Source organism: Plecotus auritus, assembly GCF_963455305.1.
Source record: "Plecotus auritus genome assembly, chromosome: 2".
Taxonomy (NCBI): domain Eukaryota; kingdom Metazoa; phylum Chordata; class Mammalia; order Chiroptera; family Vespertilionidae; genus Plecotus; species Plecotus auritus.
The window spans coordinates 27,254,001-27,308,655 of NC_137771.1; the positions used below are offsets into that span (position 1 = coordinate 27,254,001).

Here is a 54,655-nt window from a genome sequence, read left to right on the forward strand (position 1 = left end):
CATAAAAAACCTTAAAGACTCCATCAAAAACTATTATACTTAATAAATGAATTCAGCAATGTAGCAGGATACAAAATTAACACCAAGAAATCTATGGCATTTCTATACACCAATAGTGAACATACAGAAAGAGACTAAAAAAGCAATCCCATTTACCATCACACCAAAAAAATTAAGATACCTAGGAATAAACTTAACTAAGGAGGTAAAAGACCTATACGTGGAAAACTACAGGACACTGAAAAAAGAGATAGAGGAAGACATAAACAGATGGAAGAACATACCATGTTCATGGATTGGTAGAATCAACATCATTAAAATGTCCACACTACCCAAAGCAATCTATAGATTCAATGCACTCCCCATTAAAATACTAATGGAATATTTCACAGACCTAGAAAGAACTCTCCAAAAATTCATCCAGAATAAAAAAAAGACCCCGAATAGCCACAGCAATCCTGAGAAAGAAGAACAAAGTAGGTGGGGTCTCAATACCAGATTTCAGGCTGTATTTCAAGGCCACTGTTCTCAAAACAGCCTGGTACTGGCACAAGAACAGACATATAGTCCAATGGAATAGAATAGAGAACCCAGATATTGACCCAAACCACTATGCTCAATTAATATTTGACAAAGGAGGCATGAACATACAATGGAGTCAAGACAGTCTCTTCAATAAATGGTGTTGGGAAAATTGGACAGATACATGCAAAAAAAATGAAACTAGATCACCAACTTACACCATACACAAAAATAAACTGAAAATGGATCAAGGACTTAAACATAAGTTGGGAAACCATAAAAATACTAGAGGAATCCACAGGCAGAGAAATCTCAGACATATGCCGAAGCAATTTCTTCACCGATACAGCTCCTAGGGCAATGGAAGCTAAAGAGAAAATAAACAAATGGGACTACATCAAAATAAAAAGCTTTTGCACAGCAAAAGAAACCATCAACAAAACGACAAGAAAGCCCACTGTATGGAAGAACATATTTGCAAATGTTATCACTGATAAAGGTTTAATCTCCAACATCTACAGGCAACTTATACAACTTAATAAAAGGAAGATAAATGATCCAATAAAAAAATGGGCAACGGATCTAAATAGGATCTTTTCGAAAGAAGACAGAAGGAAGGCCAAGAGACATATGAAAACATGCTCAAAGTCACTAATTATCCGAGAGATGCAAATCAAAACGACAATGCGGTATCATCTCACACCTGTCAGAATGGCTATCATCAACAAATCAACAAACAAGTGCTGGCGAGGATGCGGAGTAAAAGGAACCCTCGTGCACTGCTGGTGGGAATGCAGACTGGTGCAGCCACTGTGGAAAACAGTATGGAGTTTCCTCAAAAAACTAAAAATGGAACTCCCATTTGACCCAGTAATCCCACTTCTAGGAATATATCCCAAGAAACTAGAAACACCAATCAGAAAGGATATATGCACCCCTATGTTCATAGCAGCACAATTCACCATAGCTAAGAATTGGAAACAGCCTAAGTGCCCATCAGCAGATGAATGGATTAGAAAACTATGGTACTTCTACTCAATGGAATACTACGCTGCTATAAAAAAGAAGGAATTCCTACCATTTGCAGCAACATGGATGGACCTGGAGAGCATAATGTTAAGTGAAATAAGCCAGGCAATGAAAGAAAAATACCACATGATCTCATTCATTTATGGAAAATAAAGAACATTATAACCTGATGAACAAAAAGATAGATACAGAGGCAGTAAAGCACTGAACAGACTGTCAAATTACAGCGAGAAGGCTGAGGAGTGTTGGGGAGGGGGGAAAGAGATCAAGTAAAGGACTTGTATGCATGCATATAAGCACAACCAATGGACACAAGACACTGGGGTGGTGGGATGAGGGCATGCGACAGGGGCTAGGGGAGGCTGGGGGAAGGTCATTGGGGGGGTGGGAAAGGAGATATATACTACTATACGTAATACTTTAAACAATAAAAAAAGTTAAAAAAATAAAATAAAATATTTTTTCTCTGACTCTATTTTTGTTCATCAGTTTATGTTGTTCATTATATTCCACAAATGAGTGAGATCATGTGATATTTATCTTTCTCCGACTGGCTTATTTCACTTAGCATAATGCTCTCTAGGTACATCCATGCTGTTGCAAATGGTAAGAGTTCCTTCTTTTTTTTTTTAATTCTTTATTGTTTGAAGTGTTACATACTTCTCCTTTTTCCCCCTTTGACCTCTCCCCAGCCGCCCCCACCCCCCAGCACATGCCCTCACCCCACCCCTCTGTCTGTGTCATTCGTTATGCTCATATGCATGCATACAAGTCCTTTGGTTGATCTCTTACCCCCTCACCCCCCGCCTTCCCTCATAGGTTGGACAGTCTGTTCAATGGTTCTATCACTCTGGTTCTATTTTTGTTCATCAGTTTATGTTGTTCCTTATATTCCACAAATGAGTGAGATAATGTGATATTTATCTTTCTTTGACTGGCTTATTTCACTTAGCATAATGCTCTCCAGTTCCATCCATGCTGTTGCAAATGGTAAGAATCTCTTCTTTTTTATAGCAGCGTAGTATTCCATTGTGTACTAGTAGAAGATGTACTAGTTTTCTAATCCATTCATCTGCTGATGGGCACTTAGGCTGTTTCCAAATCTTAGCTATTGTAAATTGTGCTGCTATGAACATATGGGTGCATATATCCTTTCTGATTGGTGTTTCTGATTTCTTGGGCTATATTCCTAGAAGTGGGATTACTGGGTCAAATGGGAGTTCCATTTTTAATTTTTTGAGGAAACTCCATACAGTTTTCAAGTGTGAGATGGTACCCATCGTCGTTTTAATTTGCATCTCTCAGATGATTAGTGACTCTGAGCATGTTTTCATATGTCTCTTGGCCTTCTGTATGTCCACTTTCGAAAAGTGTCTATTTAGGTCCTTTGCCCATTTTTTTTATTGGATTGTTTATCTTCCTTTTGTTAAGTTGTACGAGTTCCCTACAAACTTTGGAGATTAAATAGTTATCGAATGTAACTTTGGCAAATATGTTCTCCCATGCCGTGGGCTCTCTTGTTTTGTTGATGATTTATTTTGCAGTGCCGAAGCTTTTTATTTTGATGCAGTCCCATTTGTTTATTTTCTCCTTAGTTTCCATTGTCCTGGGAGATGTGTTGGTAAAGATATTGCTACGAGATATGTCAATATTTTGCTGCCTATGGATTCTTCTAAGATTTTTATAGTTTCCTGTCTTATGTTTAAGTCTTTTATCCATTTTAGATTATTTTTGTGTATGGTGTAAGGTGGTGGTCTAGTTTCATTTTTTTACATGTATCTGTACAATATTTCCAATACCATCTATTGAAGAGACTATCTTGACTCTATTGTATGCTCTTGCCTCCTTTGTCAAATATTAATTGAGCATAATAGGGTGGGTCGATATCTGGGTTCTCTCTGACAATGAATCTTTTCATTGTAATATCATTAGCAACCTAGGTAGGCTGAGAATTCCCCAAATCATTAAGTCCTCGTTCATTCTTAAAATATATTCTAGTACATATTTTTATTGATTTTAGAGAGGAAGGGAGAGAGAGAGAGAGATAGAAACATCAATGATGAGAGAGAATTATTGATTGGCTGCCTCCTGCATGCCCACCCCACAATCTATGTATATGCCCTGACCAGGACTCTGACCATGACCTCCTAGTTCATAGGTCTTCACTCAGCCACTGAGCCACACCAGCTGGGCGACATGTTTTCTTTACCATATGCTCCTCTCTTCCTCTGAGTCCTCACAGGCAGTTATTAACATCCACATATCTACTAACAAGTCTGTTGAAGGTGATTGAGGCTGGCGATCATGTCACCCTGGTAGAATTCGGAAATCCAGGTCAAGCTGCCACTGCCTACTGCTCTCTGAATAGCAAACTCAGGGTAACTGAGGCCTGGGCGATGGTTCCCCTTCCCAGTGGAACCCTCCTGGGTTTTGGCACCAAATGTTAGGGTCGCCGATGGAGGAATGCATGAGGCCAAAAGGAGTAAAGAATTATAAACTTGCCCTGGCTGGTTTGGCTCAGTGAATAGAACATAGGCCTTTGGACTGAAGGGTCCCAGGTTTGATTCCGGTCAAGGGCACATGCTTGGGTTGCAGGCTTGATTCCCAGTAGGGGGCTTGCAGGAGGCAGCCGAATCAATGATTCTCTCTCATCATTGATGTTTCTATCTCTCTCCCTCTCCCTTCCTCTCTGAAATCAATAAAACTGTATTTTAAAAAAAGAATTATAAACTTATTTTTAACCTCTGCTAGCAGAAGGGCTGAGACCAAAATGGCATCAGGGCCGAAACCGGTTTGGCTCAGTGGATAGAGCGTCAGCCTGCGGACTGAAGGGTCCCGGGTTCGATTCCGGTCAAGGGCATGTACCTTGGTTGCGGGCACATCCCCAGTGGGGGGTGTGCAGGAGGCAGCTGATGGATGTTTCTCTCTCATCGATGTTTCTAGCTCTCTATCCCTCTCCTTTCCTCTCTGTAAAATATCAATAAAATATATTAAAAAAAAAAAGAATGCTTCAAAATGGCATCAGGGAGGCAGCGATACTTACGTCTCTTGTAAAGGTCAGTCAGAGTAACTGGTCAGATCAGGTACAGGTGGGGGCCAGGTATAGGCAGTCCACTAGAAACTGGATGAGGCAGTTTACTGGGAACTGAAGGCTGTTAATCATGAGACCTATAATGAGAATAATAGGAAAATCGCCGGGAGGGGCTCCAGGCAGGGCATAATGGAGTGCAAGAATGTATCTAACAATGATATGAGGACTATATTATGATAATTCATGTAAAGAGATTAGCATAGTGCCTGGCACAAAGTAAGTGCTCAGTAAATGTTCATTGCTGTGTATGAATGATAAACTCAACCACATAAAGGTTTAAGAGAAATCTGGCTCTGCCCAAAGACAACAAGCTTGTGGGGGGAGGAGGGTCGGGGAAACGTTGGTAGCAGCTCAGTTGCCGAATTCACATTACTTTCCTGGGGGGTAGGGTCGCGGTGGGAAAGGGAATGGGAGGGGCAGAGTATGTGCCTTTAAGATGAGATAAATGGGGACCAGGAAACTTATAAAATCAATCAATCTGAACCAGGCCCGGTAACTCTGTGGGTTAGAGAGTCATTCAGATACGCCAAGGTTGCGGTCCGATCCCCAGTCAGGGCACATCCATGAACGCCTAGATAAGTGGAACTAGGTTCTAAAAATTATGAACCAGCCCTAACCGGTTTGGCTCAGTGGATAGAGCATCGGCCTGTGGACTCAAGGGTCCCAGATTCGATTCCGGTCAAGGGCATGTACCTTGGTTGCAGGCACATACCCAGTAGGGGGTGTGCAGGAGGCAGCTGATCGATGTTTCTCTCTCATTGATGTTTCTAACTCTCTATCCCTCTCCCTTCCTCTCTGTAAAAAATCAATAAAATATATATTTTTAAAAATAAAAATGGTGAGCTGCAGAGTGAAGGATCCCCACAGCATCCACTGCACCAGCCTTCAATATCTGGTGGAGGAGATCATTCAGACTCGAATCTACGAGTCCAAGTATTGGAAAGAGGAGTGCTTTGGACTGATGGCTGAACTTGCAGATGATAAAGCCATGGAGTTAAAGTTTGTGGGTGGCATGTATGGTGGCAACATAAAGCCAACTCCCTTTCTGTGTTTGACCTTGAAGTTGCTGCAGGTTCAACCGGAGAAGGTTATCATTGTTGAGTTTATGAAAAATGAAGACCTCAAGTACATTCTCATGTTGGGAGCACTTTACATGAGGCTGGCAGGCACTGCAATTGATTGTTACGAGTTCATGGAGCCTCTGAACAACAGCTATAGAAAAATTAAGAGCCAGAACCGAAATGGGGATTTTGAGCTGATGCACGTAGATGAATTCATTGATGAACTACTGCACTGTGAGAGAGTCTATGACATCATTCTGCCCCGGCTACAGAAACGCTATGTGCTAGAGAAAGCTGATCAATTGAAGGCTCGGGTTGGCGCTCTAGGAGCGGACATGGATGATGTCCAGTCCAGTGAAGAGGATGAGAAGTTGCAGAGGGTAGTACCATCACCTGATCACCGCTGGAGAAGCTTCGGAGGCTAGGCCTGTTGCCCCTACAGCCCTACAGGAGAAGTAGGAGCGGGTCTCCCAAGAGGAGGAGCCCTTTCCCTCGACTCCCGCCGGGAGAGGCATCAGGGCAGGAGTCCAAGACCTCATACATCTCCTTAGTTACAGACACGGGGGCCACTCAAAATCTCCAAAAACATCTAAGAAGAACCACAAGAAGAGCCAGAGGAAAGGCATAATGAACTCAGATTGGGTTTAGTCCAAATGGCCTGCAGATATGAAGTCACCTCTCTATGTGAAAAGATTAAGATCTACTCCCGAGGCAGCTATGAGAATATTTTAGGGTTTTTTAAAAAATATATTTTTATTGATTTCAGAGAGGAAGAGAGAGATAGAAACATCAATGGTGAGAGAGAATCATTGATTGGCTGCTGCACACTGGGGATCGAGCCCGCAACCTGGGCATGTACCCTGACTGGGAATCAAACCGTGCCCTCCCGGTTCATAGGTCGAAGCTTAACCACTGAACCGTGCGGGCTAGACAAGGGGTGATTTTTTATTTTTGACATAAAGAATCTCCACTTTTTTTTTTTAATATATTTTATTGATTTTTTACAGAGAGGAAGGAAGAGGGATAGAGAGTTAGAAACATCGATGAGAGAGAAACCTCGATCGGCTGCCTCTTGCACACTCCCTACTGGGGATGTGCCCGCAACCAAGTTACGTGCCCTTGACCGGAATCGAACCTGGGACCCTTCAGTCTGCAGGCCGACGCTCTATCCACTGAGCCAAACCGGTTTTGGCTCCACTTTTTTTTTTTCTTATTAAATGAAAGAGGTTCTGGGGGGAAAAAAAAAAGTTGATTGCTGTTTCTCTTTACTTTCAAAGGGAGTCTTTCTGCCTGGCTCCATTCATTCCCTTCCAAGGGCATGCTGAGGGCGTGTCCACTCCTCCCTCCGCCCCACCCAAGCTCCGCCCCTCACTTCTGCCCGGATTGGTTCTTGAGAGGCGGAGCCCAGGAAAGAGCCCAGTACCAAGTGGTGGGGGCGTGGCGCATGCGCGTGTTGGGAAGGGTGGAAGTGAAGAGGAAGATCTGCCGGAAGTAGACGGCAGAGGTGGTGGCGGAGCGGCCGGCAGCTGCATGGGAAACGGGGGCCCAGGACACTTGGCTCGCAGACAGTCAGGCCAGGCAGTCGTTTCTGTGCCTCGCACCCGAAAGGCTTGAGAGCCTCTTTTGAATGGGCCGAGGGCCCCTGGTCCGGCAGCTTTCCCTGCCTTCCCTAAGCCCGCCAGGGGGCGCAGCGCTGAGGGGCTGCAGAGTGGGGGGCGGGCGCGGCTGACGCGAGGAGGGGCGCGGGGCGGAGGAGAGTCCTGCCCCGCTCAGGAAGTGCCCCTGGGCGAGGAACTGGGAGTCCTCACCTCCTGACCGAGGCAAAGGTTTCTGGGGGTGAGGAGGGCGCATCGCCCTCTGCCCCCGCCGGCACCCTGGCCATGACGGGCAAGTCAGTGAAGGACGTGGATCGGTACCAGGCGGTCCTGGCCAACCTGCTGCTGGAGGAGGATAACAAGTTTTGTGCGGACTGCCAGTCTAAAGGTAGCGTAACTCCCCCACCCCCCGCCCCCGGCGGGCGGGAGGTCCTCCAGCTTCCGCGCCGCGCCTGGGAGATGGTTGTGTGGGGAGGGGGTTTCTGGAGCTTAGGCCGTCCAAATCATCCTGAATGGTAACCTCGTGCTACTCTTGCTGCTGAGCCTGGTAGGTGTTCTGCAGCACCGGGATTGGTGTGGAGAGAGGTTGCGAGGGTGAGTGTGCGTGTGTTTGGGGGGGGGGGGGTGATAATGGGGGTGGTGGAGTGGCGTGGTGTGTGCGGGTGAGTGTGCCTGTATTTCAGGGCTTTGAATGAGTTCTGGGCTGTCATTCCAGAGGCAGCCCAGAGCTACAGCCTTCCACTTGCCAAGCTGGGGGTGAACTGCAGTTTGTGTGACTATGACAGAGAGCAGAGAGGGGAAGAGAAAGGGGGAGGGAGGGAGAGAGACGAGAAAAGTGAGGTGATGATGGGGAGGAAAAGTGCTTAAATGATTTTTTAAAGGTGATGATTGTTGCTGCCGGCCATTTGGTTAGCAGTTCTGTCATTTTACCGACTTGCTGAGATCTGACAGTGCTTAGGTGGCTTTCTTCCTGGATATGTGCACTGGGAAACTGCTTTATGCAGTGACACAGTGCGGATTTCTAGACAGCCTAGCCCTGGCTCTGGAGTGCGTTTGAGGCCTAATGTGTATGTGGTGGCAGAAGCTAGCGGATTGTGGCCTTAGTGTAGGATCCGTATAATCACTGGAGAGAAGGAAGCAAGGGATGCATTGAATTTGTTGCTTCCATGGTGATTACCCTTCTAAAGGTGAAATATGATCATTATAAATTGGCAGAGCCATTTAGTCTTTGTTTTCTGTGTCCTCAAAGATTCCTGGTTTGATCCAATTAAAAATCAGTATGATAGAAAGCATGGTTACTAGTGAAATGTTTGCACTTGAAATTTACAGATACAAGTGTCTATACATATTTTGTTTCCTTGTTATCTTTCTGAATTATTTGGAATATAATTAGAGGAGTTGGGAAATTTTTTTTCTTTGGTTGGGGAGAAATAGAGTTATATTTTGGGAACTATTGTTAATTTACTTCTGTTCATCGTGCAGTGGATTTGCCATATAACATATTGGGCATATAGTATATAAGAAATATTCAAATGTATTTGTATTTATCAATATTGACAAGGGAAGTATATGCATAATTGATGCTTTCACTAATTACCTTTTGTTTTATTTTATTTATTTTAAAATATATTTTTATTGATTTCAGAGAGGAAGAGAGAGGGAGAGAGAGATAGAAACATCAATGATAAGAGAGAAACACTGATTGGCTGCCTCCTGCACACTACCCGATGGGGATCTAGCCACAACCCAAGTATGTGCCTTGACCCCTGACCGGCAATCCAACTGTGACCTCCTGAACCACGCCAGCCGGGCTAATTACCTTTTATTTTAGAAAAATAAGGTTATGTGAGAACAGGGAGATGATACATTGATACTACTAGACACCTACTAGTAGTAATATATTTTAGTGCCCTCTACCAATAGATAAATGTGTCATTAGGAAAGCAGGTCCCCAGACTTCTTTTCTGAATTTTTGCATTAGCAAGAATTCATTTTCAAAAGTACTTTAGCATCAGTTTATGTTGAGTAGGTTAATTTCTTAAAGTTGACTCTTGCTAGATTTTGTCCTAAATCTATTAGAAGATTCTGTTTAAAATTTGGGAGTGTATCTCTTGATTTTACTCAAATTCCCCTATATCCTTGGTTGACAGATCTTGAGTCACAGTGAAGCAACCCAGTGGAGTGAGCCTGCTACATTTGGGGAGTCAGATGCCATTGATGATTAGTAATGCCCCCACCCCCATTTGTCATACTACTCTTTTTTTTAAAAGACATTTTTATAAACAGTTATTTATTGAAGTTTTAAAAAAATTTATCTTTTTTGTTGAAAGTATTACAGATGTCCCCCTTTTTTCCCTATTGACTCCCCACTTCCCCATCATACCACTCTTACTCTTACTCATATTCCAATAAAATAGAGCATATGGAAGAAAGAGGTTGACTCATCACTTCTCCAAATTTTCCATTGCTCTTTATCAGTAGCATTAACTGGGGATCAGGTAATGAAATTCTTAATGAGTACTAGTAAATTCTTAATGAGAATTAGTAAATGATGGCTTGTAAACCTTATTAACTGGTGTTGATGGTAGAATCCAGGTTCCTGAAACAATTTCTTTTCACAAGTTAGTTTAACAATTTGGCTTGGGGGCTTCAGTGACGTGGCCATTATATTAAAATTGAGATGACAAGATATCAGCCATCTTTCAATTCAGTTAAATAAGACATTTGTTTATGGTCAGGCCTCACTTTGCTCAGTTTATGAATTATCTAAACCCTCCACTATTTCAGCCCCTCACTCATTTTTCTCTTCCTTTTTCCTGGTTTTGGTTGTCATAATGATCATGTGAACAACTGTCAGATGGTGGAAAGAAGAGGCATTTGCAATCAATAGGTTATGTTTCCTGTTAGCTGTGGTAAAAAATACACTTAGTGGGAAGAGGAATTTAAAAACTGTTGGCTAAAATGAGACTTGGATGTGAGCTTATCTCTGTGTCTCATGTCCTTTCTTACTTAGAAAATTGAGAGCTAACTGGGCCCTCAAAGATTTATGGTTTGATCCAATTAAAAATCAGTGAGTGATTGCTAATCCATTCATATTAAATTAGATGATGTAGCCCTGGACTGCAGACCTGTGAGCAGGTATTTTTGCAATGTCCAAAAATAATAACTCTTTGGCAATGAATCTCCTTTTTAAAACCTTATACTTATTTAAGAATGTTATTATCTTTAGATACATAATTTAAACATTAGAGTAGAGAACAAGAATGTGTTCTCTTTATGTAGTACACGTTTTTTGTTAGTCCTGGGTTTTTTTAAATTTCTTGAGCACAAGACTCACCAGTTTCTGGTACCTCCAAGGCACAGTGACTCCTGTGTGTGAAAGGAAGCTGATTTGGCACTCCTTAAAAAAAAAGTACTGTGTGCCCTAGCCGGTTTGGCTCAGTGGATAGAGTGTCCGCCTGCAGACTCAAGGGTCCCGGGTTCGATTCCGGTCAAGGGCATGTACCTGGGTTGCGGGCACATCCCCAGTAGGGGGCGTGCAGGAGGCAGGTGATCAATGTCTCTCTCATCGATGTTTCTAACTTTCTATCCCTCTGTCTTCCTCTCTGTGGAAAATCAATAAAATATATTTTAAAAAAAATACTGTGACTCGCTGTAGGCCCAAAGATGTGGTTTCCTCACCATCCCAAATCTTCAAGTTATTGTGACCTTTAGGTTAAGTTTTTTGGATTGACCTAAGCAGTAGTGGTAGAACAGAGGACAAACATACTGAAAATTCTAGGTATGTCAATGGTAACTCTACCTAGTTAAGGCTGGGCCCTATTTTTGCATAGACCCTTGGTGGGGTCTTACTGGTCCAAGGTGTAGTCTTTAGCTCTGCAGTTCCATGTTTTATCAGTGTGCCTGAAATAACTCTTTATTGACCTCTTCAGAAACTGGTTTAAATTAGACACTATCTTATTTACCATGAAAGGATCTACCTTTCTGATGACCTGAATACTTGTGTCGCTCTTGGGACACTCCTTTCTCAATATCAAGGCTCGTAAAAAATTGAGAGCTGTATAATGAGCGGAGAATTAAACAGAAAGAAATTTGATGGTCTTGAGGAATATTTACTTCAGACTTTGAAACACCACATGGAATTCTGGAGTCTGACAGGAACTTTGTAATATTTTTTACTTTTCTCTTCTGCTGCATCCTATCTCTGAAATGTTTCACCTTGAATCATCTAACCATTGCATCTGGTTCAATTCCCATTATATATTCTTAAATTTAAATTTACCTTTTGAAAAAGGTAGCACTTGCATGTGGTTCAAAATTCAAAAGGTTTAAAAGGGAATGTGTACAGTGAAAAGTTGTGTTCCTGTCCCTGATTTCCTTAGTCACCATTTTCGTTCCTGGGAGTAACCACTATTGGTAATTTCTTATGTGACTTTTAAGATACAATCTATGCATAGACAACTACATTTAAATATATTCCTAAACAGTGCTTTTGTGCAAAAAGTAGGTGTTACCCCCACTTAATGGCAGCTTGCATTTTTCTTTTAAATTATTTTTAAATGTATTTTTATTGATTGATTTTAAAGAGAGAGAGGAAGGCAGCAAGAGAGAGAGAAACATCGAATTGTTGTTCTGCTTATTTATGCATTCACTGGTTGATTCTTATATGTGCTGTAATGTAGAATCGGACCTGCAACCTTGGCATATTTGGCCCATGCTCTAACCAACTGAGCTACCTAGCCAGGACTGCACACTTGCATTTTTCAGTCAATAGTATAACATGGGGAACATGAAGGTTCACAATATTGAGGGGCTTCCTCATTCTTTCAAGGTATTTTCTAAGTCTGTACCTAGATTATCTTGCTTAAGTGATTTGGAAACCTCTGATCTCATTAAAGGCACCTTAGAAAGTGTCTTAGGCCCATCCATAGCACATAGCTCACCTTACAGGTGCAAAGAAGCAGAGCAGAGGAAGGGGCTGTAGCTTGATGTTGAAATATCCAGTTAAACTCCTTTACTTATTTTAGCTTTGGGACCTTCATTATGCCACCTAACATTCTCAGTTTAATTTTCCTCCTTTGAAAACTAAAGTGCTGAGTAAATAAAAGTGTTACACAGATGTAAGCATTATTTATTACCATTGCTGTTCTTATTTGTTTTATCTTGATTTTATTAATTTCCCATTCTGATGTTATTCCCTTAAATACTCTAGTTCCTGGAAGCCACAATGAGAATGACTCACACAATAATTCCCTAGTCTTTAAGCCAAAACCATTTCCTATATATGGGAGTGCTGGCTTTTTTTTTTTTTTTTTTTTTTTTTTAGGAATTCGCAGTCAGTTTTATTTGGCTTAGGCCCGAAGTCCATGAGTCTTGAGGACCTCTGTGTATCTGTCAGTTTTCTTCTCCACGTTCTTTTCTGCCTGCTTCCAAAGCCCCCTGAGCTGCTTTTTCCTCTGGTAATGGACCTTGGCCTCTCCTTCCTCTTCTGCAGAGTGGCTGTGACTGCCTGGTACTTCCAGCCAACCTCATGAGCCAGGCGCCCTAGGTAGGCAGACTTCCATGTAGGCTTCAGATGTACAACCTTGAGGGCTGCAGCACCATTTGCTTTCTTCTTGTCACAGGGTAGCAGGATCCCATCAAACACCTTGAGGCCTGGCCTTGCTTGGTGTTGTGGGGCAGTGTTTCTTGCTGGGTCGCCAAAAGATGCCGCTGGGGGCTAGGAAGTGGTAAGAACCGCAGGATGGGTTGGTGTTTATTCGCTGGTAGAGGAAGGCCAGGTACTTCAACTTGTTTCTGTAGAAATTGCCAGAAATGTTGATACCCTCACAGTGCACAACCACCATCTTCTGGCCCAGCAATATCTGCTCGGTCACGATAGCTGCCAGGCGACCCAGAAGAAGGCCTTGGCCATGGAGCAACAGGACCTGCCCAACGCCATCTTCAGCAGCCACTGGGAAAGAAGTGGGGGTTCTGGCATTTTTGTAAATGTACTCTATTGGGACCCTTGAGGATGGTCTCTGGATGTTTCCTGACTCTTCAAACTTGATTGAAAAATTACACCAGGGAATCTTTGCATTAACTTCTCTAATAGTAGTACTAAATTTTAACTCCAGTAAATTAATCTCTAGTTTTGCTTTACATTTGTTTCTGTTGATAGCTAAACCATTGCTTGTTACTAAACATCATTACTTAGAACATGAACTTTCCCATAAATTTTTAATTATTTTAGCTGTATCTATGGCACCTTTTGAAAGGTTAAAAAATTCCATCAGATCCAACAGCTTTCTCCAACGAAGATCAAATAACTTTTTGGGTTTTTACAGCTAATGCACCTGAATTCTGACAGCTGTGGTTAGCTTGACACCGTTTTACTGAAAGTAAGTTGTCCAATTCCCAATTAGAATGTCTTTTAATATCAACTTGTTTAACCTGTTCCCTGGGAGATACTTCCCTATCTGTTCTCCTTGTACTTGAAATATCCCGTGGCAGTAGGACAGAGATTACAATATGCCATAACTTTTAGTGGGAACTCTTTGCAAGCTTGCAATCCCACACTACATGTATTCATTCAGACAATATTGCTTGCACACTTTGTGTCAGACACTGTACCAGGATATGTAGATTAAAAACTAGGGCTCGAGGACTCTGAAGTCTAATGGGAAAGCAGATGTGTAAACACATAAATGATGCAATGCTGTCATTAGCGTTATGGTATTGTGTGCAGGGAGAAATGAAAGCATTGAAGAAAGCAAACAAGTCGGCCTCAGGAAGTTGTGGCTTCAAAGAGACATGTAGGTTGTATCTTGAATGATGAGCATGACTTTTCCAGGTGAATTTAGGGGACTTTGCATTATGGGCAGAAGAAACAATGTGCAAAGGCTGCCGGATGTATCACGTGTATGTGTGTGTGAGGAGAATCTTTAGGGTATCTTACCTACATGTTGGGGAGTGGCAAGGGACTTTACTGTGTGGGACTGAGATTATGAATATGCTTTAGACTCCCATAGTACTGGAAGTCTGCCTGCTACTCAGATGGAAGTATAAGTATTACAGATATGAAATATTTTCTGATTACTGAGTAATAAGAAAGGTCTGAGTACTATGCCCACAGATCTCCATGGAAGCGCACCTTCCAGAATACATTAAATTATCTTAGAAAAGTCTAGTGAAATGGCAGCAGTAAGTGTTATGTCATTTCTGGAGTTGATGACATTGGTTTTTGAGTCTGGGCATGCTTTTATACTTAGTCTAAGAGTACTGAATATCTGATGTGTGCTTGTGGTTATTCAGGGCTTAGGAAGTGTAAACAGGTAGTGCAGCCTGATCTCAGTACACTTTTCAGCAAATCTATTGCTTTCAAATAAATCAGAAAATTACTTTCTTTCTGCATTTTTCATCTGATGTCATTGTGGTATGTAGGTGGCAGCTTTCTTGGGCACGGTTGTCTATATAACATGAGTCATTGTCTGTTTCTGTTCTTCTGCCTGAAAATTTCATCTTGGGAATAATGTCATGCGATTGGTGACTGCAACACTTTACTCATTATGTACATTGCAGCTGGCTTTGTATGTTATGTTGACAGTATTTACCTGTGCCATAGACAAGGATAAAGTGACTTCTTAAATAGACAAACTCAATTCCTCCAAATGATATCCCCTGTGAAAAAGATGCCAAGCAGAAATCTGCATAAAACACATTTATGTTTTACATTCTAAGCATACTGTGCCTAACTTTTATTATTGTGTCTGCTTAAATCCTTATCACAGTTGTACTTCTGTTTGAGCACAAGTGGCCAGTTTAAGTAGATAACTAACTTTGAAGAAGTTCTGTATTGGCCTCTGGAATGTGACAGTTCAGCATACCACATTGAAAAGGTAGGAACCACGTCTGTGTAGAGTAGAACACCTTAAAGTGAATTCATTTTTGCCAAATTCCTCTATTGTTAAAGACATATTCCATATTGGTTAGTTTTTTAAAACTGTATTTGCCATGGTTGACATGTCCACTAGAATGTAAGCTCTGTGAGGGCAGGGGTGTTGTGCCTGTTTTTTTTTTTGTTTTTTTTTTAATATATTTTATTGATATTTCGCAGAGAGGAAGGGAGAGGGATAGAAAGCTAGAAACATCGATGAGAGAGAAACATCGATCAGCTGCCTCCTGCACACCTCCCACTGGGGATGTGCCCGCAACCAAGGTACATGCCCTTGCCGGAATCGAACCCGGGACCTTTCAGTCCGCAGGCCGACGCTCTATCCACTGAGCCAAACCGGTTTCGGCTGTGCCTGTTTTGTTCACTGTAGTATTCCCAGCACCTAGAACAGTGCTTGGCACAGATCAGGCTCTTAGTAAATACTTGTTTGAATGAATGAATTGATTTTTGTCATTCATAAATCCGTTGTTTCTTACTAGAAGACATCTTTTACAAGTTATCTGAAAGTTTAATTTTTAGAGAAGTAAGTTTTTGTTGTTGTTTGTTAATCCTCACCTGAGGATATTTTTCCATTGACTTTTAGAGAGAGTGGAGGGGTAGGGGACAGACAGAAACATCGATGTGAGAGAGACACCTAGATTGGTTGCCTCCTGCACACCCCCTACTGGGGATCAAGGCTGCAACCAAGGTACGTGCCCTTGACCCGAATCTAACCGGGACCCTTCAGTCCGAGGGCCTACACTCTATCCACTGAGTCAAACCAGCGAGAGCAGGGAAGCTAAGTTTAAAAATATTTTTTAAAGTCAGGGATCCATTAGGGCAGTGGTCGGCAAACTCATTAGTCAACAGAGCCAAATATCAACAGTACAACGATTGAAATTTCTTTTGAGAGCCAAATTTTTTAAACTTAAACTTCTTCTAACGCCACTTCTTCAAAATAGACTCGCCCAGGCCGTGGTATTTTGTGTAAGAGCCACACTCAAGGGGCCAAAGAGCTGCATGTGGCTTGCGAGCCGCAGTTTGCCGACCACTGCATTAGGGAAATAGAAACCGCTGTAGGTAGTACAAGCAGAGGGAATTTAATATATGGAATAAGTTATACAGGTGATATAAGAGCTGAGAAGGTAAACAGGCTGGTGAGGCAACCCAGAGATTAGCAACCTGGGAGCTACTATACCCCTAAGGAAATTAGAAGGTGCTGGTGTCACCAAAGGCCGAAGCCTGAGCCATCTGGTGTGAGCTAGAAGCATGGAAAGAAGCGCTGTCTGGTGGCAACTGGAACTCAAACCAAGTAAGAGAGAGGGCATTACCCTGGCTTCCCCTGTCCTATTTCTTATCCTTATCAGTACCAACCATTGATGGAACTTACCCAGAAATCAGTTGGCAAGGGAGATGTAGTTCCCTGTGATAGAGTGGAGCAAGGGTAGGATCTGAATGGCAACAGGAAAAAGCACTTAAAAAAAACCTCCAAGATATAGTATTCTTTCTCCTTATAAGTAAATAGTTGCGTTATTTTGGACAAGAGATAAGAAGGGTTTTCAAGCAGGTACAACTTTGTGTGCTTCTAAAGGTTCTTAACTATTGCTGAAACTGAAACAATAATTGGTATCAGGAAGTAATATAACAACTCAGTCATTGCTCATACAAATAGGATGCGTGACTAGGAAAATTGGCTCCGGTTGAATCCGATTTGACTGTTGGTCGCTTCCAGGAGTGATTTATCATTTGGTTACAAAGAAAATAAGTTCCCACCCTGTCTATTCTGGGAATCCTTAAGCAGGATGTGTATACATTGAGTTTGTCCGGTCTACAACTGCAAGACTTGAGTCAGTTACACCTAAGATGTACAGAGAGAATTTTGAGGATTGCAGCCTTAAAACATGGTGCAGATTAGTCATATATCATATATATATATATATATATATATTTAAGGTAATGGTGGTGGAGCTGATTTCCCTTGTGCCACAAATTTTACTGGTCTTTATCTGTCTCCCCCACCCTTACATCTTCAGATGGGTTAGCACTGGGGGAGGGAGGTGAGATCACTGGATCTACTTTCTTCTATACTGGACCTGAAAAGTGTATCTTGTAAGGAAAGTTTCTGCTGCTCCATTTAAAGGCAAAACTTTCCAAATTATTGCTTCTAGTTTTCTTCTTGATTATAAAGTGCTTAAGGAGTTACATGATACAAGTTTAGCACTTTCTAGAAGTGCTTTTTTTGTCAATCAGGTCACCTGCCTTTGGGCCCCTGCTATGTTAATGGAATTGGTGGAACTAGGCCAGCAAAGGTTTTCAGTGGAGTGTAAGTATGTTTGCTTTTAGGCTATTTTCCGCAGAGGCCGGGATAAGGGACCCTCATTGTTTGAGTAAGGTTACCAACTGTAAAAATTGCATAGGTTTCATTGTTTTTCTCTTTTCTTCAAAAATTAATTTCCTCTTGGCAGGTATTACTATAATTCCAGATGTCATTAAAATGTAATTTGTATTTTAAAAAGTGTATGAGACTGCTTTCCAGAATACCAGTTCTTTTCAGCCAGTCCATTCAACTTAAGAGGTACAGCTATGTATTTAAAAAAAAAAAAATTATTGATTTCAGAGAGGAGGGAGTGGGAGACAGAGATACAAACATAAAATAATAAGACAGAATCATTGATTGGCTTGATCCCACACTGAGGATCAAGCCCAGAACTCGGGCATGTGCCCTGACCAGGAATCGAACCCTGATTTCGTGGTTCAGAGGTCAACACTCACCCACTGAGCCATGCCAGCTGGGCACATCTATGCATTTTTGAAGCCTCATGTTTAATAAGTACAATATTTCACTATTGTATTTGACTCTTCCATTTTCCAAACTTTCTCCTTTCCTACCCCACTCTTCTGGATCCTGTATTTCTCCACAGGCTTTGTGGATGCTGGTCCATTGACGGCTGCACTGCAGGTCCCTCCCCAGTGGAAAGCCTCAGAGATGAGTCAAATCTGCCTTCAGCTATGACCATCCATCAGTGTAAGGTTGTCCTGGTGGTCGTCTTCAGTTTGTCCAACTTTCCCCTTCCCCCTGACTTCCCTCATATGTGGCTGAAACTTGCCCTGGAATCCCACCTTTGTAACATATCAATGGGTGGTTAACAGGATTTTATTATTGCTGCTTTTTTTTCATTTTCAAGTAATGTTAAGTAGTTTTCTGACCATTTTTGTTGACATAGCACCCCCTCCTCCTTTGTATATTTCCTATGGGTATTCTGGTTTGCTTTTACATACATATAGAATATAGTTTATTGAGGAAGTACTAGGTTTCAGAAGCCCACCTGAAGAATGCTATACTGATTTTTTTTTTTTTTACTTCAGGTCAAAACTTTCAGAAAGGAATTTCTTAATCCAAAGCAGTGAGAACTGGATTCCTCAGGCTTCATGTCATTTCTCCTCAACCAAAAAACAAGCGTGTAACATAATCATTTTATGATTTATTGAAAATAGTAAAGCAGATATGGGAGGAAGTGAGATCTAATGTCTGTAGCTGGTAAGCCTGTCTTAGCATAGCGATTTGAGAGAATAGCCTTTTCTCAAATAACCAGGCAGTCCTTCGCAGCAGTTGCTAGTGATGGAAAAATTATAAATCCCCAAGCTTCTACCACAGAGCTCACATTTTTAGATGTGGGTTTACATATTAATCCTACAACATTGCTTCCTGAAGTGCACACCAAGTAAATGTCAACTTCTTCCTCTTTTCTTGTCTTACTGGAAGTCCCCAGTGTGTGGATTTTGAACTAAGTTCTCTAGTGTTTCAAGCCCTGAGTTAAAAATTGTCTTAATATTATTTAGATGGTTGTTCTTGTTCTGTGCCTTCAAAAAATAATTTCTCACAGAATCTTCTATGTGAGCTGAGAACATCTTTGACTGCAGTCTAAAGCTCATGGGGGGAGGGATGCTGGTATCTTTTTCTTGTTGATACTTTACCACTAGGGTTATAACTACCACAAGCCCTCCAATGAGAAGTAGGAAGGAAACTCCCTGTTCTTACCATGATGCTTTTGTTCAAAATAGCTGTAAACAGCAGAGGTAATGGAAACCAATTTAAGTGTGACTGCTGATTTGAGAAAGAAAGAATGAAAAGACTCAGGCTCCTCTGTTATGTTGAAAGCATTTTTACTGAAAGAATAGCTGCTTGGAACTGGGGGCTTCATCTGTCTGAAGTTAGGCATGAGGAGTGGGGTTAGAGCTACTGTTTCAGACCAAGGATAATTTTGAGAAAAGATCTTCCTTAGAATGAGTGCCATAATAATGTTCCCAGCCGGTACGTGAGAGAAAGTATCATTAAATGCAACACTGGACCCAGGAAGACTCCAAACCAACTCCTCTGAGCATTCTGACTTGGTTCTGAGCCTCATCTGTGAACAGAAAGCAGCCTGACAGAAGTGACTCAAATCAAGGGTCTATATTGGGTGCAGAGTAAAAATGAGGTTCAGTTTCATTAGACTTCTTATGTATTTGCAGGAGAGAGGGGGAAGAATCCTATATAATAAAAGGCTAATATGCAAATTATCCCCTCGGGAGTTCGATCTATCGGAAAGTTCGACCACTCGCTGTGACCTGCACTGACCACCAGGGCGCGATGCGGAATGAAGGAAGGCCCTGGCCAGCAGCGGGAAGGCCCCGATCGGCCCTGATTGCTGGCCAGGCCTAGGGACCCTATCGGTGTACAAGTTTTGTGCGCCGGGCCTCTAGTTGTTACAATAGGATCAAACTCCCAGACCAGCTGTTTTTTGTCTTGTGGGATTTTGGGGAGTGGGGAAGTAGAAGAGTCCTTGTGCTTATTAGCTAAACATCATTAATGTGATTTCTTTGGAAAGCAAATCTTTATTTTTCTGCTTATGAAAGTTATTCATATTTGTGATAACGTTCATTGAGAAGAATGAAGTATAATGATGCAGAAGATATTGCCCATACCCCATTTTGTCCATTTTTTACTTGAGCTTATATTTTCATTATTGTTTTTGCATAACATTTATTATAAGTGTTTTTCATGACATTAAAAACATCTAAATACCTTTATTGTATTCTGTTTGTGTATCATTTGGTGTGCTGGCTGACGCTCTAACCATTGAGCAACACCAATGTTTTGTCTTTTGAAAGTTACCTTCATACTGTTAACACAGCTTTTGAAGATCTGCATTCCAGGAAGCTGAGCAGGTGAATCTCAGGGTTACTTTGTGGTAATCACTTCTTTGTGCCATCTCTTGTGTGCTTCTGGCTTTGGAGCCACATTGAAAACCGGAGCCAGTCACCCAGCTAGTACTCTGCCCTCTCACTAGGAGCTTTTAGTGTGACACATCGTCTTGGGGAAAATGTAGCATGGGGTGTGAAACAGGAGGCTAAAATAGCGGTTCCTTGGCCTTTTTGTAGGAGGGGGGAAGTATTTAGGCACTGTTCTCAGGTGCCATAAACATTAATAATAACCTGGCAGCAGCTTTACGAGTGTCCCTGTTCCCACTGGAACAGGTTTGTTTAATTTGAAGAACCTTACTTTGACTCTTTGGAAGCTGTGATTTTTCCCCCTAGAGATTTGCTCTGGGTTTATCTTCATAATGTTCCCTTTACAGGCTCTTTCAATTTACATGGCTGGCATCTTTGTCCCACCCCTCTGGACCTCATTATATCCAGTTTTGAAACACCTAGGTTTTGAAACACAGTAGTGAATATTTTCTTTTTGAAAGGGCCTATCTCCGCCTTTTGCTCTCCTCCCTTTAGCCAAGGCCGTTTTGATGACTAACATTCAGCATGCCACTGGACTAACTGTACTTTGACCCCAGAATTCATTTCTGTTCTGCTGTTGGTTTAGAAATGAAAGGTCTAGCTTGTTTGTATATGGCTGTGATTCAGTTATACTGATTTTCTGTCTATTTGCCATTGGTTGGGGCTCCTTTGACGTGTTAGGGAAGCTGCCGCACGTCATTGTGGAGAGAAGTTTATATGTTCGTTATCTTGCACAAGGGTTCATCTGCTGACTCAGAAGGTTTTGTATGAAGCCTCTGCTTGGGTGAAAGGCATGAGGTTCCCTTCAAACAGTGGGAAAACATTTTCAGCCTGGGACTTGTTTCTGAGCTCTAGTGTGTGATACTGTCCTCCACTTCTGGGCTTCCTTTGAGGATGGGAAGTGGTGTGAATAAGCCTTCATGCACAACCTCAGGTGTTGGGCTTCCTAGCAGCAGAAGGTGAATTGAGTGTTGAAACAGAAAAGAACACCTACTATAAAGAACAGGGTATCGCCCTAGCTGGTTTGGCTCAATGGATAGAGCGTCAGCCTGCGGACTGAAGGGTCCCAGGTTCGATTCCAGCCAAGGGCACATGCCTTGGTTGCGGGCTCGGTCCCCAGTTGGGGGCGTGCAGGAGGCAGCCAATCAATGATTCTCTCTCATCACTGATGTTTCTATCTCTCCCTCCCTCTTCCTTCTTCTCTAAAATCAATAAAATATATAAAAAAAAAAAAGAAAAAAAGAACAGGGTATCAATTCAGTGACCATTATTCAGCACCCACCATGTATAACACACATTTGGGGAATATAAAGATGATTCTAATTCAGTCCAGCTGATGATTTCCTCTGTGAAATTGGGTAAATGACTTGACTTCTCTGGGCCTTAGTTTCTCCAGCTGTGCTTGGACTAGATAATCCTTAAGTTTCTTTCTAATTTTGGAATTTTGTACTCTAAATTGTTTGTTACAGAAGAGGCTTTTCCACAGAATTGGTATATTCTTATATCTCACATGCTCCAAACTAAATGGCTTATAAATGGTTCCTCTAGAGCCGGCTTCTCAACCTCAGCACTCTTGACATTTATTTACTTATTTCTGTACAAAGATCTTTATTGTGCTGCATAGAATACAACATTAATAGCACTGGCTAAAGAGAAGTCCTTCTTTAAGATTAAAAAAATTTTATTGAATGTATTGGGGTGATAGCCTATCGAATAAAAGAGTAATATGCAAATTGACCATCACTCCAAGACACAAGATGGCTGTCCCCATGTGGTCAAAGATGGCTGCCCCCATGTGGACACAAGATGGCCACCACAAGATGGCCTGTAGGGGAGGGCAGTTGTGGGTAGTTAGGAGTGACCAGACCAGCAGAGGAGGGCAGTTGGGGGAGACCAAGCCAGCAAGGGAGGGCTATTGGGGGGGACCCAGGCCTGCAGGGGAGGGCAGTTGGGGAGGACCAGGCCTGCAGGGGAGGGCAGTTGTGGGGGACCAGGCCTGCAGGGGAGGGCAGTTGGGAGGGACCAGGCATGCAGCGGAGGGCAGTTGGGGGCAATCAGGCAATCAGGGAGGGCAGTTGAGGGGGGACCAGGCCTGCAGTGGAGGACAGTTGCGGGGGACCGGGCCTGCAGGAGAGGGCAGTTGGGAGAGACCAGGCCAGCAGTGGAGGGCAGTTGTGGGGGGGGGAGGACCAGGCCTGCAGTGGAGGACAGTTGCGGGGGGACCCAGGCCTGCAGGGGAGGGTAGTTGGTGGAGACCAGGCCTGCAGGGGAGGGCAGTTGGGGGGGACCAGGCCTGCAGGGGAGGGCAGTTGGGGGTGACCAAGGCCTGCAGTGGAGGGCAGTTGGGGGGGACCAGGCCTGCAGGGGAGGGCATTTGGGGGTAACCAGGCCTGCAGGGGAGGGCAGTTGGGGGCGATCAGGCCAGCAGGGAAGGTAGTTAGGGGTGACCGGGATAGCAGAGGAGGGCAGTTGGGGGAGACCAGGCCAGCAGGGGAGGTCAGTTGGGTGGGACCAGGACAGCAGGGGAGACCAGTTGGGGGGGACCAGGACAGCAGGGGAGGGCAGTTGGGGGGGACCAGGACAGCAGGGGAGGGCAGTTAGGGGCAATTGGGCCTGCCAGGGAGCAGTTAGGCATCAATCAGGCTGGCAGGGGAGTGGTTAGGGGGTGATCAGGCTGGCAGGCAAAAGGGGTTAGGGGTAATCAGGCAGAGGCAGGCGAGTGGTTGGGAGCCAGCAGTCCTGGATTGTGAGAGGAATGTCTGATGGACCTAAATGGGCAGTTGGACATCCCCCAAGGTGTCCCAGATTGGAGAGAGTGCAGGCTGGACTGAGGGACACCCCCCCATGCACGAATTTCGTGCACCGGGCCTCTAGTTGGTTAATAAAATTATATAGTTTTCAGGTGTACAATCCTATAATACATCACCTGTATATTGTATTATGTGTTCACCACCCCAACTCAAGTCTCCTTCCATCACCATTTATCCCCTCCCCTTTACCCTTTTCACCCACGCCCATTTTCCTCTGGTAATCACCATACTGTTGTCTGTGTCTATGAATTCTTTTTTTCTTTGCTTAATCCCTTCACCTTTTTCACCCAGTCTCCCAACCCCCTCCCCTCTGACAGCTGTCAGTCTGTTCTCTATATCTATGAGTCTATTTCTATTTTGTTTGTTAGTTTATTTTGTTCATTAGATTCTACATAAAGTAAGATCATATGGTATTTGTCTTTCTCTGACTGGCTTATTTCATTTAGCATAATAGTCTCAGGTCTATCCATGGTGTCACAAAAGGTAAGATTTCCTTCTTTTTTATGGCTGAGTAGTATTCCATTGTGTAAAATGTACCACAGCTTTTTTATTCATTCATCCACTGATGGATACTTGGGCTGCTTCCAAACCCTGGCTATTGTAAATAATGCTGCAGTGACCAGAGGGGTGCATATATTCCTTTGAGTTAGTGTTTTGGGATACTTAGGCTATATTCCCAGAAGTGTACTTGCTGGGTTCTCTTGCCATTTTTGATACTTCTTTTTTGTGGGGCTGTGCAGGATATTTAGCAACGTCCCTGGCCTGTGCCCACTAGATGCCAGGAGCACCCCCACCTCCTATCAGTTATAACAACTAAAAGTGTCTCCAGACATTGACATTGCCCCTTGGGAAAATTGCTTTACTTGAAAACCACTGCTGGAGAGGAAAGAAAGTGGCACTGTTTGAGTGTGGGCTATTTTTAACATCCCTTTTTACATTGTTCCTCTTTCGCTTATTACTTATCCTAGGGGAGGGGAATGAAGAGTGCAGTCATTGGTCAGTGGCCCTATCACCCTTCTTTAGTAGCTTCTTTTAAAGATATGCATACCCCAAATGGACACTGCATCTTCTGTTTGTTGTTGTTGTTGTTGTTGTTGTTTTCAGAATAGGAGTAGGATATTGGTTATTGCAAAGAGGAAGTTAAGACTTTAACTTGAAGTAATGTTAAAATGTTAAGAACTGAATGTCCCCAGGGAGTGAAGAAAGTGACTTCTAGCGAACCAAGATAGATTTAGCATTTGTTACCTGAAGTGAGGTCATGACTGATGGGAAATTAGTTTAATTATAATGTCAAATTTTGAAATACCAAATCCACCTTGCAGACTTTGAAATGATTGCCTGGCTATTAGCTCAGCAATCCCTCCCTGCACACTTCCTCCCTGAGTCTGCTCTTAACCATTGAGATAGTGATTGAAATGTATTACCTCTCTTATGAGATCTTATTTTTATACTTGTTATGTTTGCTATAAAATGTCAGTTTTAGATTGAATAAATGTATTTGCCCCAATGCCATCTTTTCTTCATCTCTTTTAAATCTACATTCTTGCCCTAACTGGTTTGGCTCAGTGGATAGAGCATTGGCCTGCGTACTTAAGGGTCCCAGGTTCGATTCCAGTCAAGGGCATGTACCAGTAGGGAGGGTGCAGGAGGCAGCTGACCGATGTTTCTCTCTCATCGATGTTTCTAACTCTCTATCCCTCTCCCTTCCTCTCTGTAAAAAAAAAATCAATAAAATATATTTTAAATAAATAAATAAATAAATAAATCTACATTCTTGGTTGGGTTGGGTGCAGAATGATGCTATTTCTGATTGGAGTAGAGTGTGTTCTGTGAGCATCCTTGCTGGCATGCTCTGGGACCCCAAAGCTATGACGAAGCTGACACTGAGCCTGTGTCAGTCCCTATCCCTCGGTCCCGGCAAGTTCTGGGTTCCATTTCAGCTGAGCCTTTACTGGAGTAATTGGCCACATGGTGCCTTCAAGCCAAACAATTGTTTGTACTGAGATGGTCTCGCTGTTTAGCTCCAAATGAAATAATGTCCTTCCTGCCCCCAATGAAAGCAGTTGTTTTTTTATTTCCTCCCTCCCTTTTTCAGAGAAGCCATGCCTTCACCGAGACTCTCCTAGCTTATTCATAAATGCTTTAAGCAGGGTCTTTGTGCAGAGAAAATTGTCTACAGCCAAGATACTGTGGGCTAACCTGAGTCAAGGAATGTTAAGGATACCCTATACTCTTTCCCCCAACTTTCTTTATAAGATATTTCAATGACCTTTGGATGATTTTCTGAGTAATAAGTGTTTTGAATCTCAAGTTCACAAGACAAATACTAGTGGTGTTTTTTTTTTAAGTATACCAAATTATACTAAAGGAGCTCACAAAAGTAAAACCCAACAACAGAACAATCATAGATGAGTATCACAGAAGAACAACAGATTGTGGGAGTCAGAATAGGATGGAGCAAGATTTTCACAAAATGATGTTTTGCTAATGGAAGTAATAGCCCCGTAAAGCGATTTGTGAGAGATCTTACATTAATCCAGACGTGTAAGTAGTCCAGTCTTCCTTATTAGTCAAAACAGAGAACCTCCAAAATGTGAATTCAGGAAGGAGAATCCACAAGTATAGATGAAAATTGCCCAAGTGGCCCCCATGTGTCCTGCTTCTCTCTCCCAGTTGGGGTTGCTTCGCTGGATCATCGGAGCTTTCATCACATTGCTGCCTGTGCTCTAATGCTCTGCTTCATGTGCAGATACCAATCACTTTGCTTCTTTCCCCTTAGCCCTGTTAAGACTTTTTAGAACTTTAACAACAAAGGGGAAGCAAAGAATGGAATTTACCACAAAATATACTTAAAATTGTTCTTCCTCCACCCTAGCTGGTTTCGTTCAGAGCATTGGCCCATAGACTGAAGGGTTTCTAGCTCGATTTCGGTCAAGGCACATACCTCGGTTGCAGGCTTGATCCCCATGTGGGAGGCAACTAATCAATGTGTCTCTTTCACATCAATGTTTCTCTCTGTCTCCCTCCCTCAAAATCAATGGGAAAAAATATTTAAAAATCAATGGGAAAAAAATCCTTGGAAATCAATGGAAAAAAATATGCTTGGCTGAGGATTAATAACAACAAAAAAGTCACTCTTTTAAGATTTAATTGTTGACCCTTCCTTGGCTTGTTCCCAGTCCCTGCTCCACTTCACAGTCCTGAGATCTTTGTGCCTTAGCTTTACAGGACCAGTGTAGATTCCTTTTTTTTTTTTTTTTTTTTATAATGTATCTTTATTGTTAAAAGTATTACAGGTCAGTGTAGATTCTTAATTACCTTGCTTGATTTCTTTTTTCTTGGCACCAGACCCTCCTCCATGTGTAAGGTGCTGTGTAAGGATCCACCACCCATGAATTTAGAACTTGACCTAGAAGTAAGACCTGAACTAGCGATCTTGTGCTGCTGCTCACTTAGGGCTCTTTTACTCATTTCTCAGTAGATAGGCACCCAGGCCCCTTACTGAGGATACTGGCATAAGAGACATTGTCCTGCAGCTGAAACTCAAGATTCTCCAGAAAGAATGGGGCTCCCACTTGGAGATCCTGCAGTACATATCACATTTTTACACTAGTCTCTCGTGGGAATATTTATTTAACAAAAAACAAAACCCAAATAATTACAAGATGCCAATTCCCCTAAACTAATCAATGAATTTGGGGTTGAACTAATAATAATATTGCTAAGTTTAGCTAGGGGTATTATTGTTTAGTTTTTTGCATTGTTTTTAAAACCTATCAAACCTTATTGAGATAAATATTAAGTTACTTTGATAGATTTACAATAACACCTTGCTGCATTTCCTATAATGTTTCATGTCAAACTTCAACGAATGGTTTAAGTAATAGGGGATCTTTTATTTCAGTTGAAGTACGTAGTTATAGTGTCCGCTTCTAGAGTTTAGTGAAGTAGAAATAATATGCTCTTAAGCATTATATGAAACACTATCTTAGGAATTATAAGAGCAAATGTAGCATCAGTTAAATAGCCATTAAAGAAAAACAGATAAATCAAAATTACTTTTAAAGAGAGAAAACATTGGCAAATGTTTTCCTGTGGTTGTGGATATTCAGGGGGCTGCTGCTGTGGAAGCTTAAACCTAAATGTGACCCCTGAGGCCCACTGTAGGAAAGCTTGGAATTCAAGCTGTTTTAGCCAATTTTTGTCTGCTGTGACCTTTTTCCCCCCTTAACTCATTGATCTTTTTCTCAGTGGACAGAGATGCCAACCAACTTTGTTGAGCTTTTTTTCTCATGGGACACAATCCATCTTTAATAGAAAGAAATGTTTCTTTTTAATTCTTTCTCTAGATTTTTGGCCATCTTTCCACAGGAGTTGCATTTCTTTTGGTGTTTTCATACATTTGGGGAATTTTTTTTATTTTTTTATTTCTAAGCAGTAAATTCCCTCCTTGATTAGTTATCAGCAAAGTTTCACTATATGTTCTTGATGTAGTTCAGTCAGTGTTTGTGGACAGTGTCTCTTTTTGACAAAAGGAAACAGCATTCTTGCGAGAGGAACCGGATGGGAACAAAGGTTGATTGAGTAAGTCCTTATTTTAGTCTCATGGTTCCTTAAAATGTTTGTACTTACAGAGTTCAAGGTTACTGTTTATTGTTGTTTTAGAATAGAGGACGAGGTGAGTTCTCTTTTGTGTAGATGAAAATAGGCGGGTAAACATACCTCTCAGGCCCCACTTAAATGCTCCAAGAGGGCAGTGGTGTTTCTGTGTATTTGTAGTGAATCGGGGTGGAGGGATGTAATGAGTAGAACTGAGGAAACTGGCATTAGAATTGTTCTTAAAACAAACACTGCTTCTTCTTCACTTTGACTCCCAATTTTTGTGTTAGAGTTAATGACAGGCCAAATCAAAGTGAATTAAGCTCTGTTTTCAAATCAGAGTTTATTGATTTAGGTTCTTCCTTATTTGTTTGTTAGTTTTTTAAAGATGACCTAGTTGACTCTAGGGAGCGAGTGTTAGCAACATGTGGAATGTGTCCTTAAAGAGCAGTTTGGGACCCAGGCACCCTGTGCAGGACACGAGGCCCTGTGTCTGCATAATGAATTCTTAACTGTTGACGTGATAGAAGAAAAAAAATCCAGGTCAAAATAGTACAGTGGCCATGTAATCCAGGTGGAGCACATAATTATCTCCCTTATTGTGAGCCAACTATGATATGCACATGGAGCAGCTTGAAAGAAATGTGAATCATGAGTAAAAATAGAAGAAGAAAAGATAGCCCAGATTCTGTTTTTTGTCATTTGTTTTCAGCACATAAAACTGGTCCTTTATTTTCTTTGTAAGTTTAAATATTTCCTTTCCCTTTACCAACCATCAATGTTTCCCCTTATTTTGCTTTAAGACTCCTCTTGACTAATATAAAATCTTTACTTCAGAACTAAAGATATACAGTACTGACCTCGGAATGATCTACATTTCGGCCAGCTCAAATTTGATAATCAACATCTCATATAGCTTTTCCTACATCCTTTTGTAAAGAAAGAAAAGTCTGAATTATTTATTTCTATATAGTTATGCCAGCCACAAGTTAACTGTCCTTAAAAGCAGCAAAAGACAATTGGCTTAGCTGTTTATTTTTTTATTTTCATTTTATACTAGAGGCCTGGTGCATGGGTTCGTGCACCGGTGGGGTCCCTTGGCCTGGCCTGTGCCCTCTTGCAATCCAGGACCCCTTGGGAGATATTGGAGAGCTGATTTTGGCCCGATCTCTGCAGGCCAGGCTAAGGAATCCCACTGGTGCACAAATTCGTGCACTGGGCCTCTAGTATGCATAAGATCTTTGGTAATCTCTTCCTGCCCTCCCCCTTCTCCTCTTTCCTCTTGAGATTCATCAGTCTGTTCCATGTTTCCATACCTGTGCATTGAGCATCTGCTCCCTGGTTCAGTGCACATCATAGCTACCGATCGAACGGTCGCTTAGGCTTTTATATATATATAGATACTTATTTTAAACATATTTTTATTGATTTCAGAGAGGGAGAAAGATAGAAACATCAATGATGAGAGAGAATCATTGATTGGTTGCCTCCTGCAATCCCCACACTGGGGATCGAGCCCTCAATCCTGGGCATGTGCATTGACCGGGAATTGAACTGTGACCTCCTGGTTCATAGGTTAATGTTCAACCACTGAGCCATGCCACCTGGGCATTGTTTAGCTATTTAATGTAGAGCTACTATTATGTGCCCCTCTGTCTTACAGCTTCATATTTTGAAAAATCATCCACTTCCTCTTTAATGTTATTTCAAATTGATGTTACACAACCGGAGTTCAGTAGAAACAACATGATGAATTAGAAAGAATGTAAACCACAGATTCTTGTTTTATTTACAAATGTGACCTGTAGCATGTTTGTGTTTGGTACACCTTGAAAAATATATTAATAAGAGTTCCTTCCTGAACTTCAAATGAAAAGTTACCAGGGTGCACCCTAACACCACCATTCTTCAGTAGCTGCTCCTTCAATGACCACAGGTCATATCCAAGTTGTGACTTGTTCATCAGCACCCTAAGTATAGTACTAATTTAATGGAGTCTTTGGGATTACTGAAATTTTGGCCTCCCTTCTTTTCATTTTATTGAATTTATTGAGGTGACATTGGTTAATAAAATTATATAGATTTCAGGCATACAGTTCCATAATATGTTATCTGCATATTGTATTACTAGAGGCCCAGTGCATGCACCAGTGGGGTCCCTCAGCCTGGCCTGTGGGATTGGGCCAAAACTGGCTCTCCAACATCCCCCTAGGGGTCCCAGATTGTGAGATGGTGCAGGTGAGGCCGAGGGACCCCACCAGTGCACAATTAGGACTGGGGAGGGACACAAGAGGTTTGGCCAGCTGGGAAGGGACTGTGGGAGGGCTCCAGGGTGTGGCTGGCCCATCTTGCTCAGTCCCTATCGGCTGGACCCCAGCAGCACGCTAACCTACCAGTCAGAGTGTCTGCCCCCTGGTGGTCAGTGCATGTCATAGCAAGTGGTTGAACGGCCTTAGCATATCATTAGCATATTATGCTTTGATTGGTTGAACGGACGACCGGACACTTATCATATTAGGCTTTTATTATATAGGATGTGTTCACCACCCCAATAGGTTCTTCCTTACATGTCTGTACAGTGGTCGGCAAACTCATTAGTCAACAGAGCCAAATATCAACAGTACAATGATTGAAATTTCTTTTGAGAGCCAAATTTTTTAAACTTAAACTTCTTGTGGCTCGCGAGCCGCAGTTTGCCGACCACTGGTACATTTAAGCCAGTTTTCAGGTGGTTGTTGTTTATAATCATGTTTAAACTAGTCACAGGCTCCATGAACTGAATTTGATTCAGTTTTTTAGATTCATCAAGACCTAATGTCTTCATGAATTGATTATCTTGTGTTGCATTTTGAGAACCGTTCAATTAGCTGGTAGAACTGCAGTAGCAGAAGGGACCCTCGGGCTCACCATGCACCCACTCGCTGTGCGGAGATAATTTCTCTACCATCCCCAAGAGTGCATCATCCAGCCTCTGCCTGAACAGCTGTACTTACTGGGCTTTTACTAGTTCTGGATATGCTACATTTGTTTTCACACAACCTTAATTGTTGGAAAATTCTTCCTCAGAGTGTGCTGAAATCAACTTCCACTCACTGATGCTAGTTCTGCCTTTGGAACCTCACCAGAGCAAACTAATTCCTTTTCTGTGTGATAGCTTCACCTTTAAGGTGTTTGAAGACTTCTCCCTTCATTTTCCAAAACAGGAAACAGTTGTACACTTTTATCTTTCTTATTGATGAATTCATTTAACAAATACTAATTTTGTATGTACTGTTTGCAAGCATTGTGCTAAGTGTTTGGGATAAATGATGAAGGGGCATGGTCCTTGCCTTCTAGGGCTCACAGTCTATTTGGGGCAAGAGAGACCTATAAGCAGCCAATTATAATAAGATAGTAAGTATTAGAAGAACAAAGCATACAGTGAACTATTAGCCATAGAGAAGGTCAAGATTTATTCCATTGAAGGGCCTCACAGAAGTGGTGACAGTGGACTACATTTTGAAGTTTGTCAAGCAGGGAATTGGGGAGAAAGCCATTCCAGGTAGGAAGAACTTTAGGCAAAGAGTGACGGCATGCTCAGAATGATTTGCTCAGCACCTCAAAGCACAGGCTCTCAAATGGCCTTCTATGTCATGTTAAGGAGTTTCAACTTATTCTGCAGCCAGTCAGGAGCCATGGACAGTGGTGATTTTTTTTAAATGACCTGTACTGTTATTTTTCTCATTACAAAAGTAATACAGACTCATTGCAAACAAGTCAGAGAATATATAAACATATAGAGAAAAAAGCAGATATTTCATAACCCTACTACCTAGAAATAACAGCTTTTAATATTTTACATATATCCTTCTAGACATTTTTTCTGTGCATACATGTACGCTTATTCACATTCTTAAACAAAAATAGTATTGTTCTATGCATACTGGTTTCAAACTGCATTTTAAAATTAATATGACATGGAAATATCTATTAAATAGAGAGCTACAAAATTTTTTTTCTATTGTATGGTGATACCATAATTCTTTTATGTAATCTGTTGATGTTTCTAAGTTGTATTAGAACATTCTTAACTATATTTCTTTCTGTACTTGCCCTGTTGTTTCCTTGATGAATTCTTATAAGTGGTGGGAGGGAGGAGTCAAAGGATTTACATATTTTTTATTAATTTTTGTTTTCTTAATATATTTTTTATTGATTTAAGAGAGGAAGGAAGAGGCAGAGAGAGAAACATCAATGATGAGAATCATTGATCGGCTGCCTCCTGCACGCCCCTACTGGGGATCGAGCCCGCAACCTGGGCATGTGCCTTTGACCGGAATCGAACCTGGGACCCTTCAGTCCACAGGCTGATGCTTTATCCACTGAGCCAAATCAGCTAAGGCTTTAATTAATTTTTGTAAAAATTTTGCCTTACTGCTATATGCAAGGAATTATGTCACACCCTGGAAATATGACAGTGAATGTCACAAATCTGCTGTCTGCTCTTGTGGCCCTTACAGTTTAGTGGGAAAGACATGTTAAACAGTCAAATAAATATATGCTAAAATGTGGTATCACTTGGAAAAAGTGAATGGTAAGTAGAAGTTTATCTTTAAAAAGTCCTTACCTTTTAGCGATATATACCAAAGTATATGCAGATAAAATGATACGATATTTGGGAATTGCCTCAAAATATTACAAGGTGTTGGGAGTGAGGGAAAGTGGGTAGAAGTATAGCTGAAACAAGATTGGCCAGAGATTGATCATTGTTGAAGCTGATGGTTAATTATACTCTGTTTTTATGCATTTGAAATTTTCCATAATGGAATGTAAAAATCAGAAGAAAAGATAGAAGTGAAGTTATAACCGGTCTACATTCAGGGGCCAAGAAAAGAAACTTTTCATCTGAGACCTTTGTGATAATGTAGGAGTTGACCAGACTACAAGTGATGGGTGGTGGTTGGGGAAAGAGCTTTTTCGGCAGTGGGAACAGCATGTAAAAAGGCCAGAAGCCCTAAGTAAAGAACATGTTGGTGCTTTGAGGAAATGAAAGAAAGCTGGTGTTGTCTGAGTTGAGAGGCTGGGGAAGTAGGCATGAGCCAGATCTTATAAGACCTTGGAAACCATGTTAAATATTTTATTCTTTAATCCAACAGTGTAGAAGGAAGCCTTCTATAGAAGGGTTTTAAGTAACTGAGTGGCAAGGTTACTAGTACATTTGCTTCTTTAAGGGCTCAAGCTGTTTGGTGGAGAATGGTTTTGGTTCAGGGTTGGAGGAGAAGGAAATATAAAGGTAAAAGTAGAGAGACATTAGGAGGTCGTTGCACTAGTCCAAGAGATCTGGTGACTTTGGATTAGTGACAGTGTTGCACGTAGAGAGAAGAGATAATGATTTGAGAGATATTTTGGCCTTGGTGATGGTATAGGTATGAAGGTTGAAGGAGAGAAGTATCAAAGATGATGTGTAAATTTCTGACTGATGCATCTGAGTGGTTTGAGGTATAACTGACTAAAATGGGGGAAAATGGAGGAAGAGCAGGTTTTGTAGCAAGAGATAGAGAGCTCAGTTTGTTATATGTGTAGAAAATTTGCACCCATTTGCATTTTCACCTTTACTAGTATACTTGAGACTACACAAAAGGTTTATAATTGGAGGCCTGATCTGTACAGATTTGTGTTTTAGAAAGATTCTGGCGGGAGTCTGGAGACCAATTAGTTGTTAGTCCATGAATTCTTTGAATCAGGAATCTCATCTGTATTATCCCTGCCTTTGTATCCATAATAACTAGCAGGCAGAATGCTTGGCATGTAATAGATACTCAGTAAGTAATGTTAAAAGAATGAATGCTTAGATATGAGAGTTGAGAACGTCTAGGTAAAGAGGGATAGATTCAGGGAAATTTTCCAAGGTAGATTCAACAGGGCTTGCATGTAAGATGGCAGATATTTTCTCTCCCATCCTTGACTCTTCTTCTGTTGAAGAGCTTTTCAACAGCTCCATGATGCCAGCAAGTCTACGCATAGACATTGATTTTATTTTATTTTATTTTACATTGACTTTTAAAATTTATCATTCCCCCCTCAACATTTATTTGTTTGGAACTCCATAGGTTAGAGGCCATTGAACTGTAATTATTATAGTAGTCTCTACAAGCTGCCTATAACTCTAGTTCTCGTTTCTGCTGACGCCTCAAGCCCAGAATCCGTCTAAGCCTAGCAGCGCTGGTCATGGGGGTAGGGGGGCAGTTGTAGCAGCAAGGGGGGTTTGCAGCAGGGCGTCTAGTTACTGGACACTAGAAGCTGTTCAGCATTTGAATATAAATTGGCTATTACTTATATACTTTCCATTTTATAAATGGAGTCATAGCCCGAGAGAGACATCAAAATGAAAGCCCAGTGTATTTATCAGTGTCATCCCAGATTTCCCTGATTCTCGGCTGGTATTTACTACAGTCGATTTCTTGACTCATCAACCTCATCCATATACATTATTTTCACTGATTCCTTATTGCAGAGTGATTATATGTTAATTTTAATATTGCCTCATGCTTCCTGAGCCTGCTCCTAGGCTCCTGTTGAATATGCTCACTTAGCTATGACTTTGTTCTTGTATGTGCTCACCGCCACCAATTTATATCACTTGTCTATCCTCTTTGCTTTCAAAATTGTTCAGAATATTGCCTCTCAGAGTCTCTTTCCATTTTCAATTTCAAAATGGCATCTTTTACATATTCTCCTGGTTGCCATGACTGATGTGTATTGAGCAATTGGTTTATCTTTGCTAGTATACCAGATTTAAGTAGTCTGGCCTTGTAGCAGCAATACCAGATGCTGGGGAGTCCAGGCATGGCAGGTCAGCAGCTTTGGGCCTTCCTTGGTATGTGCAGTGGAAGCATGTGTGCGCACAAGGGCAGGGTGGAGTGTGTAGTGGAGAAGGGAAGTGGGTGGGGTTTAGATAGTGCATTTTCAAGGAATATTTTGAGGGAGATAAAGGAAGATGCTTAAATGTCATGTTTTCTAGAAGACTTTGACATTGGATCTAGAGTAAATTCCTCTTCTACCCAGTCAGTCAACTTTGATTCTGACATTTTCAGTCTGGAACTCATGCCTGTCTAAACAGCATTCTCTACTGTTGCATAGATTGTTGGTATATACATCTGAATGAGTTAACCAGTCCTCGTCAGTGAAGATGAGTTGGAAATGGGTTCTGGAAGTCTCATTCTATACCATGTACTTACATAGCTCTCTTTTGCCACTATCCCTCTACATTCTAAGCACAGTGAGGTAGGTGGTATTGTACACATTTTGAACGTGATTAAACCGAGACTTAGGAAGGTTAAGTATCTCTCTGAAGGTCATACAGCTAATCATTGATGGAGCTGACATACAAACTAAGTTTTATCTTGCTGCAAAGATTATACTTTTAATAATGACACCATTTTCAGCCATATAAGTAATTTTTGTTTCTTATTTTTCTTCCCCAATTTCAGAATCTGTTATGGAGCATGCAGCTATTGACTAATAAATCTAGTGGCTTAAAACTGAAGGAGGCTGAGTGTCTGGGATAGAACTGTCATTACTTCCCTGGGAAAAGGTTGTATGTAGGAGGGATGTGGTATGGGAGGGGGCAGAGGAGGCTCGCCTGGCTTTTCATGAACATGTTATTGCCTGTATTTCTGTACTGAGGCCTTGTTAGTAGTTCCAGCGTATCAGTCTTATATTCCTTAGAGGCAGAGTCTTTAAATACTCTGGAATGGGATCTGGAGAAATTCCACAGTTGTGATGGTGGCTTACATGACTGGGAATCACTTTCTGACTTATGGCCAGGAAACAAACAGTATAACATTCCACACCTAACTTTCCAATTTAAGTCTTAAATTTTTTTTAAATACATATTTTTATTGATTTCAGAGAGGAAGGAAATCCTCTCTGAAGAGGGTGAGGGAGAGAGAAACATCAATGATGAGAATCATTGATCAGCTGCCTCCTGCACCCCCTCCCCCGACTGGGGATCGAGCCTGCAACCTGGGCATGTGCCCTTAACCGGAATCGAACACAGGAGCCTTCATTCCGCAGGCTGATGCTCTATTCACTGAGCCAAACCAGCTAAGGCAAAACTCTTTTAAAATTACAGTTGATATTCAATATTATACTAGTTTCAGGTGTATAGCATAGTGATTAGACATTTATATAACTTATGAAGTGATCACTCCAATAGGTCTAGTACCTCTGATATCATACATAGTTATATATGTATACACCATACATAGTAATACATAGTTATTACATTACTAGAGGCCCAGTGTATAAATTTGTGCACCAGTGGGGTCCCTCGGCCTGGCCTGCAGGATCGGGCTAAAACCAGCTCTCCGACATCCCCCAAGGGGTCCCGGATTGCGAGAGGGCACAGGCCAGGCCGAGGGACTCCACCGGTGCATGATCAGGGCTGGGGAAGTATGCGGGAGGTTGGCCAGCTGGGAAGGGACTGCAGGAGGGCTCCAGGGCATGTCCAGTCCATCTCACTCAGTCCCAATCAGCCGGACCCCAGCAGGAAGCTAACCTACTGGTCAGAGCATCTGCCCCCGCCCCGTGGTCAGTACACATCATAGCAACTGGTCGACCAGTTGACTGTCTGCCCCCTGGTGGTCAGTGCATGCCATAGTGAGTGGTTGGGTGGCCTTAGCATATCATTAGCATATTATGCTTTGATTGGTTGAATGGATGACTGGACACTTAGCATATTAGGCTTTTATTATATAGGACTAGAGGCCCAGTGCACGAAATTCATACAGGTGGGGGGGTCCCTCAGCCCGGCCTGCACCCTCTCCAATCCAGGACCTCTTGGGGGATGTCCAACTGCTCGTAGGATCAGGCCTAAACCGGCAGTCGCACATCCCTCTCACAATCCGGGACTGCTGGCTCCTAACCGCTCACCTGCCTGCCTGCCTGATCGCCCCTAACTGCCTCTGCCTGCCAGACTGATCGCCCCTAACCGTTCTCCCCTGCCGGCCTGATCGCCCCTAACCACTCTCCCCTGCCAGCCTGATCGCCCCTAACTGCTTTTCCCTGCCTGCCTGATTGTCCCTAACCGCCTCTGCCTTGGCCCCCGCCACCATGGCTTTGTCTGGAAGATGTCCGGTATATCCGATCTAATTAGCATATTACCCTTTTATTAGTATAGATTATTGACTATATTCCTTATGCTCCACAGCAACTTGTAATTAATGTTTTTGGCTTCTGATTTTGTTCATAAACAAATGTACTTTAACTATTTTATCATGAATTCTAAATCTAGAACAGAGGGAAAATGGTAAAGAAACATAAGATATTAACTTTTGGTCCCATTTTTAACTCTATATAACTTAGACCATATCTGAGTTCTTTTATGAAAACTGTAACCTAAAATAGTCATACAGCCCCCTATGAAACTTCATATCTGTTTAGGTTTTTTGTTTGTGTTTATGTAACTCCCTGCCACCGAAAGAAATGTGTGAATCCTTTATGTGTTTATTAGCTGTAAGGCAGATCTACTGTGCAAATCTGTCCAGGGATTTGAAGGGACTGAAGGTCTTTTTAAAAGATAAATCTGAGCCTATTGAGATAATAGCAGTAAGATATTGGGATAAAATTTCAGACAGAGAACTCCACCTGGTGGTTATAAGGAGAATTTGAGCCTTCTGTATTTGTAGTATTTGCCATAGTATCTGAATGATATCTTTGTTAAAAAAAAATTGCATTCTTATTTATGATAGTCGTGGATTCAAATTTCTGAGAATATCTGGCATACGATTCTAGCATTCCTTTATTGAGACTGTTGTCAAAAACTGCAGAGCAACCAAATAATTGTGTCCGGCAGAACTGAAGTCTTGTGCCCTTAGTTGTTCAAAACCCAGGGTCCTGTTTGTCTCTGGAGGAAAATCATTTTGTGTCTTTTCATCTCTATTGCAACTGCTAACTTTGATATCATGCTTATTTTATGTGGTAAGTTTCTGCCTAGTAGAATTATGGAGAAGGAAATATTAGTGATCTTTCAGTAAGTATTTGTCAGGTGTTATATAAAAGTTAGTTGCTTTTTCCTGTACAAAGATTATGAATAGGAAAAAAAAGATTATGAAGAGGAGTTTGATAACTTTCAAGAGGGAGTATTAGGGTGAGCAAAGTTGGCAAGGGATGGGAGATTATGTAACCATTTTTAATTAAAATAAATATCTGAGATTTCTTTTTTATTTCAATAAGCATCTTGACATTCTTGAATCTAGGTAATTCTATAGGGTAAAGTAGGGACATCAGCCCAAGGAGAAAGGATCCTATTAACCTAATCTGGATGCATATTTTATAGGCCTGCTAGGGAGGGGAGAATAAACAAAGTTTTAAATTTCAGGTTGAACCTTAGGCTGGTATGGCATGTCTGTATCTTTTTTCCTAGTAGGAAAAGTGAATCCAGGCCCCATCACCATTGAAAAGTTGCTTGAGGGAGGGCTATTCATATAAGATACTAAATAGAATGTGATATAAACTTTTCACTGTTCTCCTAGGACTTTTCTTTATGTAAGTAACGGTATTACAACATCTACATTTCAATACTCATATTATCAGACATTGTAAAGGCTGCTCCATACACAAATGCCCACATATTGTATAATCCCATTTATATGAAATGTCCAGAATTGGCAAGTCTATAGAGACAGGTTAGATTTATGGTTGCCAGGGCCTGGGGGCTGGGGAGGAATTGGGAGGAAATGAGGAATGCCTGCTTATGGGTTTGAGGTTTCTTTTGGGAGTGGTGAAAATGTTCTGGAATTGGATAATGGTGATGGTTGGACAACTGTGTGAATATAGGGTGGCGCAAAAGTTGGTTTATAGTTGTGACTATGCAAAGCAGAGGGTTTATTCTTACATTGTTATTTATTCATAATTATGTTATTTTCCATATGAACTACCAGTACAAACCTACTTTTGCCTCGTCCTATATACTAAAAACCACTGTATTGTACACTAAAAAAATTTAAAGCTAAACGGAAAAAAAAAGGAAAGCCTATTCATGGAGGAATGAACTAAACCAATAAAAAGGTGATTGAGATAACAATCCTCTCACTTATGTTCTAGCTGAAATGTTTGATAATCTAAATATTACAGTTTGAGCCTTGAATGTTGTTTTAATTTGTACTTTATTGACTTGTTCCTGACCTTCACAGGGCCACGATGGGCCTCCTGGAACATTGGTGTGTTCATCTGCATTCGATGTGCTGGAATCCACAGGAATTTGGGGGTGCACATATCCAGGGTAAAATCAGTTAACCTTGACCAGTGGACTCAAGAACAGATTCAGGTACTTAATACAACCCAAGAGTGTGTTAAAGTAGTTCTGGGTGAATTTCAAACTGGGCACAAAGGTAAAGATAAAGGAAAGTTTAGTTGTCGAACACCTATATCCAATTCTCATACCTTAATAGTGAAAAATTTAATCTTTCTATTTAAAATACAAATTATTCCACCTATACTTTACCTACTTCAAATCACAAGTGATTTATGGTCTAAGACTCCGTGGATCAAGAAAGATGTAAAGGAGGATTTTTGGATTATTTTCTAAGACCCTTGACATCTGCAGATCTAACATTTGTAGTTTTAGATATTCTCTAAAAACAAATTTTAAAAGCCCTCTCATAGACTTATAACATTTTATTGCTAAAATGCTTGCTGTTAAGTTGGTGGGCTGGGATGAGACACTAGAGTTAGTGTGTCCAGCTGGCCCAAGATCTGCACCTCATTGTGGCTTTATTGTTCTCTGTTCTCTTCCTACATTGAAACTTTTTATAGTAATTAAGGAAAAAAATTCCTGGGGAGAGTGGATCCAAAGAAAACCAGTTGCTAAAGTGGATGATAGAAATAAGAGATTATTCTTAACCAGAACATGGCCTTAGAAATATTTTAGACTGGTGTGTGTGTGTGTGTGTGTGTGTGTGTGTGTGTGTGTGCGTGCTTTGTATTTTGTTAATCCTCACCCGAGGATATTTTTCCCATTGATTTTTAGAAAGAGTGGAAGGGAGAAAGGGAGGGGGGAGAGAGAGAGAGAAACATGGATGTGGAAGAGACACATCGATTGGTTGTGTCCCAACTAGAATCAGGGATTGAACCTGCAGCCTAGGTACTTGCCTTTGACCTTTGACCCTTTGGTGCTCAGGCCAACACTATAACCACTGAGCACACCAGCCAGGGCTAATAGATTCATTAAAAGTCTAAAGTTTAGTTACACTTTTCAGTTGCACTTTACTGTATCTCATTAAGGAAACTACATGCCATAGAGGTATTTGGGAATCTGAAGATTTTAAAAGATCTTGGGATTTATCCCTCACAAGTGCTAAAGAATCTATTTCAAAAGCCTAGTGTAAAACACACTTATTGGTAATAAAGCTGAATGGGTTAACTAATAGTATCAATTCTGAGTGTAGTTACTGCCTGCATGTTGCCTGCCAGATTAGGCACTGATTATTGCCTGCCAAGTAGACATTTGGTAGCTGTATGTCTTGGACTTTCAAATGGAATTTTGAGTTATTACTGAAATAAATGTGTCTTGTCAGACAGATTTTTCAATAAACGGAACTCGGGTGAGGTAGGAAAGACAGCTGTAGGGGCAAATGGTTGCGAGCAAGGTAAAGAGAATCATGGATTGGAAATCAAAATACACAGGTTTTAAACTTGGTTCTACCACTCTCTAGAGTGGTTCTTCAATGTAAAATGCTGCCATTGGGTGAGAAGTTTTAAAATTCTTTCCTAATCTGACATTCCATGTTTCCACATCTCTTTGGTTGCAGTGTATGCAAGAGATGGGGAATGGAAAGGCAAACCGACTTTATGAAGCCTACCTTCCTGAGACCTTTCGGCGACCTCAGATAGACCCGTATCTTTTCTGGAGCAACTTAGAAGACTGAGTGGTATTTTGGTGTTTTGGGAGAGTCACAGAATATTCACAACTCATGATCTGTCTGTGTAGTCAGATCTAATCTATGTGGATTAGTCATATCTTGTTTTTTCTCTCTCCTGCAACCAAGGCCTACAAAAAGCATATGTATACGTTCTGTGTCAGAATGGTGGTGTCACAGGGTGAAAACTCATTCAGCAATTAAGACTGCAGTGGTTCAGTTTCACTGTGAATTCTTCTGTAAAGTGACATCTCCAATAGTTTTTTGGATCTCTGAAGCTATTGTTTGATAAAAATCATTTACTGTGTTGTGTTGAATCACAAAAACTACTATTCACTTTTTAAGGCCTTTTTATGTTCTGTGTGAAAGAATTAACTGTTGTTGACCAATTAGTAACTTTTTTCTCCCATCCCCTCTGCATGGGAGAGCACCCAGCTCACAAAGCCAGTGGTTTGTTGACCATCTTGTTAGAGTTGGCTTTTTGGTTGGTGCAGGTAGAACTTAAAAAGCAGATTTGGGGCCACAGGTCTGGCCACAGGGCTCAAGAATGTATAGTTTTTAGGGTCACTAGTTGCCTTTGTTTAAGGCCTATTGACCTAAGGCCTTTAAAATAGGTAATTGTCTGCTGCTTTATCTGTGTTCTAGAGCAGCCAGAGGCTCCTCTGCTGGCAATATGAAGATTAATCCCATTTGTTGCTATCAGTGCTCTGAAGGAAAATCAGAGGAAATGGGATTCCCTGTAATAACTGGGAAGGAGGCATTTCAAGGTTTTGGTCAGGGAAACTACATGTGAAAAGACAGGAGCCGAATGGGGAAGCCAGACAGGAGGGAGAGAGAACAGCGTTCCATGGGATACAGATTGAACTTTTATAGTCATCCTGGGAAAGACTTGCTTGATTTATCCTTAATAAGCTTTTTGCAGAGCTGTCGAGGGATTTATTCGAGATAAATATGAGAAGAAGAAATACATGGACCGAAGTCTAGACATCAGTGCCCTTAAGGTTGGTTGTAACTCTTTCAAGTTTTGTTCATAATAAGTAATTTGCTTATTAATCGGGCCAGGGGAGAATTTGAAGATCAGTTACTAACATGCTCAAAAACTATCATTTAAAAAATAGCTCAGTTGGTTAAAGCATCGATCCAGTACAGCAAGGTTTTGGGTTTGATTCCCGGTCAGCACATTCAAGAATCAACCAATCAATGCATAAATAAGTGGAACAACAAAAATCTATGTTTATCTATGACTCTCTCTTTCTCTCTCTCTCTCTCTCTCTCCCCTTCCCTCCCTCCCTCTCTCCCTTCCTCCCCCCCTTCCTCTCACTTTCTCTCAAATCGATAAAATAATAGCCAAAACCGGTTTGGCTCAGTGGATAGAGCGTCAGCCTGCGGACTGAAAGGTCCCAGGTTCGATTCCGGTCAAGGGCATGTAACTTGGTTGTGGGCACATCCCCAGTAGGAGGTGTGCAGGAGGCAGCTGATCGATGTTTCTCTCTCATCGATGTTTCTGACTATCTATCCCTCTTCCTTCCTCTCTGTAAAAAATCAATAAAATATATTAAAAAAATAATAATAATAATAAATATACAGAGGTAGAAAAAAGCCAGTTATTGAGTCAATACCATGAAATATCATGAAGTGAAGTTTGGCCTCAAGGGCAGACAGGGCAAACCATCAGTGAATTCTTTGTCTTGATCTGCATTTGGATGCTAGTGACTCCCAATTCCAAATTATTTCTTCAGCTGGACATGTTGGGCATATGAGATCAAATAGAAAATGTGCATATATATATGTATATATATGTGATATATGTGTGTGTGTGTATACATATAAATTTATATCATTTATATATACACACATACAAACCCTTCACGCATACATAAGTTTTGTTTCCATAAGTGAAGTCAACAAAATTAAATGTAATTAAATCACCAGTTTCCTTCAGTTTGACCAGCATGTATTGCCTGTGCATTGGTGGACTGATTGCTAATGGGACGACCCTTGTTCCTGAAAGGGTTTTAGATGGAGACTACCAGTTGCCAAGTACACTTTTCATCCTAGGCATGTGGTTAGAATCTGAAATAATGATGTATGATAACTAAGACAAGTATAATATACAGGAGGAAATACGACATGGTTTCTGGAAGAAGACTATAAGCCTGATTACTGACAACTAAAGAACCAATAAATATGACTCTTGAGACCTTTAAAAAGCCTTTGACAAGGTTCTACAGTAAATTCGTTTAGATGTAATTGACTATTTCTTGAGCCACAGAAAGATAGAAAGTATGGTATTCTCAAATTCTAGCACAGGTCCTATCTGTCATCCATCTGGTTAGTTATTCTAATGGAAGATGCACTAGTTAGTGAAATCACTAAGTTTACACAGGGCTCTAAGCCCTTCGAGATTATTTAAAGTTCCAAATTGATCTTTTGAGGTTATGTGAAAAGGCATTAATTGGTAGGTGAATTTCAATGCAGACAGATAAGTGCAAGGTAATAACACTCTTACCTCAGAGTCATCCAGAAAAGGGACCGGGAAGTTATCTTAACTGTTCCAAGGGAGATTAACCCAGTATATAGCTACGCCTTGGATGGCATCAGAAAGGGTTGGAAACCAAAGCACATACATTGCCTTTTATTTGTAGAAAACCATGGTCTGTCTGCCTACCTTTGTTCGTTGTACCTGAAGATGTGAAATTAGATGAGCTCAGAAAAGGGTATCAGAGGTCATCCCGAAGATGAGGGAAGGGTTCTGTCGGAAGATGATGTGCTCATGAAAACAGCCTGTTTTACTCGCTGGGTATTTCCATTTAGGAAGGAAAAAACTCCTGTTTACCTAAAGGCTATTCCAACTTTTTTTATTTGATGTGCTTAGATCACAGTTTATCTTACCTTTTTCCTTTTGTGGCATAGGATTGTGATTTACATTTTTTCTTCAGCATAAATGTGAGGTGAATTACTTTGTACATATGAGCTTTTCCATATTTTGGATTATTTTCTTAAAATATATTACAGCCGAAACCGGTTTGGCTCAGTGGATAGAGCGTCGGCCTGCGGACTGAAGGGTCCCGGGTTCAATTCCGGTCAAGGGCATGTACCTTGGTTGCAGGCACATCCCCAGTGGGAGGTGTGCAGGAGGCAGCTGATGGATGTTTCTCTCTCATCGATGTTTCTAGCTCTCTATCCCTCTCCCTTCCTCTCTGTAAAATATCAATAAAATATAAAAAAAAATATTACAAAATATGGTATTATGTAGGTCAAAGTGTTTCAGTATTTGTCTTTCATACTTTTAAATTTTTTTTTTAAATATATTTTATTGACATTTTACAGAGAGGAAGGGAGAGGGATAGAGAGCTAGAAACATCGATGAGAGAGAAACATCGATCAGCTGCCTCCTGCACACCTCCCACTGAGGATGTGCCCGCAACCAAGGTACATGCCCTTGACCGGAATCGAACCCGGGACCTTCAGTCCGCAGGCCGACGCTCTATCCACTGAGCCAAACCGGTTTCGGCTGTCTTTCATACTTTTGCCAGTATACTTCCCAGATGTTGTACTATTTTATACTGTCTTCTTAGCACTATATTAGAGTACTAGTTTTACTTCATCTCTACCAACATTCGGTATTATTAAGATCTTTCTCCCCCCAACCCCCCAAAAAAGGCATTTTAAATTGCACTTTTTGATCAGTAGCAAGGCCTTAAATTTTCACATGTATGGTATACCTCTTTTCAAATGCCTGTGTTCTTGAATTTACTTTGTGTTTCTGTTTGACATTTAAATGTTTATATGATTTTTAAAATATGACCAATAACATGGGTGAAAATATTATGAAACAGCCTCTGACAGTAACAAAAACTGAGAGACGCCGAAACCGGTTTGGCTCAGTGGATAGAGCGTCGGCCTGTGGACTGAAAGGTCCCAGGTTCGATTCCGGTCAAGGGCATGTACCTTGGTTGCGGGCACATCCCCAGTAGGAGGTGTGCAGGAGGCAGCTGATCGATGTTTCTCTCTCATCGATGTTTCTAACTCTCTATCCCTCTCCCTTCCTCTCTGTAAAAAATCAATAAAATATTTAAAAAAAAAAAAAACTGAGAGAGACTTTCTAATATATTATTTTTGATGTACTTTTTGGTTTTATACAGGCAGCTCATTTGGGATACTTTATAATCCTTTTACTCTTTTTTGGCCTTATTTCCTTGCTTATTGTTTTTCTAACCATTAATTAAGCTTGACATTTTTTTTTTCCTGGTTTAAGAAAAAAAGATAGCCCTGGCCGGTTTGGCTCAGTGGATAGAGCGTCAGCCTGCGGACTGAAGGGTCCCAGGTTCGATTCCCGTCAAGGGCATGTACCTTGGTTGCGGGCACCTCCCCAGTAGGGGGTGTGCAGGAGGCAGCTGATTGATGTTTCTCTCTCATCAATGTTTCTAGCTCTCTATCCCTCTCCCTTCCTCTCTGTAAAATATCAATAAAATGTATTTTAAAAAAAAAAAAAGAGTTACCTTTAAAAAAAAAAAAAAAAAAAAAAGAAAGAAAAAAAGATAAAGCCCTCGCCGGTTTGGTTCAGTGGATAGAGCGTCGGCCTGTGGACTCAAGGGTCCCAGGTTCGATTCCAGTCAAGGGCATGTACCTTGGTTGCGGGCACATCCCCAGTAGGGGGTGTGCAAGAGGCAGCTGATCCATGTTTGTCTCTCATCGATGTTTCTAACTCTCTATCCCTCTTCCTTCCTCTCTGTAAAAAAATCAATAAAATATATTTTTTTAAAAAAGATAAAGATGGAGAGAAGTTATAACTGAATTTATAAAATTACAAAGGATATGTATTAGTTAGATGAACATGAACTTATTTCACCAAAATGAGGGGGGACCCCTCAAAGCATGAGCAAATTAAACTTGAGTCAGAAAGGGGCAGCAGACGGGCAAAATGTTTTATCCTCTGTAGAGAGCCTATACTGCACATTTCAAGAGTCATAAGACAGATGAGGGAGGGTGGGTGCTTAAGATATTTGAAGGATGCCTCTTAGAGCATTGAGGCTGATGTGGACCAGGCCGACTCTCATACCCCACACCAAAAACTCCAAAGCTTGTCAGACTCCTGTATCAGAGTCAACAGGGACTTTTTGTTTCTTTTTTGGACATTTGGAATGACTATCAAAACTGGCTAGTCACTATTGGGCCTGTGTTCTTTGTCTTGTTTTTAAAATCATTATAGAAAGAAAAAGATGACAAGTGGAAAAGAGGGAATGAGCCAGCTTCAGAGAAAAAAATGGAACCTATTGTTTTTGAGAAAGTGAAAATGGTAAGTGGGAAAGTACTTGCACTCGGTGGATGGCCTCAGGAGTGTTTATAAGTGTGGAGGGGTGGCCTGCGGTTGATAGCGTATTGTACCTGGGACTAAAGGGTTCCGTATTTAGATGAGCTCACCTGCTGCCACTTCAGCTTCTTTCCCACTGCTGATTGTTGCCTAATCTGCTCTGTCACAGTTTCTTTGGAGCTAGACGGCAGCTTAGGAAACTCATCTGTCCCATTTAAGCAAGAGGCATGTTCCATGCCAGAATGTCAAGGCTGTGTGACACCTTCTGAGTAGATGTTACCTCTTGTTAGACCTTCTGTATCTCATTTCCTGTTGCAGTTAAGAACAGTCCAGAAGCCAGGCCAGACTGATCCATTTTAAGCAATCACTTCTTGTATTCTTGCTCTGTCATATTGAAGTAGACACCTTTCTCTTTCCACAGGACATATTGTGGCTGTAGTAGTGGATATCTAATATCAGATCTTGGAATCCTAGGAGAGTGTTTGCTTAAGGAAGAGTGTTTTATCATCATTCTGAATCGCACTGTCTAAAGAACACAGTCATTAGTGATATTGGCAGAGTGAGTTAGGTGATCTTTAGACTGATCTCCCTTTTGGTATTAAAGGTTTTCTAATCACTGGGGGATTTGCTGGCTCTTGGCTCTTGTACCATCAGACACCTACCTTTATTCTTGGTTTTTTCCTGGGACCAAAACCTGCTGCTTCTGTTGGACCTGATCTGTGGTTGTCTTGGCTTCAGACAGATCCATCTCTTCAGAAAGCCAGACAAGCACAGGTGATACCCTTGCTTTTCACTTTAGGTTTGATTTATGCACTTGTACCTCTGACTTGATTCTTTCGCCTGACGCTTCCTGCGTTTTGTTTCTTTGGTTACGCTCTTTGAATAACATCAGCCATACCACAAGAAAACCTGTGGCTTTACAGTGGGGAGGGGGAACGGGTTCAAAACACCTGCTTATTTCTTTCAATAACATATTTTCGCCTTAGCCACAGAAAAAAGAAGATCCACAGCTACCTCGGAAAAGCTCCCCGAAATCCACAGCACCTGTCATGGATTTGTTAGGCCTTGGTAAGAGTCAGACTTTCCCACTCCCATAATCTTACAAATTCTCTCTGGCCCTGGGAAGCTGGGCAGAGATGGGAGTCTTTCAGTTTGTATCCCTGTCACTAAGAGTGTTCTCTCATGTTCTTCCTATTGTTTTGCATCTGAGTAGTTGTGCTAAGAAAGTTTTACTGTGACATTTTCAGAGCAACAGTACAATGGAGTGGTGATGAATACAGCCTTGAGAGCCAGAGTCCCAGCTCTGCCACTTACTGTTACGTGACACTGGGTAGTTCACGTAACGTCTGAACATTCCTTTCCTGTCTGTGCAATGAGGATGGTATAAGTGTCCGTGTCAAAGGTGTTGCTGGAAGGATGAAGTGAGATAATGCCTCTAAAGCTCTTAGCCCCTTGCTTGGCACATACTAAGCACTCAGTACATGGTAGCAGTTTTCCTTAATCCGGCACCTGTGAGCCTTGCCCCCTCCCTCTCATTTTTCAGGTGCAACCTGTTTCTGAGATGGCCCCTTATCTTGTGCTCATTTTCCTCCAAACCTTAAAACCCTGCCCCATTCAGAAGTAAACCTGTTCTTTATCTTTCACAGTACTGATGGCTGTACTTCATTTCAATCCATTTCTGCTGATTTAGGTTATTGGCTACCTAGGCTTCTAATTTTAATGTATCTTTAATTTATCTCTGAAAATGAATCCTACACAGTGTTGTCCCTCAAATAGCCAGAAAGGAGCCAGCGCCCTGTGCCTGATAGGTGGGCTGCAGGCTTCTCCAGAGTGCTCTTGGGAATGTGGGGCAAGGCCTCTCGTGAGAGGCCCCATCCAAGCTAGATGGTTCCAGAAGCCTAGATTTCCAGACCCATGATGGAGTGTATGGGCTTTCCCTGTCTTCATTGTGTCCACAATAGAGGAAGGCCTGGGCTTAATGAGCAGTGCTACATTTTTTTTTTTAACTTTAATCTTTCTTTCCAGATGCTCCTGTGGCCTGCTCCATTACAAGCAGTAAGACCAGCAATGCCCTAGAGAAGGACTTAGATCTTTTGGCCTCTGTTTCATCCCCCTCTTCTTCAGCTACCAGAAGGGTGAGTCTTGTGGGCTCCTCAGGATTTAGAGTAGTATTCTGAAAAGAGTGATTTTGATAACTTAATCTTGGAGCTGAGTCATGCTTCCTTGGTGGAACTAGGCTTTGGTTTTCTTGATTCTTGATTCTTACCTTAATAATGTGTTGTCTCTATTACAGCCTTAAGATTACTATTCATTCCATTCTCTCCTGCCCAAAAAGGGTGGGCCCTTTGAGTGGGCTTCTGTCTACGGTGTGTCAGATTGTACGGCTGATACTTTAGGTCAACTCCTCGGCCTGAGTTATTGCCAGAGGATTTGTAGGTGTGAAAGACTTGAAACATTTGATGGCTACTATTTGTGGAATATCTGCCTATGTACCAGGCACAGTGCTAGGTGTTTTTATATATTTCACTTATAATTTAAAATCTTCATTACAACCCTGCAAAATGATATTTTATAGATGAGGAAACATTAGTTCAGAAAATTTATGTGCCCAGTCTCTTGATACACAACTAGTAAATGGCTACTCTGGCATCTAAACTCAGTTCTTTCTGGCTCTATCATTTGTAGGTTGCTTTTATTTTTAAAATTTATTTTATATTTTTAGCAAATTACATAGTTTTGCTAAAGAACAAAACATTGTTCCAGAGCTTAACTATTAGGTGTTTTCTGATATTTGTATGGTAAAAATGTCAGGAGGTAGGTTCCATGCCAACTACTAACTTCAGCCATCAATTCTTTTTTTTGTTTTGTTTATTTTTTAAAATATATTTTTATCGATTTCAGGAAGGAAGGAAAAGAGAGCGATAGAAACATCAATGATGAGAGAGAATCATTGATCTGCTGCCTCCTGCACGCCCCCTACTGGGGATCGAGCCTGCAACCCAGGCATGTGCCCTTGACCAGAATCAAACCCGGGACCCTTCAGTCCACAGGCTGATGCTCTATCCACTGAGCCGAACTGGCTAGGACTTTTTGGTGGTTTTTTTTTGTTAATCCTCACCCGATGATATTTTTCCCATTAATTTTTTTTTTTTTTTTTTTTAGAGTGAAAGGGAGGGAGGGGGTAGAGGAGAGAGAAACATTGATGTGAGAGAGACACATCGATTGGTTTCTTCCCACATGCACTCTGACCTGGCCCTGGATCAAACTTGCAACCCAGGTACATGCCCTTGACTGGGAATCGAACCAGCAACCCTTCAGTGTGTGGGCTGACATTCAAACCACTGAGCCACATCGGCCAGGGCCAGCCATCAATTCTTATTGTAAATGTTAGAAGCAACAGAGAAATGAGGGAGATCTTTACAGAGATTCCCATGAGGACCATTCCATTGTCCCCCTGGCCTCTTTGCCCTAAGGTGGTAGGTTCCATGCCAACTGCAGGGAGTGCCGGCTCTGTTCCTGAAAACCTGAACCTGTTTCCAGAGCCAGGGAGCAAATCAGAAGAAACAGGCAAGAAACAGCTCTCTAAAGACTCCATCCTCTCACTGTATGGATCCCAGACGCCTCAGATGCCTGCTCAAGGTAGATTTCTTTTTTTTTTTTTTTCTTCTTTTTTTTAAAAATATATTTTATTGATTTTTACAGAGAGGAAGGGAGAAGGATAGAGAGTTAGAAACATCAGTGAGAGAGAAACATCGATCAGCTGCCTCCTGCACAACCCCCACTGGGGATGTGCCCGCAACCAAGGTACATGCCCTTGACAGGAATCGAACCTGGGACCCTTGAGTCTGCAGGCCGACACTCTAGCCACTGAGCCAAACCAGTTAGGACTCAAGGTAGATTTCTTGGGGGAGGCCTGGCAATATGCCAGATAGAGACATGAGGACTTAAATGTAGAAATTATTTCTTGCGACAGGGCAGTTGCTTTGGGGGCAGTGATAGCATACTCCAAACAAGCCTGAACGTGAATGACATTTCTTGTGAAGCCACAGAGTATCAGCAGATTCTTCTGTGGGCTCTGGTGTCACATGTCTGTGAAGTCTGACTCAAGTCTGGATCTAGACCTTAAAGGGGAAGTAGCTAGGTCAGCAACCCTCTGGTGAGAAGCCATGACAAGTCTTGTAGGCAATCTGTCCGTGTGGCTCTGTAAAAGAGCATTCTGAGCTGAGTAGTCCTGAGAATTTCTAGTTGGAAAGGAGCAGCCAGTGAGACTTTGGACTGACTTTGTGTGCTTTCCTAACAAATCTGTACGTATGTTCTCTTGGCAGCAATGTTCATGGCTCCTGCTCAGATGGCATATCCCACAGCCTACCCCAGCTTCCCTGGGGTTGCACCTCCTAATAGCATAATGGGGAGCATGATACCCCCACCAGTAGGCATGGTAGCTCAGCCAGGGGCTTCTGGGATGGTTGCCCCCATGGCTGTGCCTGCAGGCTATATGGGTGGTATGCAGGCATCAATGATGGGTGTGCCAAATGGAATGATGACCACCCAGCAGGCTGGCTACATGGCAAGCATGGCAGCAATGCCCCAGACTATGTATGGGGTTCAGCCAGCTCAGCAGCTGCAATGGAACCTTACTCAGGTAAGCTACCCCGTTTTATTTGGGACAAGAGTTTTCAGACTTCCTCAAGGCCATTTCACTTTGTGTCTCCCTCTTATCCTTTAAATCTTCACAGTAGATGAGATAACACGAGAGACATTCTTATGCTTAGGTTTGCATTTTTTTCTTTCTTCTTTCTAGAAGGTCTATCCAAATTCAGACTTTCTGCAGAGTTCTGGATTCCTGTAGAATAAGGGTAACTGCCAAAACCTAAATCTCTCCATGCATCCATCAAAACAAAAACAAAAACAACCTAAACTGATAAACAAGGAGCGCAAATAGAACTTCCCATAACTTACCCACGGCTACCACATCCAGTAGACAGAATGCTACAGACTTCAAATTACATGGCAGTCGGCATATAAACCCTAAACCCAGCAGAGCCAGCATCACAGAGAAGGTGACAGACCATAGATGAAATCATCCCCAGAAAGAGAAAGACCTACCCTGACTGGAAACATGCTGAGAAGAAATCTGAGACCTGGTAGATTAGGGCTCTAGTTATATGGAGAATCAAAAATAAGGGATTGGAATATATAGGATTAGAGATGGTAGCCCTGGAAAACATGGCTTCTAGGGGAGGTGGGATGACTTACAAGGAGAATTGCTCTTTGAAAGATGGTGTATTTCACCATCTTTCTCCCTGCAAAGTAGTCATTTCCCTGTACTAACAGGAGAGGGTGCTCTTGAACTAAAAATGGCACTGATGGATTGTAACACACAGAAGAATGACAACTAATAATTGTAGGAAAATAGGTATCACATATTCTCAAAGAAATATGCTTCAGGTATGTATTAATTACAATGAAAAACATAATGACAGTTACTACCTTAGCCAAGTGATCAAACGTAAGATTACCAACAGTGGGACCAATTAATATCATGTGCTTTCTGGTATCTTGCACTAAGACCTAAGAAGGGCACAATATCACCTACATAAATTCTTGCCAGAAATGGATTCAATCATATAAAATCTAAATGGAAGGATTTTCTGCCAAGTAAGTGGCCTAGATTCTTAAAACAGTGTCAGGAAAAAAAGAAAAATGTGGCAGGGGAAGTGTTCTAGATTAAAGGAGACTAAAGAGATATGAAAATGAAATGCATATCAGAATATTGCATTAATCTTAAATCTCTTGAGCATGTTCATTGTATTTTGGTTCCAGGAACGTGTTATGTATTATGAAACACTTACTGACGTAACGGGTGAAATGTCACAATATCTGTAGTTTTCAGTGCCCATCAAAATTTTTCAAGTTTATACAGATGTGTCAGAAAAGATGGCAAAATGCTAATAATTGGTGAATTTAAGAAAGGAATAGATGGGCTTCATTGTACTATTTCTTTCAGCTTTTCTGTAAGCTTGACATTTTCTTTAAAAGTTGGTAGAAGAAAAATAGACTCCTAAAGAAAAAGAACGTCTGGAGAAAATGTCCTGGGCTTAGGAAATGTAAGGCATTTTGCTTTGATAGATTGTTCCTTCTGTTCTCTGCCAGAGGCCGGTCTTTCCGTCTAATTCAAAAAGAGGCCCTGACCCCACTGCCTCTTTTCTCCTGACAACTTCCCTTCTCAGGCACCGAAGACACGTTGGGCTTTTTTGTGTGCCTTCCTTTGTTCATCTGAATACTCCGGTTTCTTTCTCTGCTTGAGTGTGCGCAAGCACTTTCACTGGCAGTAATAACTCTGCTGGAGATCAGGCAGGGGCGCTGGCGAGGGGGTTTCTCTGTACTCTCAGGGCTGTCGACGTCAAATGAACAGTCAGCCCCTTCTGTTTAGGATGAGGGCCTGGAAGGAAAAAACAGTAACTTCTCATGCTGTTTTTATGTTGTCTAGCTCCAGGATTCCTTCTTTCCCTCCCTGAGTATGACTAGTCTCTGTCAATCTCTCTCTTCTGAAAAGTCCTTCATTTACGTGGCCTGGTGTCCTTGAAATGCTCTGTTGAGGTTCAGAGCAGTTAAGTACCATAACAGAGTTCTCCTTTGTCTCGTTCTCCCCATCCCCACTGACGGAAGGACTCCTGCCCTGCCTTTTGCACTAACTGGCTGCATGCCCACATCCTGGTCTGAAAGTCTCCTCTCTCCCTTTCAGATGACCCAGCAGATGGCTGGGATGAACTTCTGTGGAGCCAACGGCATGCTGAGCTATGGACAGTCGATGAGCGGCGGAAATGGACAGGCAGCAAGTCAGACTCTCAGCTCTCAGATGTGGAAATGAAAACAAATCACCTATGTGGCTGCCGCTCTCCTCCGCCCTCTCTCTCCCCACTTTCCCTCTTTCTCTGACTCTTTCACGCCTTCCCCTTTTCCTACCTCTCTCCATTTGGTTTAGAAATTGCTCAATCTGTCATTTGGGGTTTGGCATTCTGCCCTGCCCAGCCCAGCCACTTCCCAGACACACAGACCTCTCTGTTGTTTTATATTGTACATGTCCCCTAGCCATTCCGACTTCCTCCCCCGCCACCCCAGTCCTCTCCTGCACCAGCACCTTAGGAATTGTTGGCAGAAGGCACTTACTGTGGAAGGTTAAACCTCCAATCAGATTCTCAGAAGGGTCTGTATGTGTTGTGTTTTAGGCAAAGCGGGGAGGGTTTGGAGGTACTTCCATGTGTGTTAATAAACTGTTTCTACATATTTAAATTATTAGTTGAAGAGGGAGGCATTATGCTCCCATGATTTATGGAAATGAAGAAAGTACTGAAATAAAATCAAATACTTACTGGGTCTTAGATCAGGTTGGCCCCTAACCTTGGGGAGATACAAACCCCATCTATGAGGATGAGCAAAAACGTTACTCTCCGGTCCCCTGCATTGCTTTCTGGATCTGAAGCTTCAGGACTTGCTGCTTAAGTCAGCCTTTATTAGCACCAAAGACTTACGAAGGTCCCCCACAAAATACACAGCCCTTTCCCTGCCTCCATCCTGCCTGCAGTAAGATCTGGCTCCACGGTTGGAGGATCAGCCCTTCCAGAGGGAATGCAGAGCTTAACGTGTGTACTCTGTGTGTGTGTGTGTGTGTGTGTGTGTGTGTGTGTGTGTGTGCGTTTTCCACCTCCCACTCTCTCCCCATCTGCGCTGGGTATTTTTGTTTTTGGTTTTTCAGGTTTAGGTTTACAACAGAGAGGAATTAATTTATCAACAGCCTAAAACTGTTGCCAATTTTTCTTACAGTTAAAAAAAGAATTGCAATCTCATTGATGGCTCTCTTCCTCCGTTCCCCTCTCCCATAGTGCTAATCACTCGTTCATGCCTGTGTATCCCGGCTGCTGTTTCCCCACCTGTGCCAGGTGTGTGAGGCAGAGAGCCTGGCCAGCTTTCCTCTCAGTCATTGTTCACCCCACTTGAAAATTAAGACAAGAAAACGTTGCTTAAAAGATTTCAGCTGTGGGAACCATGATCCCTGGTTGCCTTTCTCCTGTGTATGTGTAAATTCCTTAATAAATATTGCAGGGAAGCACTGTTTGCGTGCTGTTACTGTGTGTCACTCTTGGAGGAAGGTGAGTTCCACCCCATTTTCTGCTTTCGGGGACCAGTTCCCTCATTTCCTGTGTGGGGCAAACCCAAGGGCCAGGCCCAGGCCCAGCCCGTCAGAAAGGGGCCTTTATCCAGCAGTGTCTAGAGCTGTGAGCTGAGGAAACCGTGGAAATCTGCACCTAGAGTCACAGAACATGGGAACTGGAAGCATTTCCCCCTTCCCTGCCTCCCTGCCTTCCTCTGAATACACCTTGTGAATACTTCCAGGTTCCCGATGTGAGAGGATAACACAGTGGCTAAGAAAGAAAGCTTGGATCAAGCTGCCAGTATTCATATCCCTTCTTACTTACTGTGTGACCCGGGCAAGCAATAAACCCCATGTCTCCGTGTAAAATAGGCTAATGGTAATACTTCGGTGAAAGGAA

General features: G+C 41.9%; 2 protein-coding genes and 1 pseudogene across 4 annotated transcripts; 2 read left to right on the plus strand and 1 right to left on the minus strand.

The window, feature by feature from the left end:
• Window positions 1-5,477: 5,477 nt before the first annotated feature.
• LOC308242701 (pre-mRNA-splicing factor 38A-like) lies at window positions 5,478-6,128 on the plus strand (the record flags this gene model as incomplete). The annotated part of the gene is made up of 1 exon (XM_080657107.1): window positions 5,478-6,128. One exon carries the CDS (start codon window positions 5,478-5,480, stop codon window positions 6,126-6,128), a length of 651 nt encoding a protein of 216 aa, XP_080513233.1.
• A 1,029-nt stretch (window positions 6,129-7,157) lies between these two features.
• SMAP2 (small ArfGAP2) lies at window positions 7,158-54,214 on the plus strand. 2 transcript variants are annotated; one of them, XM_080658396.1, is made up of 10 exons: window positions 7,158-7,686; window positions 39,065-39,198; window positions 40,682-40,767; window positions 41,712-41,790; window positions 46,002-46,088; window positions 47,090-47,171; window positions 48,129-48,238; window positions 49,577-49,742; window positions 50,429-50,745; window positions 52,849-54,214. In XM_080658396.1, the coding sequence occupies exons 1-10, from the start codon at window positions 7,584-7,586 to the stop codon at window positions 52,972-52,974; spliced, it is 1,290 nt and encodes a 429-aa protein (XP_080514522.1). In that variant the 5' UTR covers window positions 7,158-7,583; the 3' UTR covers window positions 52,975-54,214. The 2 variants fall into 2 exon arrangements, with proteins under 2 accessions (XP_080514522.1, XP_080514523.1); XM_080658397.1 differs by lacking the exon at window positions 50,429-50,745.
• LOC308242566 (large ribosomal subunit protein uL13-like) lies at window positions 12,650-15,253 on the minus strand (annotated as a pseudogene). The gene is made up of 3 exons: window positions 15,164-15,253; window positions 14,891-14,957; window positions 12,650-13,251 (listed from the first exon to the last, which is right to left on the minus strand). The product of its transcript is annotated as a large ribosomal subunit protein uL13-like (transcript).
• Window positions 54,215-54,655: the final 441 nt, after the last annotated feature.

Coding starts and splice junctions, on each gene's coding strand:
- SMAP2 (XM_080658396.1), top strand. CDS start 7,584: ATGACGGGCAAGTCAGTGAAGGACGTGGATCGGTACCAGGCGGTCCTG. Junction 39,199..40,681: donor GGACTCAAGAACAGATTCAG/GTACTTAATACA, acceptor CTTTGGTTGCAG/TGTATGCAAGAGATGGGGAA. Junction 48,239..49,576: donor CTTCTTCAGCTACCAGAAGG/GTGAGTCTTGTG, acceptor CTTTGCCCTAAG/GTGGTAGGTTCCATGCCAAC.